Source organism: Chiloscyllium plagiosum, unplaced genomic scaffold (genome assembly GCF_037043375.1).
Source record: "Chiloscyllium plagiosum isolate Xiang-an unplaced genomic scaffold, Cpla_swu_hap1 HiC_scaffold_27, whole genome shotgun sequence".
In the NCBI taxonomy this organism is placed as follows: Eukaryota; Metazoa; Chordata; class Chondrichthyes; order Orectolobiformes; family Hemiscylliidae; genus Chiloscyllium; species Chiloscyllium plagiosum.
This window is the reverse complement of record NW_028270165.1, coordinates 52,915,151-52,986,539: the sequence shown is the minus strand read 5'-3', so window position 1 is coordinate 52,986,539 and position 71,389 is coordinate 52,915,151. Positions and strand designations below refer to the sequence as shown.

The following is a 71,389-nucleotide window of genomic DNA, read 5'->3' as shown; positions in this document are numbered from 1 at the left end:
GCTCATTGAGCCAGGGACTGCACATTGCCAATGAAATGATCCAAATAAACCTCAGACCGCAAGACCATCGGAGCAGAAGTTAGGCCATTGGGCCCGTCGAGTCGACTCTGCCATTCGTTAGAGACAAAATTAGTGCAGATGAGATTAGCTACAGGAAATAGGCCATTAGTCCCAACAAGTCCACACAAACCCTCCGAAGAGTAACCCATCCACACCCATTTCCCTCTAACTAATGTACCTAACTCTATGGGCAATTAAGCATGACCAATCACCATGACCTTCACATCTTTGGTTTATGTAAGAAGACAGGATCGCCCAGAGAAAACACATGCAGACACTGGGAGATTGTGCAAACTCCTCACAGACAGCTATCCAAGGCTGGAATCAAACCTGGGTCCCGTGCGCTGTGAACTGCAGTGGTAACCACTGAGCCACTACATATTGCAACCCGAAGTTGCAAGCAGGAGGTTGGGAGAATACAGCCTCAGAATGTGGAGTAGTCAGCTTTTTGGGTATTAACCCTTCTTCAGGACTGAAACGTTAACTTCTCCATGAGGAACGATTTATGGGAATGATGCTGGGGGTTGTAGGGTTTGAGCTCCAGGGAGAGGCTGAATAGGCTGGAGCTGTTTTCCCTGGAGCATCGGAGGCAGAGGAGTGACCTAATAGAGGTTACAAAATCATGAGGGGCATGGACAGGGTAATAGACAAGGTCTTTTCTCAGGGGTGGGGGAGTCCAGAAGTAGAGGGCATAGGTTTAGGGTGAGAGGCGAAATATATTAAAGAGACAACGTCTTCATGCAGGGGTTGGTACATATATGAAATGAGCTGCCAGAATATATGGGTCAGGTACTGTCAAATGGGACTAGATTAATTTAGGATATCAGGTCAGCATGGACAAGTTGGACTGAAGGGTCTGTTTCCATGCTGTACGTGTCTCTGACTACTGGTCCTCATGTAATTTTAAAATAGGGTCCAAGTAACTTTGAATAGTTCAATCTTATTGAGCTCACTTCCTGAAAAGTTTCAAATGAATCATCTGAGCGATACTGTTTAAACATGCTAAGTTGGACAAAGTATCCCATCAAGTTCAACACAAACCCAGAGTTGAAGAAGTCAGAAGTCAGAACACCAAGGGGACCAAACTGATCACAATATTCCAGGTGCAACCTTATCAACGTCCTGTATAACTACAACATAACTTGCCAACATCTATACTCAATTCCCTAACTGATGAAGGCCAGTGTGCTGAAACCTTTCTTCACTGCCTTGTGTACCAATGTAATCAGAGATATAGGACCTACTTTAAACTGATCCACAATCCAGCTTCTGGGAGCCCAGAAGCAGAGTAGTGCTGCGTGAGTGTGCTGGGCACATAACCCAGAGGTCGATGGGTAAAAACCATGTGATGCTATTGCCCAATATCTCCGTAAGCTGCTTTCATTTACAATGGTGCTCTGTTCTGTATGTTGCCTTTGCATCTGTTTCCCAAAGCTTCTTCAGTGGAGGAGTGGCAGCTGGAGCCCAGGAGTTCAACGACCCGCCGGAGCTTGAGGAAGGTCCAAGCTCCAAGAAGCCGGCGGTAAGGCTGGAGGCTGGATTTGCTCAAGGCTTGTATTTTTAACTCATTTAAATGGTACCTCCTGTATGGGGCTATGGTTTACATTAAAACCGGAGGATCATATCAGAGTGTTTATATTTAGCAGCAGTAGTTGGTAAAATACACTCCCTGGAGGAGCACCCTCTATGATGCTGCATTTCTTGCTTTATGCCCTTCCCCCATTTCTTATCTCCCAGCTTGGTTTTATGTTTTTTTGGTTAAATTTAATTTCATATTAATCAGACTGGGTATTGACTGTGTGCTATTAATTTGCTTCTTCGAATATTGAAAGTCAAAATTAATGGTGTAATTTCATTTCTGATGTCAGAGTTTGACATTGAATGTGCAGATGTGAATACCAGTAAGTTGTGAAAATACATCAAGAACTTATGGTTTTTAACAAAACGAGCAGTTCACTGATATTCATGGCATTGTCTTATTTGGGAGTGATGATTCAAATCTGACCAACAAACCGTTTCATGCAGTCACCCAATTTAGTTAAAATTTTCATTAATTTAATTAAAGAAAAGAACTCTGGCAGGCTAAGATTTATGCAATCTATTTATAAGATTATGTCCATTGCTTGCAATATGGTCTCATCCACATTGGGGAAACTGGACGCCAACTCGCGGAACGTTTCAGGGAACAGCTCTGGGACACTAAAACTAAACGACCGACGCCCTGTGGCTGAACGCTTTAACTCGCTCTCCCATTCCGCCAAGGACATGCAAGTCCTGGGCTGCCTCCACTGCCAAACTCTTGCTACCCGACGCTTGTAAGAAAAACACCTCACCTTCTGACTTGGGACCCTCCAACCACATGGTATCAATGTAGATTTCATCAGTTTCCTCATTTCCTCTCCCCCACCTTGTCCCAGATCCAACCTTCCAATTCGACACCAACCTCTTGACCTGTCATACCTGTCCACCTTGCTTCTCACCTATTTGCTCCACCCTCATCTCTGACGTATTGCCATCAATCCCTACCTCCATCTACCTATTGCATTCCCAGCTGCCATTCATCCAGCCCCACTTCCTTCCCATTTACCTCTCAGCCCCCTTGGGCCACCCTTTATTCCTGATGAAGAGCTTATGCTCTAAACCAAGACTGTTATGAAACAACATTCTCAACAAATAGGAAATAGCTCCCAAGTCAGATTTCATTCCCTCTTCTGTTTCCCAGTTCATTCAGAAATAAGAAATATCTTTTTCTTCCACTAGAAAGTGATCTTCCACTTTGCGCTGTCTGAAGTGTTATGCCACATTATTACTTCAGCCACCTTTTAAGAATCGTTTCAACCTGTTTTTCTAACAATTGTGGAGGTGACCAAAAGCAAACATTTCACTCCTCCTCAATGTCCCATTTCTCCTCCTATGAGCCACTTTGTCATGTTGTCTATGTTACAAGCAGCCGAGTGCACTTGGTTTCTGAATTGAAATTTGGCCATTGAAGTGATCAGAATTAATATATATCGATGGATAGCTGTGTCTGCACTAACTGTAATTATCCACCAATACGATGTCGTTTGTTCCACCAAAACTGGAAACAATGATTTGTGATTATATTGCAGTCGGATGTAGAAAATCATCCCAGCGATCTTCACGTTATTATAGTTTACTGTGGCCATACAGCATTGCGAGGCAGTTTGATGTGACTAAAACTTGGATGGAAAGAATGTAGATTGATGAGAAGTCAAAATGGCAGTGTCTCTGGCCACAATCGATCTGTCTGGCTTGATTTTATGAGTGGCGGCTGTTCAAGAGCAACTTCCACTCCATCACTTCAACCAGCAAGAGGAGATAAGTGTGAACAAAACATTCCAACTGTGACATATACGCATTGCTTCGATGTTATTGATCAAAATCCTGGAACTCGCTCCTGAACCTTTATTATAGACCACATCATATTTGTGAAGCAATTTAAGAGGCAGCTCACCACCACTCTTTCAAGGACGGTTTGGGAAGACTTGCTGGCAGAGCCAATGATATGCACATGATATTGGAAACAGTCTAATCGTATGGATAGATGATTGGCTAACCAATGATACAGGAGGGATAAGGGGCATGCGCAGGATGGCAACTTACAACTAGCAACGTTCCACAGGGATCAGTGCTGGGGCACAAAATTATTTACTACATGGAAATGAATTACTTGGATAAGTAAAGTGAATGTACTATTGCCAAGATTGCAGTAGAGACAGTTGATTAGAATGCAGGTGGTAAGGATGACATGAACTCTTCATCCAAGTTCAGTGAGTAATCGGGAAGGCAAAAGGGAGATTGGCCTTTAAATGGAATATAAAAGTAGGGAGGTTATAGTGAACCTCCGCCTGGAGGTTTTGATTGAAAGTGCAGTGAAGATTCAACCAGCTGACATTGGATCTGAATCACATGTAGATCAGACCAGGTTTGGACAGCAGGAAACCAGATAAGTTTTTACAACAAACCACAACGATTTCATCATTTGACTCTTAAATCCAGATTTATATTGAATTCAATTCCACCATCTGCCGTGCCAGGTTTTGAACCCAAGTCCCGTGAACATTACCTGGGTGAATGGTCTGGTGACAATAAAGTGGCCATCGCCTCCCCTGAACACATTGGCATATTGTGTTCAGAGGTAACAAAGGAGCAAGAGGTTTCAGCAGCTGCTAAGTTGTTGATATTACACAAGGGAACATCAACACTCTCAGTAATGGCACATACTGAAGCCAGGGCCCTTTCTCAGAGGTAAGGGCTCGGGATCCACAAGAAATAGGAACAGCAATACGCCATTCAGCCTCTTGAGCCTGCTCCTCCATTCAGTAGGATCGTGGCTGATCTGGCATTCCCCACATCCACTTTTCTGCCCTTTTCCTGTAACTGTTCATCCCCCGACTGATCACGAATCTATCGATCCTAGTTTTAAATGTGACAAGAAGGATGTCAACAGAGTTACTAGGGTTGGGGGAGGGGCGGGGGGTGCTCAGGTCGAACTTGGGGACTAAAACAATGGCTTCACACTTCACAATATTTAACTAAGGGAATGTTTATGGTTATCCAATGCTGGAAATTGGGCAGGCATTCAGATGAAATTATTGGTAAATTATGAATGACAGAGGAGTCGGGAGAGAAGTGGTGTTCAGGCACAGTTGGATATCATCAGTATAGATGCCAACACCAGCAGCTACGGTTAAATAAATAAGAACGGAAGACACTGAAAGCAGACCCTCCCAGAGGATACAGCGATATTAGAGAGGGTCAGTACTGTCATTAACTCTGATCAAGGCTGTCCGCAGGTCGACGAGGGAATGTTCATCCCTGTCACCGTTACAAAGGATGTCAAATATGACCTTGCTAAGAACTGTTTCAGGGGTAGAAACCAGACTCGAGGGCTTTCAACACAGAATTCTGGAAAAGCTGGGAATGGCTTATTCAACAATGTTACATCCAAACCAACACTTCCATTGGTGCGATAATTTTAGAAGTGTTTTGGTTTTTATTTAGATGATTCTCAGCAATACTGAGTAAGAAGCAACAAAATTAACACAAGAAATATTGCAATTGCTACAATATGCCTGCTCCCAATAGGAGGCCACCTGGTGTTCACTTAACTGTCTGCAAGGCGCAATATTGGAAAGGAATTATCCAGTTCATAGCTATAAGAGGGGAGACACAGACTGCTTGATACAAAGGGCGGGAGTCGGCCACTCGGCCCTACGAGCCTGCTGCAACATTCAATAAGATCATGGCTGATCTGAATACAACCTCAGCTCTACATTCCTCCACATCCCCGACAATCTGTCACCCACTTGGTAAGCAAGAACCTGTCTACCTCTGCCTTAAAGACTTTGAATTCACTGCCTTTTGAGGAAGACACACAACCATCAGAAAGAAAAAAAATCATCCTCATTTTTGTCTTCTACTTTTAAAATATGACCCTCTATTTTCAGATATTAAGATGGGGATACAAGCTGCATTCAAATAATACCTGTGGTACAGTTAACTATCTCAAAGTGCTTCACGTGAACATAATGAGAATTCCTTTAAAAATCACAAGAGTGGAGCACAGATTAGGACAGGTGGCCAAAAACTTGGTCAAAGGAGCAGGTTTAGGGCAATCTTTTAAACAGGTTCAATTTCCCAAACATCTGAGGACTAAGACATAAAGAGCAAACACAAAATAGCAAAGGATGGGAAACAACAGTGTGGACATAATGTCACAGGATGAGTAATCCAGGGAACATGAGTTCAAATCCCACCACAGCAAGAGGTGAGATGTGAATAATTCAAATCATAAATGGGGAACACATAATTAGTCTCAGTATGGTATCGATGGCACTGACGTCAATTGTCATAAAAGCCCATGTTCACCAATGTCCTTTCAGGAGGGAAACTGCCATGCTTACCTGGTCTGGCTTACATGTGACTCCAGACACACAGCAATGTGGTTGACTCTTAAATTGCCCTCTGAATTGGCATAAGCAAGACACCTTGCACTTAAGGATGGATAACAAACATCAACCTTGTTAAAGTGTCAGAACAGAAATTGCTGGAGAAACTCAGCCAGTCTGGCAACACCGGTGGAGAGAGAGAGAGAAAGAAACAGAGTCAATATCCTGGCCTGCGTCCAGAACAGTTGTGAAGAAGGGTCACAGCACTTGAAATGCTAACCCTGCTTCTCTCTCCACTTGTGCTTCCAGTCCTTTTGAGTTTCTCCAGCAATTGGTGCATTTTTGTGTTTCAGATTTCCAGCATTGCAGTTCTTTATTACACTGACTTAGGGAAGCTCAAATCCGATAAAAGAATAAAGCAGAAGGGCTGGAATTACTCAGCAAGTCTGGCGGCAGCTATGGAGATAAAAACAGTTAGTTCTTCGGGTTATTGAATGATCTTACATCGGGGACAAACTTTTGGCAAGCTGCAAGAGTAAAAGGCACTGATGTAACTTCAACATCTGGGAGAACTCTCTCAGCCATGGAGGTCAGACTGACTCAGCATTCTGGTCCTGCTCATTACCTGTTAACTTCTCCATTTGTTGTTCTTGTTATATTTCTACATGGTTAACACATTCCTATGTTTTAAAATGATTTTCCAAACTGACAGGAATTTTCCATGTAAGTAATCATACATTAGAGGGTTTGGAACGTGAATGTAACTTTTAAACAAAAAGTATTTATTCATGCATGGTGTGTGGGCATCGCTGGCAATGCTTGCATTTATACCATCCTTAACCACCCTGTGGTTGGTTGGAAAAGTGAATGAAGGTGTCTGAGATTGTCTTGATTAGCACAGCAATCTCAAAGATGGGTGTGCTCAGGTAGAAGTACCCTCCACTCCCACAGCAAGTCTGCATTCACTTCAATTACAGATGCCATCTCACACTCCCAGGAAAAGGACAGCATGGGATTACAATCAGAATAAAGCTTCCTCTACTCTTAAATTGAAAGTGAAGCTACCTCAACACTGTCCCCAACAAACACTGTCAAGACAGAGAGAGCATTGGGTTAGATACAGAGTAAAACTCCCTCTACACTTCCCCATTCATTCAGTCCCTGGACAATGACAGCAAAGGGTTAAATAAACAGTACAGCTTCTTCCATTATGACTGACACTTAGTACGTTCTACACCAATCCTCAAGGATAATTCAGAACTGAGCCTATTATCTGGTACTGAATTCACACACCCTAATGGGAATGACAGCAACAGAAAATCAGGTAAAACACACACAATGTACAACAAAACTAGACCGTTATTGGGATCTAAGATATTTAAATGAGAGGAGATATGATCCCTGCAATGATCTGAATGTGAGCTGAACAACTTTCTCACTTGAACAATATTCTCTGGGAATGCAATGTCCACCTCACTGCTGTCTATTCAATTCCTCTGCTCTCGTTCAGGGCTGAGTTGCGGCTGACCACATGGTGGCGTGGGCATCAAGAGGTTAGACAATTAAGGTCAACTTGGATTGAGGGCATCCTGTGTCATGCCAGTGAGGTCGAGGGCCGCTGATTTACTCAACTTATAATCGGGGACAAGGGGATGTCAGGCTGGGCTTGTATCAATTTGCATTTAGAAGAAACAGATGATCTGATGAAGCTGTATAACATCTGGAGAGGACTTAATGTAAATGTAATGTCCATTCATTTCTAGCCAGAGACTAGCCTCTCATTTAAGATAGGAGAGTTTTGTTTTTCTCTCAAGTGTTCCCAAGTCTATGAAATTCACTTCTTTAGAGAGCAGCATGTGGTGGTGGCACGGTGGTGGCACTGCTGCCTCACGGCATCAGTGATCTGAGTTTGAACCCACCCTCGGGCCGACTCTTTGTGAGGAGTTTGCACATTCTCCCCTTGTGTCTGCGTTGGTTTTCTCTGGTGGTCTGGCCTCCTACCACAGTCTAAAGGATGTGCAGGTCAGTGTAGATTGACCATGGGAGATGCAGGGTTACAGAGATAGAGTAACGAACTGGTTTTGGGTGGGACGGTCAGTCAATGTTGACTCGATGGGCTGAATGGCCCACTTGCACGCAATTGACCTATATCAATCAACAGTATACTCTTGCTTTATGGTTACTGGCATCAAATTACATTCGTGGTTTTGGTTATTTCATCTCTTACGTCATCATATTCAACCAACTGCAGCATCTCGAAACTTGCTTAATTACAATATCCAATATTAGCAGTGTACTTTTTCTTTTTGTCACGACCATTATCTTGAAATCTGACGTGTGACCTCTTCATTGCTGTCAAAGTTCCTTATTTGTCCCTCCATTGTCATGGTCTTACTTTGTTGAATGACTTCCTGGCTTTTGCATTTAAGACTCTATATTCTGCCCTCGTCAACACTTTCCCTTCCAATTCTGTACTAAGGATTTCATGAAAAACCTCAGAGTGTGGTGAGACTGTGGAACTCACTCCCATAGTGAATAGTTGGGGTGAAAGACATTACAACTAAGGGTAAGCAACCAAATACAAATGAATGTCACTCTCACCAGATTCACAACACAGTGAAATTAAAACATGCAATGTCCCTCAATTTCTCAACTGTTCCTAACCAGACTTGATGAAGAACAAATCTTGCACATCAACATTATAATTTAAACAAAAACCAACAATTATAAATACGGCAACTTTTCTAGGCCAAAGTTAAGTAGATAATCTAATTAATAGCAATGAATTAAACCCTTTGATCAAGTCCCCCATCATCTCAGAAATAGAAATTTCAGCGGCAAATTAAGAAAGAATTTTTTTAAAAAACTTACCAATTCAAACAAACAGTTTCCAACAATGTATTGCCAAGCCTTTGTGCAATACGTGGACTATGAGTTTTTCACAGACACGTAACTGTAAATCCAATTTAAAAGTCACTGCTGAATGTGACGAGACACCCCAAAGTATTCAGTCATTTCTTACAGGCTGGGACTCATTCCCAGAAAGAACCAACAATTCTTTAACTGGACAGTAGAATCTCGAGAGAACAGCTCCTGGGCTCAACAAGCAGCAACGCCCAATGGAAGCAAAGTTGGCGGCGGGGCAGGGCGGGGCAAGGGCATACAACAAAAAAGCCCACTGACTCTCCCACTGCACAAACACACTGTCAGAATGCACAGGGGCTCAGTCCTGGGAGTGTCCCACAGCAGTTTCATCAAGAGGGCCACACTTGATGAACAGATCTTGCACACCAGAATTATAATTGAAACAAGAACAAACAATTATGAATACCGCAAATTTACTAGGGCAAAGTTAAACAAGATAATCCAGTTAATAGCGATGATTTAAGCCTTATGATCAAGTCCTCCACCATCCCATAAACACAAAATTAAGGTGTAAATTAAGGAAGAGAATTTTTTAAATTATCAATTGAAGCAATCAATTCCCAACAATGGATTGCCAAGCCGTTGGGCAATTCTTCGATGATGAGTTGTTCACAGGCACATAACTGTAAATTTAATTTCAAAGTCACTGCTGAATGTGAATGGACACCCTGAAGTATTCAGCTATTTCTTACAAACTGGGGCTCGTTCCCAGACAGAGCCAATAATTCTTTAACTGGACAGAAAACACTAGAGAGAACAGCTCCTGGTCTCAACGAGCAGCAGTGCCCACTGGAAGCAAAGTTGCGGGGGTGGGGAGCACGACGGCATAAAACAAAAAAATCCGACCGACTCTCCCGCTATAAGCACTGTCAGAATGGGCAGGGGTTCAGTCCTGGCAGTGACCCACAGCAGTTTCACCAGCAGAATCAGATTGTTGGGAGCACTGGTGTGCCCACTGGTGCTTCTGCAAGGTGCAGAATGATGAGAACCTCCGCCTGCACTCGGGGCAGATGAACGGCCTCTCCCCGGTATGGTCCCCGCCTGTGCCTCAGCAGGTGGGAGGAATTGCTGAAGGCCTGCCCGCACTCTGGGCAGGGGAAGGGCCTCTCCCCGGTATGGACCCGAAGGTGGGATGGCTGGTTAAAGCCCTTCCCGCACTTGAGGCAGGAGAACAGGCTCTCCCCGGTGTGGACCCGCTGGTGCCTCAGCAGGGCAGAGGTATCGTTGAAGGCCTTCCCGCACTTGGAGCAGCTGAAGGGCTTCTCCAATATGTGGACCCGGCAGTGGGTCAGCAGAACGGAGGAATAGCTGAAGGCCTTCCCGCATTCGGGGCAGGAGAATGGCCTCTCGCTTGTGTGACCCGCTGGTACCTCTGCAGGACAGAGGAAATGCTGAAGGTCTTCCCGCACTCAGGGCAGCTGAAGGGTCTCTCCCTTATGTGGACCCGCTGATGGCTCATCTGGCGGGTGGAATTGCTGAAGCCCTTTCCGCACTCAGAGCAGGAGAACAGTCTCTCCCCGGTGTGACTGCGCCCATGAGTCTCCAGGTCAGATGGGAAACGGAAGCTTTTCCCACAGTCGCCACACTTCCACGGTTTCTCCACGGGACGGGATTCCTTAGGTTTCTCCATGACCGAAGCTTCACCTGCACACAAACGCGTGTACAGTACCTCTCTGCCGTGAATTCCTCTTCCCAGTCTGTATAACATTTACTGGTTCCACAATCAAAGTGCTGCAACAGTAGGGTCTCTCTTCCAGTCTCACTGATGCTGAAAACGTACTGAAACAGGAACTAAAACGCTTGGTTCCTTCTCACAGAATCATGGTCGAAAATTGTTATAGTCCCGATGGATTCAGTGACTGTCAGACATTGACGTGAAATTGAGGACAGCAAATGCTGGAGAGTCAGAGTCAAAGTGCAATGCTGGAAAATCACAACAGATCAGGCAGCATCTGAGGAGCAGTCGAGTCAATGTTTCAGGCAAAGCCCTTCAGATATTGATATTGAAACTTACGTCTTCAGATCTTCAAATAATCTGTAAAAAGTGATTACAAAAATCATCACTGTCAGTCCAGGTTAGAAATTCCAACAAGCAATTCTACTTTACGCAGAACATTCTTTTCTTTTTCCACAAAATTGAAAGCACCATCCCACCCCCTCTCACCCCTCTATTCTCACTCCGCTCAAACTAATTCTCCCCATGGTACTGATTCAGGATCTTACAGAGACCGAAAAGTGAAAACATCAAGACAGACACCTCTGAATTTTGGATACCTCCACCTGAAAGTTAGTATCTTTCACGATATGTAGCAGTGAGTAAGTCTGATTTTGGGAAGCAAAAAAAGTATCAATTCAGGATGAACCTTCAATGCAGCTTCTTGAGAAACATCCAGACACGGAATGGTTAACATCTGGGGAGGTGGAGGAAATGAGATATCAAGGCATTGGCACCGACACCAGACAGAAACTGAACATACAGGCATGGCAAACATTACGGGCAAGCCAGAGTCATTGAGATGCACAGCACAAAAACTGGTCCTTCAGTCCAACTCATCCGTGCCGACCAGATAGCCTAAATTAATCTCGTCTCATTTACCAGCATTTGGCCCATATCCCTCTGAACTCTTCCTATTCATATATCCATCCAGACGCCTTTTAAATGTTATAATTGGACCTACATCCACTACTTCCTCCGGCAGATCATGCCTTACACTTGCCTCTCTCACGCCAAACATACTACCCTCCTGTTCTGGACTTCTCCCATCCCTGGGAAATGACCTTGTCTATTTAACCTATCCATGCCTCGCATGACTCTATAAACGTCTGTAAGGTCACCCCTCAGCCTCTGGTATACCGGGGAAAACAGCTCAAGTAATGCACTGCGTGTACTTTTAGCTTCACACTCGCTGAACCTCCCTCCCGTGTAAAACATTGTTTCCCTCCCCAACACTGTCCATGGGAAAAGCCAAGAGTGCTGAGACTCTGGAGTTGGGGGAATGCCACGTAGAATTCCTACAATGTGGAAACACGCCATTCAGCCATACAAGTCCACACAGACCATCCAAAGTGGAACCCATGCATACAATTTCCCCTATCCCATTATACTACACTGACTGCACACTCTGGGCCCATTTAGTATGGTCACTTCTCCCGAAACCGCACATCGTTAGACTTTGGGAGGAAACCAGAGCAGCCGGAGGAAACCCACGCAGACACGGCAGGGAGAATGTGCAAACTCCACACAGATAGTCGCCCCAAGTCTGGAATCGAACACGGGTCCGTGGTGCGGTAAGGCAGCAGTGCTCACCACTGATCCATCGTGCGACTTACGTATGCAAAAGGAGGTGGGGCCTGGGAACTTTGTTAATTGTACCGCACAGTGGATTGTTGAGCCAGGTTAAATCTCACAGGATCCAGGGAGAGCTAACCAACTGGGTACAAAATTTAGAAGCGCATTGTTGTAGGTGCTGGAATCCTTCCTGAAAACAACAAATGCTGAAGATCACAGTGGGTCAGGCAGCGCTGTGCTACTCTATGACCGGATAGTGTGGATGTGGAGATGATGTTTCCACTAGGAGAAGGGTTGAGGATGCCAAGTCATTCAGGGCACTTAAGACAGAGATAGGTTCTTGATTAGTAAGGGGTCAAGGGTTATGAGGAGAGTGCAGCAGAATGGGATGGAGAAATACATCAGCCATGATCGACTGGTGGAGTAGACTCGATGGGCCAAATGGCCTCATCCTGCTCCTGTGTATTATGGTCTTAAAGCGGAGCAGTAGTCTTAAGAGGTTCTCACAAATTATTTCAGAATCCTGAAGAGGAGTTGTTGGATTGGAAACCTTAACTCTGCTTTTTCTCCAAATATGCTTCCAGTCCTGCTGAGTTTTTCCAGTGTTGTCAGTTTTTGTTTCAGTTTTCCAGCATCCACAGTTCTTTGTCTTATTTATCACAGTCATTTCTTGCCTTTCCCAAGTGTCTGGAACTTCATCTCCCTGATCTACAAACTGTTCAGTTACCCTAGAAATGACCACTACCTCCTTATCAGAGTAGATCCCTTTGTTGCAAAATGATTGTTCAATTCTGTGACCAAAATAATTGCATTCGTAATTACTTACAACAGGGACTCTCAATATCTCAGGCAAGAACACAGCCAGATTTTTTCAGACAGTACATTTATGTGATTTGATACAAATCCCTATTCCCTACTTTACCAGCGTGCTGCTGGGAATGGAGGGTTTGAGTTAAGAAGAAGCTGGGACATTTTTCCAACGAAGCCTAGCAAGTTGACAGATAACTTTATAGAGATTTTTAAAATCAGGAGGGGGACAACATAAGGTGTCATTTCCTGGAGGCTCAGAATATTTTATTGCTCCAGAAGGTGTAAAAGGGGGTCAGAGATTCAGCAGAAATCGAGTAGAGCTGAGAACAGACAACATTTTCCTCTGTGGGAACAGGGGGACCAGAGGACAGAGAAATCAGGACCTGAAATCGAGCTGACACCAGACTACCATGTTATCAGTGCTTTGACAATGGTACTTCTGTGCGGGGCAGGTTGAATTATGAATTGAATAGTAACTTCCTCAAGGAGACTGTGCAAAAAAGCCCGGGCTTGTCTCTGTGGCGCAACTGGTCAGCGCGTTCGGCTGTTAACCGGGAGGTTGTTGGTTCGAGACCACCCCGAGGCGGCGCGTTTGTTGTTCACGCTCCAACCGCTTTCTTGGCTGCAAAGATGCGCGTTTTTAATGGTGTCAGGAAAATGTTTCCCAAACGGAAATCTTTTCCACTGAGGAAGCACAAAGGGGTTTCTGAATTGATTGAATTTCGAACGTAAAGGAATGCGGATGCTGACAGTCCGAGACAGAAAGCGAAACTGCTGGAGCAACTCAGTAGTTTTGGATGTTCCTGGATGAGGAAAAAAAAGTTCTGAAATGTTGTCTCTGATTCTCTTTCTGCAGATGCTGCCTGACCTGCTGAGTTGCTCCTGCAATTTCTGGTTTTGTTTTTAACTGAACGTCCATTTCATCTTTCGGTATGAAACACCCAGACCCGCCATTTGCAGATATTTAACTCTTTCGAAACCTGTGAAGTGATTGGATTCAAACAAACTCTGCAATGATTCACTCTTTCTCAGCTCCACAGGCAGAGAGACCTGGGAAATGAAGCTGTCAGTGTGGTTCTGTTTTGGTGGGCCGAGAGATGAATGCGATAGACATGAAATCCATTGCGGGTTCCCCACGCAGGTGTGAACCCTGCCGACTCCAGTTGAGAACTGTCGTCAAAAAGAAAGGGAGATTGCTCCACGTTTTTTTAAAGATGCAAATCAGTGGAGGGGTTGAAATATTTCAATCACATTGGGACTGATCGGGAATCTGCAGCCCACTGCCTGTCAGGGTGGAACAAGCAGATACCCGCAGAGCTGCTTTTGAGGAGAAGAGCCAAGTGTTTGGAAATGAGACGAGAACAGTGAGGGGCGTGAAGTCGTGGTCGAAATGAGGCAGGAACCTGAGGACAAAGGTGTTTTATTTGCCAGTGAAAGATACTGCTTCACAAATTTGGTACAATGGAAGGGAAGCAGTGATGGTGATTATCTTTGGCTGTTCACCTTGTGAATGTTCCCATTGCTGCGCATGTCCGTGGTAACGTCAGAACTCTGCAGCATCGCGGCGTCAGGTCCGCACAGTGCCAGGGGCGCAATGGATGACGCATGTGACTCCACCTACATGTTTGAAATGCAGCTCACAGCTTCTTCACACACCCCAATTAATCTTTCTCATTGTCCTGAAGCCGGCATACGGTTTGAATTCCTGATCTGCAGGAACGAGACTCTTTTCACTGTCTCGCGTCAGTAAGTATCCCTGAGAACATCAGAGTCACGTCACAGCGCTGTCAGAGGAGGGGAAGCTGAAAGAGCCCCACACGCTGCTCACGGGCACATTTCACTTTCCCCAACTCACCGCCCCAACCACTGCGGCTTCCGGGAGTGGAAAGGGAAGAAACACCAAAACCCAGTCTCAGCTTTGTAAATCTTCAGGAAATAAGAAAACTGATTATCCCTTCCGGTCTTCCATCCTGGCCTGACAGCGTTGATTTTAAATGGCTGTCCAGTTAGTGCCGATTCGTTTTGGCTGAAAAAATCTTCCTTATCTCATCCCAGCATTTCTTGCCACAGAGAACTGTGCGGCAGAGTTCATGTATATATTTCCTTGTATGGTATTTTGTAAATAACATTCGTTCGCGGGTTGTTTGTATAGGGTATTTAAGGTTCACTAGCCGTTGTTTAATGCTGAGAGGGTTGAGTTGTCTGGAAATCATTTCACAGATGTCTTTAATGTAAAGTAATGTGGCTAGGGTTTCTGCAGACGTTGTGTCTGCTAGTGTCAGTTTGTTGATGTGAAATCGTCACACTGGGTTTATTGGGTAGGCAAAAGTGGGGACTGCAGATGCTGGAAACCAGAGTTTAGATCAGAGTGGTACTGGAAAGGCACAGCAGGTCAGACAGCTTCCGAGGAGCAGGAAAATCGACATTTCGGGCTTAAGCCCTTCATCAGGAATAGAGGCAGGACGCTTCCAGGGATGGCGAGATAAATTGGGGGGTGCTGGGCCGAAGGTAGCAAAGAGTACAATAGGTGAATGGGGGTGGGGATGGAGGTGACAGGTCAGAGAGGAGGGTGGAGCGAACAGTTGAGAAGGGAGATTGGCAGGTAGGACAGGTCATGAGGACAGCGCTGAGCTGGAAGGTTGGAACTGAGGTAAGGTGGGGGGAGGGGAAATGAGGAAACTGGTGAAGTCCACATTGATGTCCTGGGGTTGAATTTATCCGAGGCGAAAGGTGGGCGTGCTTCCTTCAGGCATCGGGTGGGGAGTGAGCGGCGATGGAGGAGGCCCAGGACCTGCATGTTCTCGGCAGAGTGGGAGGGGGGTTGAAATGTTGGGCCAGAGGGTGATGGGGTTGATTGCTGCGGGTGTCGTGGAGATGTTCCCTCAAGCGCTGTGACTTGACACTGCGAGGAGTCTCCAGTCTCCCCAATGTAGAGGAGACCGCATCGGGAGCAATGGATACAAGCAATGACATTGGTGGAAGCCTTCTCACGATCGTGGCCCAGGTTCGATTTCCGGGCAGGGAAGCAATTTACATTAGAGCTGTGAGTTGGTGCTGCTGTCTCCCTGGTGGTCTAGTGGTTAGGATTCGGCGCTTTCACCGCTGCAGCCCGCGTTCGATTCCCGGTCAGGGAAGTGTTTCTCTGTGAATTGTTTGCCTACCCATTCTCCTTAAATGCGCTGTACAGTTCCTTATTGGCCTTCGTCGTTACTGGCTACTGCAGTGTGTCGTGCCTCGTTGAAATAGTGTCCTGATTCAGCTTGTTTGTATGTGTAGGGATCATTGCTTCTGTAGCTAAGTACTTGATTCGTGTGTGTTGTTTTCCTGTCGACGCTGTTTTGAATTTACCATTGACTGCTCGCTCTACTCTGACATCTAGAAATGGCACTTTGTTGTTGTTCTCCTCTTTTGTGAATTTTATGCCAGTAAGGATATTGTTGATGGTGTTGTAGGTTTCCTCTAATTTACTTCATTTTTTGATGACAAAAGTGTCATCACTATGGCGGACACAAAGTTTGGTTTGGATCGTTGGAAGGGCTGTTGGTTTGAGACTGCATTATTGCTTCTGCTAGGAATCCTGATACTTGTGGTTTCATGGGTGTTTCGTTGATTTGTTTGAGGCTTGTTACTGAATATGAAGTGGGTGGTTAAGGCACAGTTCCACGAGCTGGATAGTGCTATCTTTGCTGATGAAGTTGGTGCTGTATTTGTGTCTTTGGTTCTTCGAGTAGTGTCTCCAGTTTTCTTTGGCCACGTTGATGTTAATGGATGTGAACAGGGCTGTTATGTCAAAGGACATCATTATTCCATCCTCTTCTAACTTAGTGTCTTTGGTGTTCAGGAATTCTTGGATGGAATAAATGGAGTGGCGTGAATCTTCGACTTGGTGTTCTAGTCTTCAGTGGAGGCCTTTGACTAGTCTGTATATTGGTGTTCCAAGTAGTGAGACTATGGCCTGAGGGGGGCTCCTGGTTTGAAGAGGAGGAGAACAACAACAAAGTGCCATTCTTAGATGTCACAATAGAGCGAACACTCAACAGTGAACTTCAAACTAGCGTCTACAGAAAAACAACACACGCAAACCAAGTGCTTAACCACAGAAGCAATCATCCCAACACCCACAAACGAAGCTGCATCAGGACATTATTTCAATGAGCCACTACACACTGCATTTCGAGGATTATAAAATCATGAGGGATACGGATGAGGTGAACAGCAGGTGTCCTTTCCCTCAGCTGGGGTTTTCAGGATCAGGGAGCAAATATTTTGAGGTGAGTAGAGAAAGATTTTATAAAGACAGGACAAGGATCGTTTTTTAAGAGAGTGGCCTGAGTGCAGAATGAATGTCCAGAAGAAGTCATAGAGTCATAGAGATGTACAGCACAGAAACAGACTGTTTGGTCCAACTTGTCCATGCCGATCAACTATCCCAAAACAATCTAGTCCCACCTGACAGCGCACGACCCCATATCCCTCCAAACCCTTCCTATTCATACACCTAACCAAATGCCTTTTAAATGTTGCAATCGTACTAGACTTCACCACTTCCTCTGGCAGTTCATTCAATAAACGTACAATCCTCTGCGTGAAAACGTTGCCCCTTAGATCTCTTTTGTATCTTTCCCCTCTAATGCTAAACCCATGCCCTCTCGTACTGGACTCCCCCACCCCAGGGAAAAAGACTTTGTCTATTTATCCTATCCATACCCCTCATGATTTTATACACGCAGAGTTACAACGTTTGGATAAGTACATGAATATGAAAGGTTCGAAGGTTTATGGGCAAACACTGGTAGGTGGGACGAGTTTAGTTTGAGAACATACTCAGCATGGACGAGTTGGATGAAGGGTCTGTTCAGTGCTGTCATACTCTGTGACTGACCTGTACTGGTCTTAAAACCATTTTCTTACCTCCCTCCATAACAATCCACTTCTTTGTTGTTCAAAACTCAGATGAATTTAGCCTTGAATATGTTCAATGACCCCACTTCTGAACTGAATTCCTCTTCGTAATATACCACTTGCCTCGCTCATTGCCTGCTGCATCTGCCCGACAACTGGCATTGACTGGAATGGAGGGACTCTGACACCCCTTTATACATCCACACATCATTCCTGATGAAGGGCTTGTGCCCGAAACGTTCACTGTCCTGCTCCTCAGATGCTGCCTGACCTGTTCTGCTTTTCCAGTGCCACATTTTTCGACTTTCACCTCTAGTCCTCACTTTCTCCACATTCCAATATATCACCATTTAAACAATGCACTGCTTTTTTTTAAACAGCCAAGGCTATAACAACACATTGCGGCACTGCACTTGCCATGTGTTTGCCAATTGAGATACAGACCTGGACCAACTTCGGGAAGAGGCAAAACACTGAGTTCTGAACAAAAACGGTAGCACACTCAAAACGTCGGCTCTGTTTACCTTTCCACGGATGCAGCTCGACCCGTTGGCTTTCTGCAGTATTCGCCGTGTTTGAACTGATAGAAGACAATGGTAATTCTGGGCGGGAAGGTTAAATTGTTAATTGAATAGTAGCTTCCTCAACGAGACTGTGCGGGCGCTGGGCGGACCCGTCTCTGTGGCGCAATTGGTCAGCACGTTCGGCTGTTAACCGGAAGGTTGGTGGTTCGAGACCACCCGGCGACGGGGCGTTTGCTGTTCACGCTCCTACTGCTTTCTTGGCTGCAAAGATGCGCGTTTTTAATGGTGTCAGGAAAATGTTTCCCAAACGGAAATCTTTTCCACTGAGGAAGCACAAAGGGGTTTCTGAATTGATTGAATTTCTAACGTAAAGGAATGCGGATGCTGACAGTCCGAGACAGAAAGCGAAACTGCTGGAGCAACTCAGTAGTTTTGGATGTTCCTGGATGAGGTAAAAAAAGTTCTGAAATGTCTCTGATTCTCTTTCTACAGATGCTGCCTGACCTGCTGAGTTGCTCCTGCAATTTCTGGTTTTGCTTTTAACTGAACGTCCATTTCATCTTTCGGGATGAAGCACCCAGAATCGCCATTTGCAGATATTTAACCCTTTCGAAAACTGTGAAGTGATTGGATTCAAACAAACTCTGCAATGATTTACTCTTTCTCAGCTCCACGGGCAGAGAGACCTGCGAAATGAAGCTGTCAGTGTGGTTCTGTATTGGTGGGCAGAGTGGTGAATGCGATGGACATGAAATCCATTGCGGGTTCCCCACGCAGGTGTGAACCCTGCCGACTACAGTTGAGAACTGTCGTCAGAAAGAAAGGGAGATTGTTTCACGGATTTTTAAAGATGCAAATCAGTGGAGGGGTTTAAATATTTCAATCACATTGGGACTGATCGGGAATCTGCAACCCACTGCCTGTCAGGGTGGAACAAGCAGATATCCCCAGAGCTGCTTTTGAGGATATGAGCCAAGTGTTTGGAAATGAGACTAGAACAGTGAGGGGCGTGAAGTCGTGGTCGAAATGAGGCAGGCACCTGAGGACAAAGGTGTTTTATTTGCCAGTGAAAGATACTGCTTCACAAAGTTGGGTCGATGGAAGGGAAGCAGTGATGGTGATTATCTTTGGCTGTTCACCTTGTGAATGTTCCCATTGCTGTGCATGTCCGTATAACGTCAGAACTCTGCAGCATGGCGGCGTCAGGTCCGCACAGTGCCAGGGGCGCAATGGATGACGCATGTGACTCCACCTACATGTTTGAAATGCAGCTCACAGCTTCTTCACACACCCCAATTAATCTTTCTCATTGTCCTGAAGCCGGCATATGGTTTGAATTCCTGATCTGCAGGAACGAGACTCTTTTCACTGTCTCGCGTCAGTAAGTGTCCCTGAGAACATCAGAGTCACGTCACAGCGCTGTCAGAGGAGGGGAAGCTGAAAGAGCCCCACACGCTGCTCACGGGCACATTTCACTTTCCCCAACTCACCGCCCCAACCACTGCGGCTCCTGGGAGTGGAAAGGGAAGAAACGCCAAAACCCAGTCTCAGCTTTGTAAATCTTCAGGAAATAAGAAAACTGATTATCCCTTCCGGTCTTCCATCCTGGCCTGACAGCGTTGATTTTAAATGGCTGTCCAGTTAGTGCCGATTCGTTTTGGCTGAAAAAATCTTCCTTATCTCATCCCAGCATTTCTTGCCACAGAGAACTGTGCGGCAGAGTTCATGTATTTCCTTGTATGGTATTTTGTAAATAACATTCGTTTGCGGGTTGTTTGTATAGGGTATTTAAGGTTCAATAGCCGTTGTTTAATGCTGAGAGGGTTGAGTTATCTGGAAATCATTTCACAGATGTCTTTAATGTAAAGTAATGTGGCTAGGGTTTCTGCAGACGTTGTGTCTGCTAGTGTCAGTTTGTTGATGTGAAATCGTCACACTGGGTTTATTGGGTAGGCAAAAGTGGGGACTGCAGATGCTGGAAACCAGAGTTTAGATCAGAGTGGTACTGGAAAGGCACAGCAGGTCAGACAGCTTCCGAGGAGCAGGAAAATCGACATTTCGGGCTTAAGCCCTTCATCAGGAATAGAGGCAGGACGCTTCCAGGGATGGCGAGATAAATTGGGGGGTGCTGGGCCGAAGGTAGCAAAGAGTACAATAGGTGAATGGGGGTGGGGATGGAGGTGACAGGTCAGAGAGGAGGGTGGAGCGAACAGTTGAGAAGGGAGATTGGCAGGTAGGACAGGTCATGAGGACAGCGCTGAGCTGGAAGATTGGAACTGAGGTAAGGTGGGGGGAGGGGAAATGAGGAAACTGGTGAAGTCCACATTGATGTCCTGGGGTTGAATTTATCCGAGGCGAAAGGTGGGCGTGCTTCCTTCAGGCATCGGGTGGGGAGTGAGCGGCGATGGAGGAGGCCCAGGACCTGCATGTTCTCGGCAGAGTGGGAGGGGGGTTGAAATGTTGGGCCAGAGGGTGATGGGGTTGATTGCTGCGGGTGTCGTGGAGATGTTCCCTCAAGCGCTGTGACTTGACACTGCGAGGAGTCTCCAGTCTCCCCAATGTAGAGGAGACCGCATCGGGAGCAATGGATACAAGCAATGACATTGGTGGAAGCCTTCTCACGATCGTGGCCCAGGTTCGATTTCCGGGCAGGGAAGCAATTTACATTAGAGCTGTGAGGTGGCACTGCTGTCTCCCTGGTGGTCTAGTGGTTAGGATTCGGCGCTTTCACCGCTGCGGCCCGGGTTCGCTTCCCGGTCAGGGAAGTGTTTCTCTGTGAATCGTTTGCCTACCCATTCTCCTTAAATGCGCTGTACAGTTCCTTATTGGCCTTCGTCGTTACTGGCTACTGCAGTGTGTCGTGCCTCGTTGAAATAGTGTCCTGATTCAGCTTGTTTTTATGTGTAGGGATCATTGCTTCTGTAGCTAAGTACTTGATTCGTGTGTGTTGTTTTCCTGTCGACGCTGTTTTGAATTTACCATTGACTGCTCGCTCTACTCTGACATCTAGGAATGGCACTTTGTTGTTGTTCTCCTCTTTTGTGAATTTTATGCCAGTAAGGATATTGTTGATGGTGTTGTAGGTTTCCTCTAATTTACTTCATTTTTTGATGACAAAAGTGTCATCACTGTGGCGGACACAAAGTTTGGTTTGGATCGTTGGAAGGGCTGTTGGTTTGAGACTGCATTATTGCTTCTGCTAGGAATCCTGATACTTGTGGTTTCATGGGTGTTTCGTTGATTTGTTTGAGGCTTGTTACTGAATATGAAGTGGGTGGTTAAGGCACAGTTCCACGAGCTGGATAGTGCTATCTTTGCTGATGAAGTTGGTGCTGTATTTGTGTCTTTGGTTCTTCGAGTAGTGTCTCCAGTTTTCTTTGGCCACGTTGATGTTAATGGATGTGAACAGGGCTGTTATGTCAAAGGACATCATTATTCCATCCTCTTCGAACTTAGTGTCTTTGGTGTTCAGGAATTCTTGGATGGAATAAATGGAGTGGCGTGAATCTTCGACTTGGTGTTCTAGTCTTCAGTGGAGGCCTTTGACTAGTCTGTATATTGGTGTTCCAAGTAGTGAGACTATGGCCTGAGGGGGGCTCCTGGTTTGAAGAGGAGGAGAACAACAACAAAGTGCCATTCTTAGATGTCACAGTAGAGCGAACACTCAACAGTGAACTTCAAACTAGCGTCTACAGAAAAACAACACACGCAAACCAAGTGCTTAACCACAGAAGCAATCATCCCAACACCCACAAACGAAGCTGCATCAGGACATTATTTCAATGAGCCACTACACACTGCATTTCGAGGATTATAAAATCATGAGGGATACGGATGAGGTGAACAGCAGGTGTCCTTTCCCTCAGCTGGGGTTTTCAGGATCAGGGAGCAAATATTTTGAGGTGAGTAGAGAAAGATTTTATAAAGACAGGACAAGGATCGTTTTTTAAGAGAGTGGCCTGAGTGCAGAATGAATGTCCAGAAGAAGTCATAGAGTCATAGAGATGTACAGCACAGAAACAGACTGTTTGGTCCAACTTGTCCATGCCGACCAACTATCCCAAAACAATCTAGTCCCACCTGACAGCGCACGACCCCATATCCCTCCAAACCCTTCCTATTCATACACCTAACCAAATGCCTTTTAAATGTTGCAATCGTACTAGACTTCACCACTTCCTCTGGCAGTTCATTCAATAAACGTACAATCCTCTGCGTGAAAACGTTGCCCCTTAGATCTCTTTTGTATCTTTCCCCTCTAATGCTAAACCCATGCCCTCTCGTACTGGACTCCCCCACCCCAGGGAAAAAGACTTTGTCTATTTATCCTATCCATACCCCTCATGATTTTATACACGCAGAGTTACAACGTTTGGATAAGTACATGAATATGAAAGGTTCGAAGGTTTATGGGCAAACACTGGTAGGTGGGACGAGTTTAGTTTGAGAACATACTCAGCATGGACGAGTTGGATGAAGGGTCTGTTCAGTGCTGTCATACTCTGTGACTGACCTGTACTGGTCTTAAAACCATTTTCTTACCTCCACCCCATAACAATCCACTTCTTTGTTGTTCAAAACTCAGATGAATTTACCCTTGAATATGTTCAATGACCCCACTTCTGAACTGAATTCCTCTTCGTAATATACCACTTGCCTCGCTCATTGCCTGCTGCATCTGCCCGACAACTGGCATTGACTGGAATGGAGGGACTCTGACACCCCTTTATACATCCACACATCATTCCTGATGAAGGGCTTGTGCCCGAAACGTTCACTGTCCTGCTCCTCAGATGCTGCCTGACCTGTTCTGCTTTTCCAGTGCCACATTTTTCGACTTTCACCTCTAGTCCTCACTTTCTCCACATTCCAATATATCACCATTTAAACAATGCACTGCTTTTTTTTAAACAGCCAAGGCTATAACAACACATTGCGGCACTGCACTTGCCATGTGTTTGCCAATTGAGATACAGACCTGGACCAACTTCGGGAAGAGGCAAAACACTGAGTTCTGAACAAAAACGGTAGCACACTCAAAACGTCGGCTCTGTTTACCTTTCCACGGATGCAGCTCGACCCGTTGGCTTTCTGCAGTATTCGCCGTGTTTGAACTGATAGAAGACAATGGTAATTCTGGGCGGGAAGGTTAAATTGTTAATTGAATAGTAGCTTCCTCAACGAGACTGTGCGGGCGCTGGGCGGACCTGTCTCTGTGGCGCAATTGGTCAGCACGTTCGGCTGTTAACCGGAAGGTTGGTGGTTCGAGACCACCCGGCGACGGGGCGTTTGCTGTTCACGCTCCTACTGCTTTCTTGGCTGCAAAGATGCGCGTTTTTAATGGTGTCAGGAAAATGTTTCCCAAACGGAAATCTTTTCCACTGAGGAAGCACAAAGGGGTTTCTGAATTGATTGAATTTCTAACGTAAAGGAATGCGGATGCTGACAGTCCGAGACAGAAAGCGAAACTGCTGGAGCAACTCAGTAGTTTTGGATGTTCCTGGATGAGGTAAAAAAAGTTCTGAAATGTCTCTGATTCTCTTTCTACAGATGCTGCCTGACCTGCTGAGTTGCTCCTGCAATTTCTGGTTTTGCTTTTAACTGAACGTCCATTTCATCTTTCGGGATGAAGCACCCAGAATCGCCATTTGCAGATATTTAACCCTTTCGAAAACTGTGAAGTGATTGGATTCAAACAAACTCTGCAATGATTTACTCTTTCTCAGCTCCACGGGCAGAGAGACCTGCGAAATGAAGCTGTCAGTGTGGTTCTGTATTGGTGGGCAGAGTGGTGAATGCGATGGACATGAAATCCATTGCGGGTTCCCCACGCAGGTGTGAACCCTGCCGACTACAGTTGAGAACTGTCGTCAGAAAGAAAGGGAGATTGTTTCACGGATTTTTAAAGATGCAAATCAGTGGAGGGGTTTAAATATTTCAATCACATTGGGACTGATCGGGAATCTGCAACCCACTGCCTGTCAGGGTGGAACAAGCAGATATCCCCAGAGCTGCTTTTGAGGATATGAGCCAAGTGTTTGGAAATGAGACTAGAACAGTGAGGGGCGTGAAGTCGTGGTCGAAATGAGGCAGGCACCTGAGGACAAAGGTGTTTTATTTGCCAGTGAAAGATACTGCTTCACAAAGTTGGGTCGATGGAAGGGAAGCAGTGATGGTGATTATCTTTGGCTGTTCACCTTGTGAATGTTCCCATTGCTGTGCATGTCCGTATAACGTCAGAACTCTGCAGCATGGCGGCGTCAGGTCCGCACAGTGCCAGGGGCGCAATGGATGACGCATGTGACTCCACCTACATGTTTGAAATGCAGCTCACAGCTTCTTCACACACCCCAATTAATCTTTCTCATTGTCCTGAAGCCGGCATATGGTTTGAATTCCTGATCTGCAGGAACGAGACTCTTTTCACTGTCTCGCGTCAGTAAGTGTCCCTGAGAACATCAGAGTCACGTCACAGCGCTGTCAGAGGAGGGGAAGCTGAAAGAGCCCCACACGCTGCTCACGGGCACATTTCACTTTCCCCAACTCACCGCCCCAACCACTGCGGCTCCTGGGAGTGGAAAGGGAAGAAACGCCAAAACCCAGTCTCAGCTTTGTAAATCTTCAGGAAATAAGAAAACTGATTATCCCTTCCGGTCTTCCATCCTGGCCTGACAGCGTTGATTTTAAATGGCTGTCCAGTTAGTGCCGATTCGTTTTGGCTGAAAAAATCTTCCTTATCTCATCCCAGCATTTCTTGCCACAGAGAACTGTGCGGCAGAGTTCATGTATTTCCTTGTATGGTATTTTGTAAATAACATTCGTTTGCGGGTTGTTTGTATAGGGTATTTAAGGTTCAATAGCCGTTGTTTAATGCTGAGAGGGTTGAGTTATCTGGAAATCATTTCACAGATGTCTTTAATGTAAAGTAATGTGGCTAGGGTTTCTGCAGACGTTGTGTCTGCTAGTGTCAGTTTGTTGATGTGAAATCGTCACACTGGGTTTATTGGGTAGGCAAAAGTGGGGACTGCAGATGCTGGAAACCAGAGTTTAGATCAGAGTGGTACTGGAAAGGCACAGCAGGTCAGACAGCTTCCGAGGAGCAGGAAAATCGACATTTCGGGCTTAAGCCCTTCATCAGGAATAGAGGCAGGACGCTTCCAGGGATGGCGAGATAAATTGGGGGGTGCTGGGCCGAAGGTAGCAAAGAGTACAATAGGTGAATGGGGGTGGGGATGGAGGTGACAGGTCAGAGAGGAGGGTGGAGCGAACAGTTGAGAAGGGAGATTGGCAGGTAGGACAGGTCATGAGGACAGCGCTGAGCTGGAAGATTGGAACTGAGGTAAGGTGGGGGGAGGGGAAATGAGGAAACTGGTGAAGTCCACATTGATGTCCTGGGGTTGAATTTATCCGAGGCGAAAGGTGGGCGTGCTTCCTTCAGGCATCGGGTGGGGAGTGAGCGGCGATGGAGGAGGCCCAGGACCTGCATGTTCTCGGCAGAGTGGGAGGGGGGTTGAAATGTTGGGCCAGAGGGTGATGGGGTTGATTGCTGCGGGTGTCGTGGAGATGTTCCCTCAAGCGCTGTGACTTGACACTGCGAGGAGTCTCCAGTCTCCCCAATGTAGAGGAGACCGCATCGGGAGCAATGGATACAAGCAATGACATTGGTGGAAGCCTTCTCACGATCGTGGCCCAGGTTCGATTTCCGGGCAGGGAAGCAATTTACATTAGAGCTGTGAGGTGGCACTGCTGTCTCCCTGGTGGTCTAGTGGTTAGGATTCGGCGCTTTCACCGCTGCGGCCCGGGTTCGCTTCCCGGTCAGTGAAGTGTTTCTCTGTGAATCGTTTGCCTACCCATTCTCCTTAAATGCGCTGTACAGTTCCTTATTGGCCTTCGTCGTTACTGGCTACTGCAGTGTGTCGTGCCTCGTTGAAATAGTGTCCTGATTCAGCTTGTTTTTATGTGTAGGGATCATTGCTTCTGTAGCTAAGTACTTGATTCGTGTGTGTTGTTTTCCTGTCGACGCTGTTTTGAATTTACCATTGACTGCTCGCTCTACTCTGACATCTAGGAATGGCACTTTGTTGTTGTTCTCCTCTTTTGTGAATTTTATGCCAGTAAGGATATTGTTGATGGTGTTGTAGGTTTCCTCTAATTTACTTCATTTTTTGATGACAAAAGTGTCATCACTGTGGCGGACACAAAGTTTGGTTTGGATCGTTGGAAGGGCTGTTGGTTTGAGACTGCATTATTGCTTCTGCTAGGAATCCTGATACTTGTGGTTTCATGGGTGTTTCGTTGATTTGTTTGAGGCTTGTTACTGAATATGAAGTGGGTGGTTAAGGCACAGTTCCACGAGCTGGATAGTGCTATCTTTGCTGATGAAGTTGGTGCTGTATTTGTGTCTTTGGTTCTTCGAGTAGTGTCTCCAGTTTTCTTTGGCCACGTTGATGTTAATGGATGTGAACAGGGCTGTTATGTCAAAGGACATCATTATTCCATCCTCTTCGAACTTAGTGTCTTTGGTGTTCAGGAATTCTTGGATGGAATAAATGGAGTGGCGTGAATCTTCGACTTGGTGTTCTAGTCTTCAGTGGAGGCCTTTGACTAGTCTGTATATTGGTGTTCCAAGTAGTGAGACTATGGCCTGAGGGGGGCTCCTGGTTTGAAGAGGAGGAGAACAACAACAAAGTGCCATTCTTAGATGTCACAGTAGAGCGAACACTCAACAGTGAACTTCAAACTAGCGTCTACAGAAAAACAACACACGCAAACCAAGTGCTTAACCACAGAAGCAATCATCCCAACACCCACAAACGAAGCTGCATCAGGACATTATTTCAATGAGCCACTACACACTGCATTTCGAGGATTATAAAATCATGAGGGATACGGATGAGGTGAACAGCAGGTGTCCTTTCCCTCAGCTGGGGTTTTCAGGATCAGGGAGCAAATATTTTGAGGTGAGTAGAGAAAGATTTTATAAAGACAGGACAAGGATCGTTTTTTAAGAGAGTGGCCTGAGTGCAGAATGAATGTCCAGAAGAAGTCATAGAGTCATAGAGATGTACAGCACAGAAACAGACTGTTTGGTCCAACTTGTCCATGCCGACCAACTATCCCAAAACAATCTAGTCCCACCTGACAGCGCACGACCCCATATCCCTCCAAACCCTTCCTATTCATACACCTAACCAAATGCCTTTTAAATGTTGCAATCGTACTAGACTTCACCACTTCCTCTGGCAGTTCATTCAATAAACGTACAATCCTCTGCGTGAAAACGTTGCCCCTTAGATCTCTTTTGTATCTTTCCCCTCTAATGCTAAACCCATGCCCTCTCGTACTGGACTCCCCCACCCCAGGGAAAAAGACTTTGTCTATTTATCCTATCCATACCCCTCATGATTTTATACACGCAGAGTTACAACGTTTGGATAAGTACATGAATATGAAAGGTTCGAAGGTTTATGGGCAAACACTGGTAGGTGGGACGAGTTTAGTTTGAGAACATACTCAGCATGGACGAGTTGGATGAAGGGTCTGTTCAGTGCTGTCATACTCTGTGACTGACCTGTACTGGTCTTAAAACCATTTTCTTACCTCCCCCCATAACAATCCACTTCTTTGTTGTTCAAAACTCAGATGAATTTAGCCTTGAATATGTTCAATGACCCCACTTCTGAACTGAATTCCTCTTCGTAATATACCACTTGCCTCGCTCATTGCCTGCTGCATCTGCCCGACAACTGGCATTGACTGGAATGGAGGGACTCTGACACCCCTTTATACATCCACACATCATTCCTGATGAAGGGCTTGTGCCCGAAACGTTCACTGTCCTGCTCCTCAGATGCTGCCTGACCTGTTCTGCTTTTCCAGTGCCACATTTTTCGACTTTCACCTCTAGTCCTCACTTTCTCCACATTCCAATATATCACCATTTAAACAATGCACTGCTTTTTTTTAAACAGCCAAGGCTATAACAACACATTGCGGCACTGCACTTGCCATGTGTTTGCCAATTGAGATACAGACCTGGACCAACTTCGGGAAGAGGCAAAACACTGAGTTCTGAACAAAAACGGTAGCACACTCAAAACGTCGGCTCTGTTTACCTTTCCACGGATGCAGCTCGACCCGTTGGCTTTCTGCAGTATTCGCCGTGTTTGAACTGATAGAAGACAATGGTAATTCTGGGCGGGAAGGTTAAATTGTTAATTGAATAGTAGCTTCCTCAACGAGACTGTGCGGGCGCTGGGCGGACCTGTCTCTGTGGCGCAATTGGTCAGCGCGTTCGGCTGTTAACCGGAAGGTTGGTGGTTCGAGACCACCCGGAGACGGGGCGTTTGCTGTTCACGCTCCTACTGCTTTCTTGGCTGCAAAGATGCGCGTTTTTAATGGTGTCAGGAAAATGTTTCCCAAACGGAAATCTTTTCCACTGAGGAAGCACAAAGGGGTTTCTGAATTGATTGAATTTCTAACGTAAAGGAATGCGGATGCTGACAGTCCGAGACAGAAAGCGAAACTGCTGGAGCAACTCAATAGTTTTGGATGTTCCTGGATGAGGTAAAAAAAGTTCTGAAATGTCTCTGATTCTCTTTCTACAGATGCTGCCTGACCTGCTGAGTTGCTCCTGCAATTTCTGGTTTTGCTTTTAACTGAACGTCCATTTCATCTTTCGGGATGAAGCACCCAGAATCGCCATTTGCAGATATTTAACCCTTTCGAAAACTGTGAAGTGATTGGATTCAAACAAACTCTGCAATGATTTACTCTTTCTCAGCTCCACGGGCAGAGAGACCTGCGAAATGAAGCTGTCAGTGTGGTTCTGTATTGGTGGGCAGAGTGGTGAATGCGATGGACATGAAATCCATTGCGGGTTCCCCACGCAGGTGTGAACCCTGCCGACTACAGTTGAGAACTGTCGTCAGAAAGAAAGGGAGATTGTTTCACGGATTTTTAAAGATGCAAATCAGTGGAGGGGTTTAAATATTTCAATCACATTGGGACTGATCGGGAATCTGCAACCCACTGCCTGTCAGGGTGGAACAAGCAGATATCCCCAGAGCTGCTTTTGAGGATATGAGCCAAGTGTTTGGAAATGAGACTAGAACAGTGAGGGGCGTGAAGTCGTGGTCGAAATGAGGCAGGCACCTGAGGACAAAGGTGTTTTATTTGCCAGTGAAAGATACTGCTTCACAAAGTTGGGTCGATGGAAGGGAAGCAGTGATGGTGATTATCTTTGGCTGTTCACCTTGTGAATGTTCCCATTGCTGTGCATGTCCGTATAACGTCAGAACTCTGCAGCATGGCGGCGTCAGGTCCGCACAGTGCCAGGGGCGCAATGGATGACGCATGTGACTCCACCTACATGTTTGAAATGCAGCTCACAGCTTCTTCACACACCCCAATTAATCTTTCTCATTGTCCTGAAGCCGGCATACGGTTTGAATTCCTGATCTGCAGGAACGAGACTCTTTTCACTGTCTCGCGTCAGTAAGTGTCCCTGAGAACATCAGAGTCACGTCACAGCGCTGTCAGAGGAGGGGAAGCTGAAAGAGCCCCACACGCTGCTCACGGGCACATTTCACTTTCCCCAACTCACCGCCCCAACCACTGCGGCTCCTGGGAGTGGAAAGGGAAGAAACGCCAAAACCCAGTCTCAGCTTTGTAAATCTTCAGGAAATAAGAAAACTGATTATCCCTTCCGGTCTTCCATCCTGGCCTGACAGCGTTGATTTTAAATGGCTGTCCAGTTAGTGCCGATTCGTTTTGGCTGAAAAAATCTTCCTTATCTCATCCCAGCATTTCTTGCCACAGAGAACTGTGCGGCAGAGTTCATGTATTTCCTTGTATGGTATTTTGTAAATAACATTCGTTTGCGGGTTGTTTGTATAGGGTATTTAAGGTTCACGAGCCGTTGTTTAATGCTGAGAGGGTTGAGTTATCTGGAAATCATTTCACAGATGTCTTTAATGTAAAGTAATGTGGCTAGGGTTTCTGCAGACGTTGTGTCTGCTAGTGTCAGTTTGTTGATGTGAAATCGTCACACTGGGTTTATTGGGTAGGCAAAAGTGGGGACTGCAGATGCTGGAAACCAGAGTTTAGATCAGAGTGGTACTGGAAAGGCACAGCAGGTCAGACAGCTTCCGAGGAGCAGGAAAATCGACATTTCGGGCTTAAGCCCTTCATCAGGAATAGAGGCAGGACGCTTCCAGGGATGGCGAGATAAATTGGGGGGTGCTGGGCCGAAGGTAGCAAAGAGTACAATAGGTGAATGGGGGTGGGGATGGAGGTGACAGGTCAGAGAGGAGGGTGGAGCGAACAGTTGAGAAGGGAGATTGGCAGGTAGGACAGGTCATGAGGACAGCGCTGAGCTGGAAGATTGGAACTGAGGTAAGGTGGGGGGAGGGGAAATGAGGAAACTGGTGAAGTCCACATTGATGTCCTGGGGTTGAATTTATCCGAGGCGAAAGGTGGGCGTGCTTCCTTCAGGCATCGGGTGGGGAGTGAGCGGCGATGGAGGAGGCCCAGGACCTGCATGTTCTCGGCAGAGTGGGAGGGGGGTTGAAATGTTGGGCCAGAGGGTGATGGGGTTGATTGCTGCGGGTGTCGTGGAGATGTTCCCTCAAGCGCTGTGACTTGACACTGCGAGGAGTCTCCAGTCTCCCCAATGTAGAGGAGACCGCATCGGGAGCAATGGATACAAGCAATGACATTGGTGGAAGCCTTCTCACGATCGTGGCCCAGGTTCGATTTCCGGGCAGGGAAGCAATTTACATTAGAGCTGTGAGGTGGCACTGCTGTCTCCCTGGTGGTCTAGTGGTTAGGATTCGGCGCATTCACCGCTGCGGCCCGGGTTCGATTCCCGGTCAGGGAAGTGTTTCTCTGTGAATCGTTTGCCTACCCATTCTCCTTAAATGCGCTGTACAGTTCCTTATTGGCCTTCGTCGTTACTGGCTACTGCAGTGTGTCGTGCCTCGTTGAAATAGTGTCCTGATTCAGCTTGTTTTTATGTGTAGGGATCATTGCTTCTGTCGCTAAGTACTTGATTCGTGTGTGTTGTTTTCCTGTCGACGCTGTTTTGAATTTACCATTGACTGCTCGCTCTACTCTGACATCTAGGAATGGCACTTTGTTGTTGTTCTCCTCTTTTGTGAATTTTATGCCAGTAAGGATATTGTTGATGGTGTTGTAGGTTTCCTCTAATTTACTTCATTTTTTGATGACAAAAGTGTCATCACTGTGGCGGACACAAAGTTTGGTTTGGATCGTTGGAAGGGCTGTTGGTTTGAGACTGCATTATTGCTTCTGCTAGGAATCCTGATACTTGTGGTTTCATGGGTGTTTCGTTGATTTGTTTGAGGCTTGTTACTGAATATGAAGTGGGTGGTTAAGGCACAGTTCCACGAGCTGGATAGTGCTATCTTTGCTGATGAAGTTGGTGCTGTATTTGTGTCTTTGGTTCTTCGAGTAGTGTCTCCAGTTTTCTTTGGCCACGTTGATGTTAATGGATGTGAACAGGGCTGTTATGTCAAAGGACATCATTATTCCATCCTCTTCGAACTTAGTGTCTTTGGTGTTCAGGAATTCTTGGATGGAATAAATGGAGTGGCGTGAATCTTCGACTTGGTGTTCTAGTCTTCAGTGGAGGCCTTTGACTAGTCTGTATATTGGTGTTCCAAGTAGTGAGACTATGGCCTGAGGGGGGCTCCTGGTTTGAAGAGGAGGAGAACAACAACAAAGTGCCATTCTTAGATGTCACAGTAGAGCGAACACTCAACAGTGAACTTCAAACTAGCGTCTACAGAAAAACAACACACGCAAACCAAGTGCTTAACCACAGAAGCAATCATCCCAACACCCACAAACGAAGCTGCATCAGGACATTATTTCAATGAGCCACTACACACTGCATATAGAGGATTATAAAATCATGAGGGATACGGATGAGGTGAACAGCAGGTGTCCTTTCCCTCAGCTGGGGTTTTCAGGATCAGGGAGCAAATATTTTGAGGTGAGTAGAGAAAGATTTTATAAAGACAGGACAAGGATCGTTTTTTAAGAGAGTGGCCTGAGTGCAGAATGAATGTCCAGAAGAAGTCATAGAGTCATAGAGATGTACAGCACAGAAACAGACTGTTTGGTCCAACTTGTCCATGCCGACCAACTATCCCAAAACAATCTAGTCCCACCTGACAGCGCACGACCCCATATCCCTCCAAACCCTTCCTATTCATACACCTAACCAAATGCCTTTTAAATGTTGCAATCGTACTAGACTTCACCACTTCCTCTGGCAGTTCATTCAATAAACGTACAATCCTCTGCGTGAAAACGTTGCCCCTTAGATCTCTTTTGTATCTTTCCCCTCTAATGCTAAACCCATGCCCTCTCGTACTGGACTCCCCCACCCCAGGGAAAAAAGACTTTGTCTATTTATCCTATCCATACCCCTCATGATTTTATACACGCAGAGTTACAACGTTTGGATAAGTACATGAATATGAAAGGTTCGAAGGTTTATGGGCAAACACTGGTAGGTGGGACGAGTTTAGTTTGAGAACATACTCAGCATGGACGAGTTGGATGAAGGGTCTGTTCAGTGCTGTCATACTCTGTGACTGACCTGTACTGGTCTTAAAACCATTTTCTTACCTCCCCCCATAACAATCCACTTCTTTGTTGTTCAAAACTCAGATGAATTTAGCCTTGAATATGTTCAATGACCCCACTTCTGAACTGAATTCCTCTTCGTAATATACCACTTGCCTCGCTCATTGCCTGCTGCATCTGCCCGACAACTGGCATTGACTGGAATGGAGGGACTCTGACACCCCTTTATACATCCACACATCATTCCTGATGAAGGGCTTGTGCCCGAAACGTTCACTGTCCTGCTCCTCAGATGCTGCCTGACCTGTTCTGCTTTTCCAGTGCCACATTTTTCGACTTTCACCTCTAGTCCTCACTTTCTCCACATTCCAATATATCACCATTTAAACAATGCACTGCTTTTTTTTAAACAGCCAAGGCTATAACAACACATTGCGGCACTGCACTTGCCATGTGTTTGCCAATTGAGATACAGACCTGGACCAACTTCGGGAAGAGGCAAAACACTGAGTTCTGAACAAAAACGGTAGCACACTCAAAACGTCGGCTCTGTTTACCTTTCCACGGATGCAGCTCGACCCGTTGGCTTTCTGCAGTATTCGCCGTGTTTGAACTGATAGAAGACAATGGTAATTCTGGGCGGGAAGGTTAAATTGTTAATTGAATAGTAGCTTCCTCAACGAGACTGTGCGGGCGCTGGGCGGACCTGTCTCTGTGGCGCAATTGGTCAGCGCGTTCGGCTGTTAACCGGAAGGTTGGTGGTTCGAGACCACCCGGAGACGGGGCGTTTGCTGTTCACGCTCCTACTGCTTTCTTGGCTGCAAAGATGCGCGTTTTTAATGGTGTCAGGAAAATGTTTCCCAAACGGAAATCTTTTCCACTGAGGAAGCACAAAGGGGTTTCTGAACTGATTGAATTTCTAACGTAAAGGAATGCGGATGCTGACAGTCCGAGACAGAAAGCGAAACTGCTGGAGCAACTCAGTAGTTTTGGATGTTCCTGGATGAGGTAAAAAAAGTTCTGAAATGTCTCTGATTCTCTTTCTACAGATGCTGCCTGACCTGCTGAGTTGCTCCTGCAATTTCTGGTTTTGCTTTTAACTGAACGTCCATTTCATCTTTCGGGATGAAGCACCCAGAATCGCCATTTGCAGATATTTAACCCTTTCGAAAACTGTGAAGTGATTGGATTCAAACAAACTCTGCAATGATTTACTCTTTCTCAGCTCCACGGGCAGAGAGACCTGCGAAATGAAGCTGTCAGTGTGGTTCTGTATTGGTGGGCAGAGTGGTGAATGCGATGGACATGAAATCCATTGCGGGTTCCCCACGCAGGTGTGAACCCTGCCGACTACAGTTGAGAACTGTCGTCAGAAAGAAAGGGAGATTGTTTCACGGATTTTTAAAGATGCAAATCAGTGGAGGGGTTTAAATATTTCAATCACATTGGGACTGATCGGGAATCTGCAACCCACTGCCTGTCAGGGTGGAACAAGCAGATATCCCCAGAGCTGCTTTTGAGGATATGAGCCAAGTGTTTGGAAATGAGACTAGAACAGTGAGGGGCGTGAAGTCGTGGTCGAAATGAGGCAGGCACCTGAGGACAAAGGTGTTTTATTTGCCAGTGAAAGATACTGCTTCACAAAGTTGGGTCGATGGAAGGGAAGCAGTGATGGTGATTATCTTTGGCTGTTCACCTTGTGAATGTTCCCATTGCTGTGCATGTCCGTATAACGTCAGAACTCTGCAGCATGGCGGCGTCAGGTCCGCACAGTGCCAGGGGCGCAATGGATGACGCATGTGACTCCACCTACATGTTTGAAATGCAGCTCACAGCTTCTTCACACACCCCAATTAATCTTTCTCATTGTCCTGAAGCCGGCATACGGTTTGAATTCCTGATCTGCAGGAACGAGACTCTTTTCACTGTCTCGCGTCAGTAAGTGTCCCTGAGAACATCAGAGTCACGTCACAGCGCTGTCAGAGGAGGGGAAGCTGAAAGAGCCCCACACGCTGCTCACGGGCGCATTTCACTTTCCCCAACTCACCGCCCCAACCACTGCGGCTCCTGGGAGTGGAAAGGGAAGAAACGCCAAAACCCAGTCTCAGCTTTGTAAATCTTCAGGAAATAAGAAAACTGATTATCCCTTCCGGTCTTCCATCCTGGCCTGACAGCGTTGATTTTAAATGGCTGTCCAGTTAGTGCCGATTCGTTTTGGCTGAAAAAATCTTCCTTATCTCATCCCAGCATTTCTTGCCACAGAGAACTGTGCGGCAGAGTTCATGTATTTCCTTGTATGGTATTTTGTAAATAACATTCGTTTGCGGGTTGTTTGTATAGGGTATTTAAGGTTCACTAGCCGTTGTTTAATGCTGAGAGGGTTGAGTTATCTGGAAATCATTTCACAGATGTCTTTAATGTAAAGTAATGTGGCTAGGGTTTCTGCAGACGTTGTGTCTGCTAGTGTCAGTTTGTTGATGTGAAATCGTCACACTGGGTTTATTGGGTAGGCAAAAGTGGGGACTGCAGATGCTGGAAACCAGAGTTTAGATCAGAGTGGTACTGGAAAGGCACAGCAGGTCAGACATCTTCCGAGGAGCAGGAAAATCGACATTTCGGGCTTAAGCCCTTCATCAGGAATAGAGGCAGGACGCTTCCAGGGATGGCGAGATAAATTGGGGGGTGCTGGGCCGAAGGTAGCAAAGAGTACAATAGGTGAATGGGGGTGGGGATGGAGGTGACAGGTCAGAGAGGAGGGTGGAGCGAACAGTTGAGAAGGGAGATTGGCATGTAGGACAGGTCATGAGGACAGCGCTGAGCTGGAAGGTTGGAACTGAGGTAAGGTGGGGGGAGGGGAAATGAGGAAACTGGTGAAGTCCACATTGATGTCCTGGGGTTGAATTTATCCGAGGCGAAAGGTGGGCGTGCTTCCTTCAGGCATCGGGTGGGGAGTGAGCGGCGATGGAGGAGGCCCAGGACCTGCATGTTCTCGGCAGAGTGGGAGGGGGGTTGAAATGTTGGGCCAGAGGGTGATGGGGTTGATTGCTGCGGGTGTCGTGGAGATGTTCCCTCAAGCGCTGTGACTTGACACTGCGAGGAGTCTCCAGTCTCCCCAATGTAGAGGAGACCGCATCGGGAGCAATGGATACAAGCAATGACATTGGTGGAAGCCTTCTCACGATCGTGGCCCAGGTTCGATTTCCGGGCAGGGAAGCAATTTACATTAGAGCTGTGAGGTGGCACTGCAGTCTCCCTGGTGGTCTAGTGGTTAGGATTCGGCGCTTTCACCGCTGCGGCCCGGGTTCGATTCCCGGTCGGGGAAGTGTTTCTCTGTGAATCGTTTGCCTACCCATTCTCCTTAAATGCGCTGTACAGTTCCTTATTGGCCTTCGTCGTTACTGGCTACTGCAGTGTGTCGTGCCTCGTTGAAATAGTGTCCTGATTCAGCTTGTTTTTATGTGTAGGGATCATTGCTTCTGTAGCTAAGTACTTGATTCGTGTGTGTTGTTTTCCTGTCGACGCTGTTTTGAATTTACCATTGACTGCTCGCTCTACTGTGATATCTAGGAATGGCACTTTGTTGTTGTTCTCCTCTTTTGTGAATTTTATGCCAGTAAGGATATTGTTGATGGTGTTGTAGGTTTCCTCTAATTTACTTCATTTTTTGATGACAAAAGTGTCATCACTGTGGCGGACACAAAGTTTGGTTTGGATCGTTGGAAGGGCTGTTGGTTTGAGACTGCATTATTGCTTCTGCTAGGAATCCTGATACTTGTGGTTTCATGGGTGTTTCGTTGATTTGTTTGAGGCTTGTTACTGAATATGAAGTGGGTGGTTAAGGCACAGTTCCACGAGCTGGATAGTGCTATCTTTGCTGATGAAGTTGGTGCTGTATTTGTGTCTTTGGTTCTTCGAGTAGTATCTCCAGTTTTCTTTGGCCACGTTGATGTTAATGGATGTGAACAGGGCTGTTATGTCAAAGGACATCATTATTCCATCCTCTTCTAACTTAGTGTCTTTGGTGTTCAGGAATTCTTGGATGGAATAAATGGAGTGGCGTGAATCTTCGACTTGGTGTTCTAGTCTTCAGTGGAGGCCTTTGACTAGTCTGTATATTGGTGTTCCAAGTAGTGAGACTATGGCCTGAGGGGGGCTCCTGGTTTGAAGAGGAGGAGAACAACAACAAAGTGCCATTCTTAGATGTCACAGTAGAGCGAACACTCAACAGTGAACTTCAAACTAGCGTCTACAGAAAAACAACACACGCAAACCAAGTGCTTAACCACAGAAGCAATCATCCCAACACCCACAAACGAAGCTGCATCAGGACATTATTTCAATGAGCCACTACACACTGCATATAGAGGATTATAAAATCATGAGGGATACGGATGAGGTGAACAGCAGGTGTCCTTTCCCTCAGCTGGGGTTTTCAGGATCAGGGAGCAAATATTTTGAGGTGAGTAGAGAAAGATTTTATAAAGACAGGACAAGGATCGTTTTTTAAGAGAGTGGCCTGAGTGCAGAATGAATGTCCAGAAGAAGTCATAGAGTCATAGAGATGTACAGCACAGAAACAGACTGTTTGGTCCAACTTGTCCATGCCGACCAACTATCCCAAAACAATCTAGTCCCACCTGACAGCGCACGACCCCATATCCCTCCAAACCCTTCCTATTCATACACCTAACCAAATGCCTTTTAAATGTTGCAATCGTACTAGACTTCACCACTTCCTCTGGCAGTTCATTCAATAAACGTACAATCCTCTGCGTGAAAACGTTGCCCCTTAGATCTCTTTTGTATCTTTCCCCTCTAATGCTAAACCCATGCCCTCTCGTACTGGACTCCCCCACCCCAGGGAAAAAGACTTTGTCTATTTATCCTATCCATACCCCTCATGATTTTATACACGCAGAGTTACAACGTTTGGATAAGTACATGAATATGAAAGGTTCGAAGGTTTATGGGCAAACACTGGTAGGTGGGACGAGTTTAGTTTGAGAACATACTCAGCATGGACGAGTTGGATGAAGGGTCTGTTCAGTGCTGTCATACTCTGTGACTGACCTGTACTGGTCTTAAAACCATTTTCTTACCTCCCCCCATAACAATCCACTTCTTTGTTGTTCAAAACTCAGATGAATTTACCCTTGAATATGTTCAATGACCCCACTTCTGAACTGAATTCCTCTTCGTAATATACCACTTGCCTCGCTCATTGCCTGCTGCATCTGCCCGACAACTGGCATTGACTGGAATGGAGGGACTCTGACACCCCTTTATACATCCACACATCATTCCTGATGAAGGGCTTGTGCCCGAAACGTTCACTGTCCTGCTCCTCAGATGCTGCCTGACCTGTTCTGCTTTTCCAGTGCCACATTTTTCGACTTTCACCTCTAGTCCTCACTTTCTCCACATTCCAATATATCACCATTTAAACAATGCACTGCTTTTTTTTTAAACAGCCAAGGCTATAACAACACATTGCGGCACTGCACTTGCCATGTGTTTGCCAATTGAGATACAGACCTGGACCAACTTCGGGAAGAGGCAAAACACTGAGTTCTGAACAAAAACGGTAGCACACTCAAAACGTCGGCTCTGTTTACCTTTCCACGGATGCAGCTCGACCCGTTGGCTTTCTGCAGTATTCGCCGTGTTTGAACTGATAGAAGACAATGGTAATTCTGGGCGGGAAGGTTAAATTGTTAATTGAATAGTAGCTTCCTCAACGAGACTGTGCGGGCGCTGGGCGGACCTGTCTCTGTGGCGCAATTGGTCAGCGCGTTCGGCTGTTAACCGGAAGGTTGGTGGTTCGAGACCACCCGGAGACGGGGCGTTTGCTGTTCACGCTCCTACTGCTTTCTTGGCTGCAAAGATGCGCGTTTTTAATGGTGTCAGGAAAATGTTTCCCAAACGGAAATCTTTTCCACTGAGGAAGCACAAAGGGGTTTCTGAATTGATTGAATTTCTAACGTAAAGGAATGCGGATGCTGACAGTCCGAGACAGAAAGCGAAACTGCTGGAGCAACTCAGTAGTTTTGGATGTTCCTGGATGAGGTAAAAAAAGTTCTGAAATGTCTCTGATTCTCTTTCTACAGATGCTGCCTGACCTGCTGAGTTGCTCCTGCAATTTCTGGTTTTGCTTTTAACTGAACGTCCATTTCATCTTTCGGGATGAAGCACCCAGAATCGCCATTTGCAGATATTTAACCCTTTCGAAAACTGTGAAGTGATTGGATTCAAACAAACTCTGCAATGATTTACTCTTTCTCAGCTCCACGGGCAGAGAGACCTGCGAAATGAAGCTGTCAGTGTGGTTCTGTATTGGTGGGCAGAGTGGTGAATGCGATGGACATGAAATCCATTGCGGGTTCCCCACGCAGGTGTGAACCCTGCCGACTACAGTTGAGAACTGTCGTCAGAAAGAAAGGGAGATTGTTTCACGGATTTTTAAAGATGCAAATCAGTGGAGGGGTTTAAATATTTCAATCACATTGGGACTGATCGGGAATCTGCAACCCACTGCCTGTCAGGGTGGAACACGCAGATATCCCCAGAGCTGCTTTTGAGGATATGAGCCAAGTGTTTGGAAATGAGACTAGAACAGTGAGGGGCGTGAAGTCGTGGTCGAAATGAGGCAGGCACCTGAGGACAAAGGTGTTTTATTTGCCAGTGAAAGATACTGCTTCACAAAGTTGGGTCGATGGAAGGGAAGCAGTGATGGTGATTATCTTTGGCTGTTCACCTTGTGAATGTTCCCATTGCTGTGCATGTCCGTATAACGTCAGAACTCTGCAGCATGGCGGCGTCAGGTCCGCACAGTGCCAGGGGCGCAATGGATGACGCATGTGACTCCACCTACATGTTTGAAATGCAGCTCACAGCTTCTTCACACACCCCAATTAATCTTTCTCATTGTCCTGAAGCCGGCATACGGTTTGAATTCCTGATCTGCAGGAACGAGACTCTTTTCACTGTCTCGCGTCAGTAAGTGTCCCTGAGAACATCAGAGTCACGTCACAGCGCTGTCGGGAGGAGGGGAAGCTGAAAGAGCCCCACACGCTGCTCACGGGCACATTTCACTTTCCCCAACTCACCGCCCCAACCACTGCGGCTCCTGGGAGTGGAAAGGGAAGAAACGCCAAAACCCAGTCTCAGCTTTGTAAATCTTCAGGAAATAAGAAAACTGATTATCCCTTCCGGTCTTCCATCCTGGCCTGACAGCGTTGATTTTAAATGGCTGTCCAGTTAGTGCCGATTCGTTTTGGCTGAAAAAATCTTCCTTATCTCATCCCAGCATTTCTTGCCACAGAGAACTGTGCGGCAGAGTTCATGTATTTCCTTGTATGGTATTTTGTAAATAACATTCGTTTGCGGGTTGTTTGTATAGGGTATTTAAGGTTCACTAGCCGTTGTTTAATGCTGAGAGGGTTGAGTTATCTGGAAATCATTTCACAGATGTCTTTAATGTAAAGTAATGTGGCTAGGGTTTCTGCAGACGTTGAGTCTGCTAGTGTCAGTTTGTTGATGTGAAATCGTCACACTGGGTTTATTGGGTAGGCAAAAGTGGGGACTGCAGATGCTGGAAACCAGAGTTTAGATCAGAGTGGTACTGGAAAGGCACAGCAGGTCAGACAGCTTCCGAGGAGCAGGAAAATCGACATTTCGGGCTTAAGCCCTTCATCAGGAATAGAGGCGTGACGCTTCCAGGGATGGCGAGATAAATTGGGGGGTGCTGGGCCGAAGGTAGCAAAGAGTACAATAGGTGAATGGGGGTGGGGATGGAGGTGACAGGTCAGAGAGGAGGGTGGAGCGAACAGTTGAGAAGGGAGATTGGCAGGTAGGACAGGTCATGAGGACAGCGCTGAGCTGGAAGATTGGAACTGAGGTAAGGTGGGGGGAGGGGAAATGAGGAAACTGGTGAAGTCCACATTGATGTCCTGGGGTTGAATTTATCCGAGGCGAAAGGTGGGCGTGCTTCCTTCAGGCATCGGGTGGGGAGTGAGCGGCGATGGAGGAGGCCCAGGACCTGCATGTTCTCGGCAGAGTGGGAGGGGGGTTGAAATGTTGGGCCAGAGGGTGATGGGGTTGATTGCTGCGGGTGTCGTGGAGATGTTCCCTCAAGCGCTGTGACTTGACACTGCGAGGAGTCTCCAGTCTCCCCAATGTAGAGGAGACCGCATCGGGAGCAATGGATACAAGCAATGACATTGGTGGAAGCCTTCTCACGATCGTGGCCCAGGTTCGATTTCCGGGCAGGGAAGCAATTTACATTAGAGCTGTGAGGTGGCACTGCTGTCTCCCTGGTGGTCTAGTGGTTAGGATTCGGCGCTTTCACCGCTGCGGCCCGGGTTCGATTCCCGGTCGGGGAAGTGTTTCTCTGTGAATCGTTTGCCAACCCATTCTCCTTAAATGCGCTGCACAGTTCCTTATTGGCCTTCGTCGTTACTGGCTACTGCAGTGTGTCGTGCCTCGTTGAAATAGTGTCCTGATTCAGCTTGTTTGTTTGTGTAGGGATCATTGCTTCTGTAGCGAAGTACTTGATTCGTGTGTGTTGTTTTCCTGTCGACGCTGTTTTGAATTTACCATTGACTGCTCGCTCTACTGTGACATCTAGGATTGGCACTTTGTTGTTGTTCTTCTCTTTTGTGAATTTTATGCCAGTAAGGATATTGTTGATGGTGTTGTAGGTTTCCTCTAATTTACTTCATTTTTTGATGACAAAAGTGTCATCACTGTGGCGGACACAAAGTTTGGTTTGGATCGTTGGAAGGGCTGTTGGTTTGAGACTGCATTATTGCTTCTGCTAGGAATCCTGATACTTGTGGTTTCATGGGTGTTTCGTTGATTTGTTTGAGGCTTGTTACTGAATATGAAGTGGGTGGTTAAGGCACAGTTCCACGAGCTGGATAGTGCTATCTTTGCTGATGAAGTTGGTGCTGTATTTGTGTCTTTGGTTCTTCGAGTAGTGTCTCCAGTTTTCTTTGGCCACGTTGATGTTAATGGATGTGAACAGGGCTGTTATGTCAAAGGACATCATTATTCCATCCTCTTCTAACTTAGTGTCTTTGGTGTTCAGGAATTCTTGGATGGAATAAATGGAGTGGCGTGAATCTTCGACTTGGTGTTCTAGTCTTCAGTGGAGGCCTTTGACTAGTCTGTATATTGGTGTTCCAAGTAGTGAGACTATGGCCTGAGGGGGGCTCCTGGTTTGAAGAGGAGGAGAACAACAACAAAGTGCCATTCTTAGATGTCACAGTAGAGCGAACACTCAACAGTGAACTTCAAACTAGCGTCTACAGAAAAACAACACACGCAAACCAAGTGCTTAACCACAGAAGCAATCATCCCAACACCCACAAACGAAGCTGCATCAGGACATTATTTCAATGAGCCACTACACACTGCATATAGAGGATTATAAAATCATGAGGGATACGGATGAGGTGAACAGCAGGTGTCCTTTCCCTCAGCTGGGGTTTTCAGGATCAGGGAGCAAATATTTTGAGGTGAGTAGAGAAAGATTTTATAAAGACAGGACAAGGATCGTTTTTTAAGAGAGTGGCCTGAGTGCAGAATGAATGTCCAGAAGAAGTCATAGAGTCATAGAGATGTACAGCACAGAAACAGACTGTTTGGTCCAACTTGTCCATGCCGACCAACTATCCCAAAACAATCTAGTCCCACCTGACAGCGCACGACCCCATATCCCTCCAAACCCTTCCTATTCATACACCTAACCAAATGCCTTTTAAATGTTGCAATCGTACTAGACTTCACCACTTCCTCTGGCAGTTCATTCAATAAACGTACAATCCTCTGCGTGAAAACGTTGCCCCTTAGATCTCTTTTGTATCTTTCCCCTCTAATGCTAAACCCATGCCCTCTCGTACTGGACTCCCCCACCCCAGGGAAAAAGACTTTGTCTATTTATCCTATCCATACCCCTCATGATTTTATACACGCAGAGTTACAACGTTTGGATAAGTACATGAATATGAAAGGTTCGAAGGTTTATGGGCAAACACTGGTAGGTGGGACGAGTTTAGTTTGAGAACATACTCAGCATGGACGAGTTGGATGAAGGGTCTGTTCAGTGCTGTCATACTCTGTGACTGACCTGTACTGGTCTTAAAACCATTTTCTTACCTCCACCCCATAACAATCCACTTCTTTGTTGTTCAAAACTCAGATGAATTTACCCTTGAATATGTTCAATGACCCCACTTCTGAACTGAATTCCTCTTCGTAATATACCACTTGCCTCGCTCATTGCCTGCTGCATCTGCCCGACAACTGGCATTGACTGGAATGGAGGGACTCTGACACCCCTTTATACATCCACACATCATTCCTGATGAAGGGCTTGTGCCCGAAACGTTCACTGTCCTGCTCCTCAGATGCTGCCTGACCTGTTCTGCTTTTCCAGTGCCACATTTTTCGACTTTCACCTCTAGTCCTCACTTTCTCCACATTCCAATATATCACCATTTAAACAATGCACTGCTTTTTTTTTAAACAGCCAAGGCTATAACTACACATTGCGGCACTGCACTTGTCATGTGTTTGCCAATTGAGATACAGACCTGGACCAACTTCGGGAAGAGGCAAAACACTGAGTTCTGAACAAAAACGGTAGCACACTCAAAACGTCGGCTCTGTTTACCTTTCCACGGATGCAGCTCGACCCGTTGGCTTTCTGCAGTATTCGCCGTGTTTGAACTGATAGAAGACAATGGTAATTCTGGGCGGGAAGGTTAAATTGTTAATTGAATAGTAGCTTCCTCAACGAGACTGTGCGGGCGCTGGGCGGACCTGTCTCTGTGGCGCAATTGGTCAGCGCGTTCGGCTGTTAACCGGAAGGTTGGTGGTTCGAGACCACCCGGAGACGGGGCGTTTGCTGTTCACGCTCCTACTGCTTTCTTGGCTGCAAAGATGCGCGTTTTTAATGGTGTCAGGAAAATGTTTCCCAAACGGAAATCTTTTCCACTGAGGAAGCACAAAGGGGTTTCTGAATTGATTGAATTTCTAACGTAAAGGAATGCGGATGCTGACAGTCCGAGACAGAAAGCGAAACTGCTGGAGCAACTCAGTAGTTTTGGATGTTCCTGGATGAGGTAAAAAAAGTTCTGAAATGTCTCTGATTCTCTTTCTACAGATGCTGCCTGACCTGCTGAGTTGCTCCTGCAATTTCTGGTTTTGCTTTTAACTGAACGTCCATTTCATCTTTCGGGATGAAGCACCCAGAATCGCCATTTGCAGATATTTAACCCTTTCGAAAACTGTGAAGTGATTGGATTCAAACAAACTCTGCAATGATTTACTCTTTCTCAGCTCCACGGGCAGAGAGACCTGCGAAATGAAGCTGTCAGTGTGGTTCTGTATTGGTGGGCAGAGTGGTGAATGCGATGGACATGAAATCCATTGCGGGTTCCCCACGCAGGTGTGAACCCTGCCGACTACAGTTGAGAACTGTCGTCAGAAAGAAAGGGAGATTGTTTCACGGATTTTTAAAGATGCAAATCAGTGGAGGGGTTTAAATATTTCAATCACATTGGGACTGATCGGGAATCTGCAACCCACTGCCTGTCAGGGTGGAACAAGCAGATATCCCCAGAGCTGCTTTTGAGGATATGAGCCAAGTGTTTGGAAATGAGACTAGAACAGTGAGGGGCGTGAAGTCGTGGTCGAAATGAGGCAGGCACCTGAGGACAAAGGTGTTTTATTTGCCAGTGAAAGATACTGCTTCACAAAGTTGGGTCGATGGAAGGGAAGCAGTGATGGTGATTATCTTTGGCTGTTCACCTTGTGAATGTTCCCATTGCTGTGCATGTCCGTATAACGTCAGAACTCTGCAGCATGGCGGCGTCAGGTCCGCACAGTGCCAGGGGCGCAATGGATGACGCATGTGACTCCACCTACATGTTTAAAATGCAGCTCACAGCTTCTTCACACACCCCAATTAATCTTTCTCATTGTCCTGAAGTCGGCATACGGTTTGAATTCCTGATCTGCAGGAACGAGACTCTTTTCACTGTCTCGCGTCAGTAAGTGTCCCTGAGAACATCAGAGTCACGTCACAGCGCTGTCAGAGGAGGGGAAGCTGAAAGAGCCCCACACGCTGCTCACGGGCACATTTCACTTTCCCCAACTCACCGCCCCAACCACTGCGGCTCCTGGGAGTGGAAAGGGAAGAAACGCCAAAACCCAGTCTCAGCTTTGTAAATCTTCAGGAAATAAGAAAACTGATTATCCCTTCCGGTCTTCCATCCTGGCCTGACAGCGTTGATTTTAAATGGCTTTCCAGTTAGTGCCGATTCGTTTTGGCTGAAAAAATCTTCCTTATCTCATCCCAGCATTTCTTGCCACAGAGAACTGTGCGGCAGAGTTCATGTATTTCCTTGTATGGTATTTTGTAAATAACATTCGTTTGCGGGTTGTTTGTATAGGGTATTTAAGGTTCACTAGCCGTTGTTTAATGCTGAGAGGGTTGAGTTATCTGGAAATCATTTCACAGATGTCTTTAATGTAAAGTAATGTGGCTAGGGTTTCTGCAGACGTTGTGTCTGCTAGTGTCAGTTTGTTGATGTGAAATCGTCACACTGGGTTTATTGGGTAGGCAAAAGTGGGGACTGCAGATGCTGGAAACCAGAGTTTAGATCAGAGTGGTACTGGAAAGGCACAGCAGGTCAGACAGCTTCCGAGGAGCAGGAAAATCGACATTTCGGGCTTAAGCCCTTCATCAGGAATAGAGGCAGGACGCTTCCAGGGATGGCGAGATAAATTGGGGGGTGCTGGGCCGAAGGTAGCAAAGAGTACAATAGGTGAATGGGGGTGGGGATGGAGGTGACAGGTCAGAGAGGAGGGTGGAGCGAACAGTTGAGAAGGGAGATTGGCAGGTAGGACAGGTCATGAGGACAGCGCTGAGCTGGAAGGTTGGAACTGAGGTAAGGTGGGGGGAGGGGAAATGAGGAAACTGGTGAAGTCCACATTGATGTCCTGGGGTTGAATTTATCCGAGGCGAAAGGTGGGCGTGCTTCCTTCAGGCATCGGGTGGGGAGTGAGCGGCGATGGAGGAGGCCCAGGACCTGCATGTTCTCGGCAGAGTGGGAGGGGGGTTGAAATGTTGGGCCAGAGGGTGATGGGGTTGATTGCTGCGGGTGTCGTGGAGATGTTCCCTCAAGCGCTGTGACTTGACACTGCGAGGAGTCTCCAGTCTCCCCAATGTAGAGGAGACCGCATCGGGAGCAATGGATACAAGCAATGACATTGGTGGAAGCCTTCTCACGATCGTGGCCCAGGTTCGATTTCCGGGCAGGGAAGCAATTTACATTAGAGCTGTGAGGTGGCACTGCTGTCTCCCTGGTGGTCTAGTGGTTAGGATTCGGCGCTTTCACCGCTGCGGCCCGGGTTCGATTCCCGGTCGGGGAAGTGTTTCTCTGTGAATCGTTTGCCTACCCATTCTCCTTAAATGCGCTGTACAGTTCCTTATTGGCCTTCGTCGTTACTGGCTACTGCAGTGTGTCGTGCCTCGTTGAAATAGTGTCCTGATTCAGCTTGTTTGTTTGTGTAGGGATCATTGCTTCTGTAGCGAAGTACTTGATTCGTGTGTGTTGTTTTCCTGTCGACGCTGTTTTGAATTTACCATTGACTGCTCGCTCTACTGTGACATCTAGAAATGGCACTTTGTTGTTGTTCTCCTCTTTTGTGAATTTTATGCCAGTAAGGATATTGTTGATGGTGTTGTAGGTTTCCTCTAATTTACTTCATTTTTTGATGACAAAAGTGTCATCACTGTGGCGGACACAAAGTTTGGTTTGGATCGTTGGAAGGGCTGTTGGTTTGAGACTGCATTATTGCTTCTGCTAGGAATCCTGATACTTGTGGTTTCATGGGTGTTTCGTTGATTTGTTTGAGGCTTGTTACTGAATATGAAGTGGGTGGTTAAGGCACAGTTCCACGAGCTGGATAGTGCTATCTTTGCTGATGAAGTTGGTGCTGTATTTGTGTCTTTGGTTCTTCGAGTAGTGTCTCCAGTTTTCTTTGGCCACGTTGATGTTAATGGATGTGAACAGGGCTGTTATGTCAAAGGACATCATTATTCCATCCTCTTCGAACTTAGTGTCTTTGGTGTTCAGGAATTCTTGGATGGAATAAATGGAGTGGCGTGAATCTTCGACTTGGTGTTCTAGTCTTCAGTGGAGGCCTTTGACTAGTCTGTATATTGGTGTTCCAAGTAGTGAGACTATGGCCTGAGGGGGGCTCCTGGTATGAAGAGGAGGAGAACAACAACAAAGTGCCATTCTTAGATGTCACAATAGAGCGAACACTCAACAGTGAACTTCAAACTCGCGTCTACAGAAAAACAACACACGCAAACCAAGTGCTTAACCACAGAAGCAATCATCCCAACACCCACAAACGAAGCTGCATCAGGACATTATTTCAATGAGCCACTACACACTGCATATAGAGGATTATAAAATCATGAGGGATACGGATGAGGTGAACAGTAGGTGTCCTTTCCCTCAGCTGGGGTTTTCAGGATCAGGGAGCAAATATTTTGAGGTGAGTAGAGAAAGATTTTATAAAGACAGGACAAGGATAGTTTTTTAAGAGAGTGGCCTGAGTGCAGAATGAATGTCCAGAAGAAGTCATAGAGTCATAGAGATGTACAGCACAGAAACAGACTGTTTGGTCCAACTTGTCCATGCCGACCAACTATCCCAAAACAATCTAGTCCCACCTGACAGCGCACGGCCCCATATCCCTCCAAACCCTTCCTATTCATACACCTAACCAAATGCCTTTTAAATGTTGCAATCGTACTAGACTTCACCACTTCCTCTGGCAGTTCATTCAATAAACGTACAATCCTCTGCGTGAAAACGTTGCCCCTTAGATCTCTTTTGTATCTTTCCCCTCTAATGCTAAACCCATGCCCTCTCGTACTGGACTCCCCCACCCCAGGGAAAAAGACTTTGTCTATTTATCCTATCCATACCCCTCATGATTTTATACACGCAGAGTTACAACGTTTGGATAAGTACATGAATATGAAAGGTTCGAAGGTTTATGGGCAAACACTGGTAGGTGGGACGAGTTTAGTTTGAGAACATACTCAGCATGGACGAGTTGGATGAAGGGTCTGTTCAGTGCTGTCATACTCTGTGACTGACCTGTACTGGTCTTAAAACCATTTTCTTACCTCCCCCCATAACAATCCACTTCTTTGTTGTTCAAAACTCAGATGAATTTACCCTTGAATATGTTCAATGACCCCACTTCTGAACTGAATTCCTCTTCGTAATATACCACTTGCCTCACTCATTGCCTGCTGCATCTGCCCGACAAATGGCATTGACTGGAATGGATGGACTCTGACACCCCTTTATACATCCACACATCATTCCTGATGAAGGGCTTGTGCCCGAAACGTTCACTGTCCTGCTCCTCAGATGCTGCCTGACCTGTTCTGCTTTTCCAGTGCCACATTTTTCGACTTTCACCTCTAGTCCTCACTTTCTCCACATTCCAATATATCACCATTTAAACAATGCACTGCTTTTTTTTTAAACAGCCAAGGCTATAACTACACATTGCGGCACTGCACTTGCCATGTGTTTGCCAATTGAGATACAGACCTGGACCAACTTCGGGAAGAGGCAAAACACTGAGTTCTGAACAAAAACGGTAGCACACTCAAAACGTCGGCTCTGTTTACCTTTCCACGGATGCAGCTCGACCCGTTGGCTTTCTGCAGTATTCGCCGTGTTTGAACTGATAGAAGACAATGGTAATTCTGGGCGGGAAGGTTAAATTATTAATTGAATAGTAGCTTCCTCAACGAGACTGTGCGGGTGCTGGGCGGACCTGTCTCTGTGGCGCAATTGATCAGCGCGTTCGGCTGTTAACCGGAAGGTTGGTGGTTCGAGACCACCCGGAGACGGGGCGTTTGCTGTTCACGCTCCTACTGCTTTCTTGGCTGCAAAGATGCGCGTTTTTAATGGTGTCAGGAAAATGTTTCCCAAACGGAAATCTTTTCCACTGAGGAAGCACAAAGGGGTTTCTGAATTGATTGAATTTCTAACGTAAAGGAATGCGGATGCTGACAGTCCGAGACAGAAAGCGAAACTGCTGGAGCAACTCAGTAGTTTTGGATGTTCCTGGATGAGGTAAAAAAAGTTCTGAAATGTCTCTGATTCTCTTTCTACAGATGCTGCCTGACCTGCTGAGTTGCTCCTGCAATTTCTGGTTTTGCTTTTAACTGAACGTCCATTTCATCTTTCGGGATGAAGCACCCAGAATCGCCATTTGCAGATATTTAACCCTTTCGAAAACTGAGAAGTGATTGGATTCAAACAAACTCTGCAATGATTTACTCTTTCTCAGCTCCACGGGCAGAGAGACCTGCGAAATGAAGCTGTCAGTGTGGTTCTGTATTGGTGGGCAGAGTGGTGAATGCGATGGACATGAAATCCATTGCGGGTTCCCCACGCAGGTGTGAACCCTGCCGACTACAGTTGAGAACTGTCGTCAGAAAGAAAGGGAGATTGTTTCACGGATTTTTAAAGATGCAAATCAGTGGAGGGGTTTAAATATTTCAATCACATTGGGACTGATCGGGAATCTGCAACCCACTGCCTGTCAGGGAGGAACAAGCAGATATCCCCAGAGCTGCTTTTGAGGATATGAGCCAAGTGTTTGGAAATGAGACTAGAACAGTGAGGGGCGTGAAGTCGTGGTCGAAATGAGGCAGGCACCTGAGGACAAAGGTGTTTTATTTGCCAGTGAAAGATACTGCTTCACAAAGTTGGGTCGATGGAAGGGAAGCAGTGATGGTGATTACCTTTGGCTGTTCACCTTGTGAATGTTCCCATTGCTGTGCATGTCCGTATAACGTCAGAACTCTGCAGCATGGCGGCGTCAGGTCCGCACAGTGCCAGGGGCGCAATGGATGACGCATGTGACTCCACCTACATGTTTGAAATGCAGCTCACAGCTTCTTCACACACCCCAATTAATCTTTCTCATTGTCCTGAAGCCGGCATACGGTTTGAATTCCTGATCTGCAGGAACGAGACTCTTTTCACTGTCTCGCGTCAGTAAGTGTCCCTGAGAACATCAGAGTCACGTCACAGCGCTGTCAGAGGAGGGGAAGCTGAAAGAGCCCCACACGCTGCTCACGGGCACATTTCACTTTCCCCAATTCACCGCCCCAACCACTGCGGCTCCTGGGAGTGGAAAGGGAAGAAACGCCAAAACCCAGTCTCAGCTTTGTAAATCTTCAGGAAATAAGAAAACTGATTATCCCTTCCGGTCTTCCATCCTGGCCTGACAGCGTTGATTTTAAATGGCTTTCCAGTTAGTGCCGATTCGTTTTGGCTGAAAAAATCTTCCTTATCTCATCCCAGCATTTCTTGCCACAGAGAACTGTGCGGCAGAGTTCATGTATTTCCTTGTATGGTATTTTGTAAATAACATTCGTTTGCGGGTTGTTTGTATAGGGTATTTAAGGTTCACTAGCCGTTGTTTAATGCTGAGAGGGTTGAGTTATCTGGAAATCATTTCACAGATGTCTTTAATGTAAAGTAATGTGGCTAGGGTTTCTGCAGACGTTGTGTCTGCTAGTGTCAGTTTGTTGATGTGAAATCGTCACACTGGGTTTATTGGGTAGGCAAAAGTGGGGACTGCAGATGCTGGAAACCAGAGTTTAGATCAGAGTGGTACTGGAAAGGCACAGCAGGTCAGACAGCTTCCGAGGAGCAGGAAAATCGACATTTCGGGCTTAAGCCCTTCATCAGGAATAGAGGCAGGACGCTTCCAGGGATGGCGAGATAAATTGGGGGGTGCTGGGCCGAAGGTAGCAAAGAGTACAATAGGTGAATGGGGGTGGGGATGGAGGTGACAGGTCAGAGAGGAGGGTGGAGCGAACAGTTGAGAAGGGAGATTGGCAGGTAGGACAGGTCATGAGGACAGCGCTGAGCTGGAAGGTTGGAACTGAGGTAAGGTGGGGGGAGGGGAAATGAGGAAACTGGTGAAGTCCACATTGATGTCCTGGGGTTGAATTTATCCGAGGCGAAAGGTGGGCGTGCTTCCTTCAGGCATCGGGTGGGGAGTGAGCGGCGATGGAGGAGGCCCAGGACCTGCATGTTCTCGGCAGAGTGGGAGGGGGGTTGAAATGTTGGGCCAGAGGGTGATGGGGTTGATTGCTGCGGGTGTCGTGGAGATGTTCCCTCAAGCGCTGTGACTTGACACTGCGAGGAGTCTCCAGTCTCCCCAATGTAGAGGAGACCGCATCGGGAGCAATGGATACAAGCAATGACATTGGTGGAAGCCTTCTCACGATCGTGGCCCAGGTTCGATTTCCGGGCAGGGAAGCAATTTACATTAGAGCTGTGAGGTGGCACTGCTGTCTCCCTGGTGGTCTAGTGGTTAGGATTCGGCGCTTTCACCGCTGCGGCCCGGGTTCGATTCCCGGTCTGGGAAATGTTTCTCTGTGAATCGTTTGCCTACCCAATCTACTTACATGCGCTATACAGTTACTTATTGGCCTTCGTCGTTACTGGCTACTGCAGTGTGTCGTGCCTCGTTGAAATAGTGTCCTGATTCAGCTTGTTTGTATGTGTAGGGATCATTGCTTCTGTAGCTAAGTACTTGATTCGTGTGTGTTGTTTTCCTGTCGACGCTGTTTTGAATTTACCATTGACTGCTCGCTCTACTGTGACATCTAGAAATGGCACTTTGTTGTTGTTCTCCTCTTTTGTGAATTTTATGCCAGTAAGGATATTGTTGATGGTGTTGTAGGTTTCCTCTAATTTACTTCATTTTTTGATGACAAAAGTGTCATCACTGTGGCGGACACAAAGTTTGGTTTGGATCGTTGGAAGGGCTGTTGGTTTGAGACTGCATTATTGCTTCTGCTAGGAATCCTGATACTTGTGGTTTCATGGGTGTTTCGTTGATTTGTTTGAGGCTTGTTACTGAATATGAAGTGGGTGGTTAAGGCACAGTTCCACGAGCTGGATAGTGCTATCTTTGCTGATGAAGTTGGTGCTGTATTTGTGTCTTTGGTTCTTCGAGTAGTGTCTCCAGTTTTCTTTGGCCACGTTGATGTTAATGGATGTGAACAGGGCTGTTATGTCAAAGGACATCATTATTCCATCCTCTTCGCACTTAGTGTCTTTGGTGTTCAGGAATTCTTGGATGGAATAAATGGAGTGGCGTGAATCTTCGACTTGGTGTTCTAGTCTTCAGTGGAGGCCTTTGACTAGTCTGTATATTGGTGTTCCAAGTAGTGAGACTATGGCCTGAGGGGGGCTCCTGGTATGAAGAGGAGGAGAACAACAACAAAGTGCCATTCTTAGATGTCACAATAGAGCGAACACTCAACAGTGAACTTCAAACTCGCGTCTACAGAAAAACAACACACGCAAACCAAGTGCTTAACCACAGAAGCAATCATCCCAACACCCACAAACGAAGCTGCATCAGGACATTATTTCAATGAGCCACTACACACTGCATATAGAGGATTATAAAATCATGAGGGATACGGATGAGGTGAACAGCAGGTGTCCTTTCCCTCAGCTGGGGTTTTCAGGATCAGGGAGCAAATATTTTGAGGTGAGTAGAGAAAGATTTTATAAAGACAGGACAAGGATCGTTTTTTAAGAGAGTGGCCTGAGTGCAGAATGAATGTCCAGAAGAAGTCATAGAGTCATAGAGATGTACAGCACAGAAACAGACTGTTTGGTCCAACTTGTCCATGCCGACCAACTATCCCAAAACAATCTAGTCCCACCTGACAGCGCACGGCCCCATATCCCTCCAAACCCTTCCTATTCATACACCTAACCAAATGCCTTTTAAATGTTGCAATCGTACTAGACTTCACCACTTCCTCTGTCAGTTCATTCAATAAACGTACAATCCTCTGCGTGAAAACGTTGCCCCTTAGATCTCTTTTGTATCTTTCCCCTCTAATGCTAAACCCATGCCCTCTCGTACTGGACTCCCCCACCCCAGGGAAAAAGACTTTGTCTATTTATCCTATCCATACCCCTCATGATTTTATACACGCAGAGTTACAACGTTTGGATAAGTACATGAATATGAAAGGTTCGAAGGTTTATGGGCAAACACTGGTAGGTGGGACGAGTTTAGTTTGAGAACATACTCAGCATGGACGAGTTGGATGAAGGGTCTGTTCAGTGCTGTCATACTCTGTGACTGACCTGTACTGGTCTTAAAACCATTTTCTTACCTCCCCCCATAACAATCCACTTCTTTGTTGTTCAAAACTCAGATGAATTTAGCCTTGAATATGTTCAATGACCCCACTTCTGAACTGAATTCCTCTTCGTAATATAACACTTGCCTCACTCATTGCCTGCTGCATCTGCCCGACAAATGGCATTGACTGGAATGGATGGACTCTGACACCCCTTTATACATCCACACATCATTCCTGATGAAGGGCTTGTGCCCGAAACGTTCACTGTCCTGCTCCTCAGATGCTGCCTGACTTGTTCTGCTTTTCCAGTGCCACATTTTTCGACTTTCACCTCTAGTCCTCACTTTCTCCACATTCCAATATATCACCATTTAAACAATGCACTGCTTTTTTTTTAAACAGCCAAGGCTATAACTACACATTGCGGCACTGCACTTGCCATGTGTTTGCCAATTGAGATACAGACCTGGACCAACTTCGGGAAGAGGCAAAACACTGAGTTCTGAACAAAAACGGTAGCACACTCAAAACGTCGGCTCTGTTTACCTTTCCACGGATGCAGCTCGACCCGTTGGCTTTCTGCAGTATTCGCCGTGTTTGAACTGATAGAAGACAATGGTAATTCTGGGCGGGAAGGTTAAATTATTAATTGAATAGTAGCTTCCTCAACGAGACTGTGCGGGCGCTGGCTGGACCTGTCTCTGTGGCGCAATTGGTCAGCGCGTTCGGCTGTTAACCGGAAGTGTTAGTGGTTCGAGACCACCCGGAGACGGGGCGTTTGCTGTTCACGCTCCTACTGCTTTTTTGGCTGCAAAGATGCGCGTTTTTAATGGTTTCAGGAAAATGTTTCCCAAACGGAAATCTTTTCCACTGAGGAAGCACAAAGGGGTTTCTGAATTGATTGAATTTCTAACGTAAAGGAATGCGGATGCTGACAGTCCGAGACAGAAAGCGAAACTGCTGGAGCAACTCAGTAGTTTTGGATGTTCCTGGATGAGGTAAAAAAAGTTCTGAAATGTCTCTGATTCTCTTTCTACAGATGCTGCCTGACCTGCTGAGTTGCTCCTGCAATTTCTGGTTTTGCTTTTAACTGAACGTCCATTTCATCTTTCGGGATGAAGCACCCAGAATCGCCATTTGCAGATATTTAACCCTTTCGAAAACTGAGAAGTGATTGGATTCAAACAAACTCTGCAATGATTTACTCTTTCTCAGCTCCACGGGCAGAGAGACCTGCGAAATGAAGCTGTCAGTGTGGTTCTGTATTGGTGGGCAGAGTGGTGAATGCGATGGACATGAAATCCATTGCGGGTTCCCCACGCAGGTGTGAACCCTGCCGACTACAGTTGAGAACTGTCGTCAGAAAGAAAGGGAGATTGTTTCACGGATTTTTAAAGATGCAAATCAGTGGAGGGGTTTAAATATTTCAATCACATTGGGACTGATCGGGAATCTGCAACCCACTGCCTGTCAGGGAGGAACAAGCAGATATCCCCAGAGCTGCTTTTGAGGATATGAGCCAAGTGTTTGGAAATGAGACTAGAACAGTGAGGGGCGTGAAGTCGTGGTCGAAATGAGGCAGGCACCTGAGGACAAAGGTGTTTTATTTGCCAGTGAAAGATACTGCTTCACAAAGTTGGGTCGATGGAAGGGAAGCAGTGATGGTGATTACCTTTGGCTGTTCACCTTGTGAATGTTCCCATTGCTGTGCATGTCCGTATAACGTCAGAACTCTGCAGCATGGCGGCGTCAGGTCCGCACAGTGCCAGGGGCGCAATGGATGACGCATGTGACTCCACCTACATGTTTGAAATGCAGCTCACAGCTTCTTCACACACCCCAATTAATCTTTCTCATTGTCCTGAAGCCGGCATACGGTTTGAATTCCTGATCTGCAGGAACGAGACTCTTTTCACTGTCTCGCGTCAGTAAGTGTCCCTGAGAACATCAGAGTCACGTCACAGCGCTGTCAGAGGAGGGGAAGCTGAAAGAGCCCCACACGCTGCTCACGGGCACATTTCACTTTCCCCAACTCACCGCCCCAACCACTGCGGCTCCTGGGAGTGGAAAGGGAAGAAACGCCAAAACCCAGTCTCAGCTTTGTAAATCTTCAGGAAATAAGAAAACTGATTATCCCTTCCGGTCTTCCATCCTGGCCTGACAGCGTTGATTTTAAATGGCTGTCCAGTTAGTGCCGATTCGTTTTGGCTGAAAAAATCTTCCTTATCTCATCCCAGCATTTCTTGCCACAGAGAACTGTGCGGCAGAGTTCATGTATTTCCTTGTATGGTATTTTGTAAAGAACATTCGTTTGCGGGTTGTTTGTATAGGGTATTTAAGGTTCACTAGCCGTTGTTTAATGCTGAGAGGGTTGAGTTATCTGGAAATCATTTCACAGATGTCTTTAATGTAAAGTAATGTGGCTAGGGTTTCTGCAGACGTTGTGTCTGCTAGTGTCAGTTTGTTGATGTGAAATCGTCACACTGGGTTTATTGGGTAGGCAAAAGTGGGGACTGCAGATGCTGGAAACCAGAGTTTAGATCAGAGTGGTACTGGAAAGGCACAGCAGGTCAGACAGCTTCCGAGGAGCAGGAAAATCGACATTTCGGGCTTAAGCCCTTCATCAGGAATAGAGGCAGGACGCTTCCAGGGATGGCGAGATAAATTGGGGGGTGCTGGGCCGAAGGTAGCAAAGAGTACAATAGGTGAATGGGGGTGGGGATGGAGGTGACAGGTCAGAGAGGAGGGTGGAGCGAACAGTTGAGAAGGGAGATTGGCAGGTAGGACAGGTCATGAGGACAGCGCTGAGCTGGAAGGTTGGAACTGAGGTAAGGTGGGGGGAGGGGAAATGAGGAAACTGGTGAAGTCCACATTGATGTCCTGGGGTTGAATTTATCCGAGGCGAAAGGTGGGCGTGCTTCCTTCAGGCATCGGGTGGGGAGTGAGCGGCGATGGAGGAGGCCCAGGACCTGCATGTTCTCGGCAGAGTGGGAGGGGGGTTGAAATGTTGGGCCAGAGGGTGATGGGGTTGATTGCTGCGGGTGTCGTGGAGATGTTCCCTCAAGCGCTGTGACTTGACACTGCGAGGAGTCTCCAGTCTCCCCAATGTAGAGGAGACCGCATCGGGAGCAATGGATACAAGCAATGACATTGGTGGAAGCCTTCTCACGATCGTGGCCCAGGTTCGATTTCCGGGCAGGGAAGCAATTTACATTAGAGCTGTGAGGTGGCACTGCTGTCTCCCTGGTGGTCTAGTGGTTAGGATTCGGCGCTTTCACCGCTGCGGCCCGGGTTCGATTCCCGGTCAGGGAAATGTTTCTCTGTGAATCGTTTGCCTACCCATTCTCCTTAAAAGCGCTGTACAGTTCCTTATTGGCCTTCGTCGTTACTGGCTACTGCAGTGTGTCGTGCCTCGTTGAAATAGTGTCCTGATTCAGCTTGTTTGTATGTGTAGGGATCATTGCTTCTGTAGCTAAGTACTTGGTTCGTGTGTGTTGTTTTCCTGTAGACGCTGTTTTGAATTTACCATTGACTGTTCGCTCTACTGTGACATCTAGAAATGGCACTTTGTTGTTGTTCTCTTCTTTTGTGAATTTTATGCCAGTAAGGATATTGTTGATGGTGTTGTAGGTTTCCTCTAATTTACTTCATTTTTTGATGACAAAAGTGTCATCACTGTGGCGGACACAAAGTTTGGTTTGGATCGTTGGAAGGGCTGTTGGTTTGAGACTGCATTATTGCTTCTGCTAGGAATCCTGATACTGGTGGTTTCATGGGTGTTTCGTTGATTTGTTTGAGGCTTGTTACTGAATATGAAGTGGGTGGTTAAGGCACAGTTCCACGAGCTGGATAGTGCTATCTTTGCTGATGAAGTTGGTGCTGTGTTTGTGTCTTTGGTTCTTCGAGTAGTGTCTCCAGTTTTCTTTGGCCACGTTGATGGGAATGGATGTTAACAGGGCTGTTATGTCAAAGGACAGCATTATTCCATCCTCTTCTAACTTAGTGTCTTTGGTGTTCAGGAATTCTTGGATGGAGAAAATGGAGTGGCGTGAATCTTCGACTTGGTGTTCTAGTCTTCAGTGGAGGCCTTTGACTAGTCTGTATATTGGTGTTCCAAGTAGTGAGACTATGGCCTGAGGGGGGCTCCTGGTTTGAAGAGGAGGAGAACAACAACAAAGTGCCATTCTTAGATGTCACAGTAGAGCGAACAGTCAATAGGGAACTTCACACTAGCGTCTACAGAAAAACAACACACGCAAACCAAGTGCTTAACCACAGAAGCAATCATCCCAACACCCACAAACGAAGCTGCATCAGGACATTATTTCAATGAGCCACTACGCACTGCATGTAGAGGATTATAAAATCATGAGGGATACGGATGAGGTGAACAGCAGGTGTCCTTTCCCTCAGCTGGGGTTTTCAGGATCAGGGAGCAAATATTTTGAGGTGAGTAGAGAAAGATTTTATAAAGACAGGACAAGGATCGTTTTTTAAGAGAGTGGCCTGAGTGCAGAATGAATGTCCAGAAGAAGTCATAGAGTCATAGAGATGTACAGCACAGAAACAGACTGTTTGGTCCAACTTGTCCATGCCGACCAACTATCCCAAAACAATCTAGTCCCACCTGACAGCGCACGACCCCATATCCCTCCAAACCCTTCCTATTCATACACCTAACCAAATGCCTTTTAAATGTTGCAATCGTACTAGACTTCACCACTTCCTCTGGCAGTTCATTCAATAAACGTACAATCCTCTGCGTGAAAACGTTGCCCCTTAGATCTCTTTTGTATCTTTCCCCTCTAATGCTAAACCCATGCCCTCTCGTACTGGACTCCCCCACCCCAGGGAAAAAGACTTTGTCTATTTATCCTATCCATACCCCTCATGATTTTATACACGCAGAGTTACAACGTTTGGATAAGTACATGAATATGAAAGGTTCGAAGGTTTATGGGCAAACACTGGTAGGTGGGACGAGTTTAGTTTGAGAACATACTCAGCATGGACGAGTTGGATGAAGGGTCTGTTCAGTGCTGTCATACTCTGTGACTGACCTGTACTGGTCTTAAAACCATTTTCTTACCTCCCCCCATAACAATCCACTTCTTTGTTGTTCAAAACTCAGATGAATTTACCCTTGAATATGTTCAATGACCCCACTTCTGAACTGAATTCCTCTTCGTAATATACCACTTGCCTCGCTCATTGCCTGCTGCATCTGCCCGACAACTGGCATTGACTGGAATGGAGGGACTCTGACACCCCTTTATACATCCACACATCATTCCTGATGAAGGGCTTGTGCCCGAAACGTTCACTGTCCTGCTCCTCAGATGCTGCCTGACCTGTTCTGCTTTTCCAGTGCCACATTTTTCGACTTTCACCTCTAGTCCTCACTTTCTCCACATTCCAATATATCACCATTTAAACAATGCACTGCTTTTTTTTTAAACAGCCAAGGCTATAACTACACATTGCGGCACTGCACTTGCCATGTGTTTGCCAATTGAGATACAGACCTGGACCAACTTCGGGAAGAGGCAAAACACTGAGTTCTGAACAAAAACGGTAGCACACTCAAAACGTCGGCTCTGTTTACCTTTCCACGGATGCAGCTCGACCCGTTGGCTTTCTGCAGTATTCGCCGTGTTTGAACTGATAGAAGACAATGGTAATTCTGGGCGGGAAGGTTAAATTATTAATTGAATAGTAGCTTCCTCAACGAGGAAAATGTTTCCCAAACGGAAATCTTTTCCACTGAGGAAGCACAAAGGGGTTTCTGAATTGATTGAATGTCTAAAGTAAATGACTGCGGATGCTAACAGTCCGAGACAGAAAGCGAAACTGCTGGAGCAACTCAGTGGGTTTGGCTGCACCTGGATGAGGAAAAAAAAAGTTCTGAAATGTTGTCTCTGATTCTCTTTCTACAGATGCTGCCTGACCTGCTAAGGTGCTCCTGCAATTTCTGTATTTCTTTTTAAGTGAACGTCCATTTCATCTTTCAGACTCGCCATGTGCAGATATTTAACCCTTTCGAAACCTGTGAAATGATTGGATTCAAACAAACTCTGCAATGATTCACTCTTTCTCAGCTCCACAGGCAGAGAGATCTGGGAAATGAAGCTGTCAGTGTGGTTCTGTATTGGTGGGCCGAGAGGTGAATGCGATAGACATGAAATCCATTGCGGTTTCCCCACGCAGGTGTGAACCCTGCCGACTACAGTTGAGAACTGTCGTCAAAAGGAAAGGGAGATTGTTCCACGGCTTTTTTAAAGATGCAAACCAGTGGAGGGGTTGAAATATTTCAATCACATTGGGACTGATCGGGAATCTGCCACCCACTGCCTGTCAGGGTGGAACAAGAGATACCCGCAGAGCTGCTTTTGAGGCGATGAGCCAAGTGTTTGGAAATGAGACTCGAACAGTGAGGGGCGTGAAGTCGTGGTCAAAATGAAGCAGGCACCTGAGGACAACGGTGTTTTATTTGCCAGTGAAAGATACTGTTTCACAAAGTTGAGTCGATAGAAGGGAAGCAGTGACGGTGATTATCTTTGGCTGTTTACCTCTACCTCAAAAATTCGGCAGAATTTTAAAGTCACGAGGAAAAGAAGTAAAAGTGACATTAGGAAGAACGTTTTCGTACAGGGAGTGGTTAGGGTCAGTAAGTCCCTGTATGTCATTGACAAAGAGTAAGATTCAATGGGCACAAAAGGGAATTCGGTGGTCACGTTCAGATGTGCAGATTTACGCTGAGAAGGCGAGAGAATGAAACGAATCGAGACACACGTTTACTTAAGTGTAGAACCAGCAGAGCGAAGGTGGGCCGCATGGCCTCCGTCTGCGCTGTGACACATGTTGTGATTCAGTGTGAAATCACAGTTCGACCAACAGAATGTGGGAATTTAGAAAGAAGTTTATATTTACACAGCCTCCATACGTCCGCGAAACAGCATATTACACGACAGCAGTGGAGGTCTTTGACATCAGGCTCGAACGTGCCTGCCGCGTGCAAGACGAAAACCTGAAGTGTTCTGTGGAAGGTGTGCCGCGTGTGGCAGCAGAGTGGCGCAGCGGGAGCGTGCTGGGCCCATAACCCAGAGGTCGATGGATCGAAACCATCCTCTGCTATTGTTCTACGTCACCTCGAGTAAGATCACCTTAAGATTGGTGCTCTTTTCTGCAAGTTGCATTCACTTACCAAATGTCGCATATCGATGCACTCGTCAAATCAAGTGTCCTGATTTTAGAGGTCTCAGTGGTATTCTGGTATTCGTCTGTTTCCTCTGAACTGAATCGCAAACCCAGTTCTCTGCGATGCCAATCAGCTGTTAAAGTTGAAACACATGCCTTGCGGTTTTGTCCATTCCTTGCAGCAATTCGCCACCCTGGTTCAGACGAGAATGACAAGCATGTCAGAAACCGCATCACGACTCAGACATAGCCCCCTACTATTAGGACGGATACCACCGATTGTGAATAACCTCAGAGAGAGAGAGAAGTGACAGACAGTCGCCGTGGACGCGATGGGCTGAACGGCTTCTGTCTGCGCGAGAATGATGCTACGTGTTTATGCCGTCCCACTGCCTGTCTCTGGGACAGAGAGGCTGAGGGAGCAAAACTGCTTCATTTTTAACCGTCCCTTCCATGTTGGACTGCCTGCAGTCCCTCAGCTCAGGGCCGTGGGGATGACTCTCAGTGAGTGAAGGTTTCACTTGGAATTCTCTTCATCTGGGACACTTGGGGCTCAGATGTTAACTGCTGCGCGGTTGCAGCAAAGAAAGCGATGCCCACTTTGCAATAGACTTTCCGTAAGATTACTGCGTGAAGACGATTTCTGAACACCAAGAAGGCTGCACAACAATGTGAATTTACCTGAGCGAAGAGTCCTCGGTGTCCATTTCTTTCTGTCCTGCCAGCACAGCATCATTCTATCTCTCCGATAACAGACCCTTGGAGAAAGTTCACAATCAAAGTTGTTCATGTTCCCCGCATTAATGTAACTGACACCTCTCACCCCAAGGGTTTCAGAGAGAGAGAGAGAGAGAGCAGAAGAGCGAATGGACTCTACCCGCCCCCCACCCTACACCCCGTCCCACCCCCCAGAACAACGTGCAAGTAGAAATAAAATGGTTTAATTATCCACCAGTGGAGATAGTCCAGTTCCTGGAGATGAGACAAAGTGGCCATTCTGCCCCGGGGACAGAATGACAAGCAGATGTTCTGGAAACGCTTTGCTGCTTGCAATTCTTGGAGCAATGTGGAATGTACTTCACACTGAGCAAGGTTCAGCTGGCTCAGAGTCTCCGATGTACATTGCTGTGTTTGCCGCCAGCTCAGAGAGAGAACAATAGAAAGGACGTAGGAGTGAATAACGATCCGCGTGAGAGGGCGAATAACTGTTAATGGAGACTGTTGGCGGCTAACAATACGTAGTGTGTCATAGCAGACGAGGTGATAACAAGGAGTCGTTTGTGTGGTAGGGGTCAAGGACATGGGGGAGTTCAGGCCCTAAAGTGATGGAACTCGATATTGAAGACCGGAGGGCTGTACGGTCACCAAGTGGAACATGAGGTGTTGTTCTTTCATCTGGAGCTAGAGCACAGCTGCAAGCCTGAGACAGAGATGTTGGCCAGGGAACAGGGTGATGTGTTAAAGTGGCAGGCAACCGCAAGGTCAGGGCCTTTTTTCCGCGGGCAAAACCGGGATGTTCTGCGAAGCAGTCACCCAGTTTATGCTTCATGCTACATTGGGGAAACGACACTGTGAGCAGCGAATGCAGTGGACTAGGTTGTGACAAAAGTGCTGCTTCACCTGGCAGGTATGTTTGAGCCCTTGGATATTCAGGAGGGAGCAGGTAAATGGGCAGGTGTTACACATTCGGCGGTTGCAGGGGAAAGTGCCTTGGCACCACGGGAGGTGGGTGTGGGGTGTTGCGAGTGAAGGAAGAGTGGAACCGAGGTGGAACCCCTGGCACAACGGGTGCGTGTTGGGACCATAACCCAGCTGAGAAAGCATTCTCTCCTATTCACTCAATGTCGTCTTTAGCAGCTTTCCGGTATAACAGCGCTCTGTTCTGCACCTCGCCTTCTAATATGCTTCCGAAAAAAGCTTGGACATAAATATTTCCCAGTGATATACTGGCCCAATGTTGAATTATCTGCCAGTGGAGAGAGCCCGGTTCCTGGGGACGGGACAAACAGCAGCAGGGAGACTGAATGAGAAGCAGTTGTTCAGGAAACTCTTTGCCGCTTGCAATTCTCAGAGCAATCTCAAATGTATTTCATACTGAGCAAGTCTCAGGTCGCGCAAGCGGTGTGGGGCGCTAGCAGCGTGCCGGCTCTCTGGCTCGTTGGTCTAGGCGTATGTTTCTCGCTTAGGGTCCTTTACTATGCCGAATTGCGAGAGGTCCCGGGTTCAAATCGCGGGCGAGTCCGCGTTTTTTAACTTGACTTGTGCAAAACTGCCTGATTAATTTTCTCAAAAAACGCCTTCGTGAAACGAGGTTGGGCTGTCTGGATTACGAATGAGGCGGAAAACAGGGAAGTGAAATGGTTCGAGATAGTGTTCAACAGGTTGACGTGAGTGGTGCAGTGTTTGAGGAATGTCAGCAATCAAGGTAGATTGGAAAATTGGGACAGCTCTCCTCGGAGAACCGAACTTTTCCAAGTCATGAGGGACCCAGAAACAGGAAATAATGTTGTGAAAATGCTCCCACACCTGAAAGGATCCTCAACGATTCGGCAAGTGGAAAATGAGGTGTTGTTCTTTCATCTGGAGCTCGAACACTGCTCCAAGCCTGAAACAGAGATGTTGGCCAGGGAACAGGGTGATGTATTAAAGTGTCAGGCAACCGCATGGTCAGGGCCTTTTTAGTGAAACTGACACCTCTTACCCAAGTGATTCAGAGAGAGGGAGACAGCAGAAGAGCAGGTGATTGGAGACAGCGCTGAACAGGTTGTCGTGAATTGTGCCGTGTATGAGGAATGTCAATAATGAAGGCAGATTGGAAAGTTGGGACAGCTCTCCTTGGAGACAGAAGTTTGAAATCTGGCCCAGTTGACGTTTTACAAGACATGAGGGGTTTAGACAGAGAAAATAATATAGTGAAAATGGCACCACGCCTGAAAGGATCGCTAACAATTAGGCAGTGTCTCGAGGAGAGGAAGTAAAAATAACATTATGAAGAACGTTTTCGTGCAGAGAGTGGTTAGGGTCAGATTTACGCAGTTGCGCTGGCACCATTGTGGAGCTCTGAGTTGTCTTGTCCTGTTCTGTCGGTGTGTTCTGATCTCAAGTGTGAAACCTCTTCCCTCAGATGGTGAAGTTGAAACACATGACTTGCTTTTCTTTGTCCATTTCCTGTGGTAAAGAAACAGACGCCCGTGTAACAAAAGACTTTCTGCAGGATTGCTGTGTCAAGACAAATTCTGAACACCAAACAGGCTGCACAAGCAGGCACTCATATCAATTTACCTGAGGGAAGAGTCTCCGGTGTCCATTTCTGTCTGTCCCGATAGCACATCACCTTGCCATTTCTCCGACAACAGACCTTTGGAACAAGTTCAAAGTTGCCATTTGATGCATTCGTGTCAATGACGTCTCCTACCCCAAGTGATAGTGAGAGAGAGCAGAAGAGCGAATGGGCTCTTCCTTCCACCAGCACAGCTTGCAAATAGAAACAAAATGGTTCAATTATCCGCTACTGGAGAGAGCCCGGTCCCTGGGGACGGGACAAACAGCAGGGTCCTGGGAGCAGGAGACAGACTGAGAAGCAGATGTTCTTGAAACTCGTTGCGGCTTGAAGTTCTGGGAGCAATGTACAATGTATTTCGTACTGAGCAAGTCTCAGCTGCTTCTGGAGCTGACTGCGTCCATGGCATGTGGCTCGTTGGGCTCAGGGTATCAACAGATTGACGTGAATGGTGCCGTGCCTGAGGAGTGTCAGTTCTGAAGGTAGATTGGAAAGTTGGGACAGATCTCCTTGGACCTGTAGTTGCTGTGGAGGAGGATCATAAGACACAGAATATAGAATAAAAGATTATAGTGTCATGTAACATAAATGATATATTGAAGAAACCTAGATTGCTGTTGAGTCTTTCATGTTTTAAAACGGGTTGTAGATTTCGGTTCATTAATCTGTAAATCCCAGAACTTTTTAAAAATCACATTCTCCAGGTAACTTAAGGTTCTATAAAAGGAGGTGACACCTCAGGTCAGACAATGCATGAAAGCTGTGAGGGTAGGGTCTATCTGTATCCTAATCTTGAGTGAGACTGGTTCTATTTCCAAATATATAATTCTGCAAACGCAGATTCACCCCAAAGACTTCTATATGTGAGTGCATGCATGAGAGAGAGCGTGTGTGTGCGTGTGCATGCTGGGTACAGTGTGTGTGTGTGTGTGATGGAGTATAAGTATGTGAGATGGTGTATGCGTAAGGTTGAGTGTGGGGATGTATTACTGTGTGTCTGAGAGAGAGCATGTCTATCAGAGAGGGTCTGCACGAGCGTGTGAGTATGTTAGAGAGTGCGCTTGTGTGTGTGAGAGTGTATTGTGTAGCTGGGTCTCCTGTAGTGTGATGTGAACCCAGGGTCTCGGCTGAGGCCATTATCATGTGTTCTAAACTTGGCTATCAGCCTCTGCTCGGCCACTAGATCAAAGAGGGCTGACGCACGAGAAAGGACGGGCGGGGGCACTGGTGGTGGTGAAGAAGGGAGAGAAATGGAGAGGAGACAGAGGTTGGGGAGTAGAGAATGACTGGGGTTCAGAGGGTTGGGGAGAGAATCGGGTTGCAGTGTGAAGAAGGGAGAAAGGGCGGGGCAGTGGGTGGGGAGAAAATGGACAAGGGGCAGAATAGGAAGCGAAAGACAGCACAAATCCCACCTTCCCCAGGACTGGTGTCAGTGTCCCACGAACTGGAACCCACTCGTCCCACAGCAGATTTGGGGCAAACATTTCTCAATATACGCATGGCTAAGGCATATCATCCCTGCAGGTCATTCACACCAACCTTCCCAACAGCATCCCACCCAGACACACTCGATTACGCTACAGCCCTGCAGTTCCCCATGGCTATTTTCTGATGAAGGGTTTTGCCCAAAACGTCGATTCTCCTGCTCCTCAGATGCTGCCTGACCTGCTGTGCTTTTCCAGCACACACTCTCGACCCTAATTTCCAGCATCTGCAGTCCTCACTTTCGCCCTGTAAGGGGTGAATGTTATATTCCGAGTCTTTTAAATCTTTTTAAAATCTTTTCCCCTCACCCTAAACCTATACCCTGTAGTTTTGCAATACCTCTACCCTGGGGAAACGACAGAAACGTTGAGCAGACAGTCAAAATGCAAAAGTAATACCATGTCTAGGCACAGGGGAAAAAGATTTCGACTAAATTTGCTTTGGTATTTTTCTCTCGTATTCGCATTTGGACACTTAAAATTTGTCATGATGTGGAGGTGCCCGTGTTGGACTGGGGTGTACGAAGTTAAAAATCACACAACACCAGGTTACAGTCCAATCGGCTTGTTTGGAAGCACTAACTTTCGGAGCGCCGCTCCTTCATCAGGCGGTTGCGGAGTATACGATCATAAATTCTGTGTCTTACGATCTTATACTCCACAACCACCTGATGGAGGAGCAGCGCTCTGAAAGCTAGTGCTTCCAAACAAGCAGATTGGACTGTAACCTGGTGTTTTGTGATTTTTAACTTTAAAATTTGTAACAAATTCCTGCACACTGAGCATGCTCCGCGGTGTCAGCAAGCACTGCGCATGACCGCCAGTGTCAGCAAAGCACTGCGCATATTCCTTGGTGCCCGCAGAAACTGCGCGTCAGCTCCTTTCCATGGACCAATGGAGAACCTTGGAGGACCGGAAGGAGACTGGTCCTCCTGCCAATCAGAGCCGGCCATTGTCGAAATGTGGAGGTTGGACCGTGAGCTCTGAAGCTGCTGCTGCTCCTTTCTCTGTGAACTTCACCCCAGACTGTGACTTCCTTCCTCTGTCTAACTTTCGTGAGTACAACAGTCTGTTTCTCACCACTTTTTCCATTTTTTGTTTCATTCTGGGGTTCAATTGTTAACTTGAAAGGAAAGAGTGAATCGGGGGGCGGCGGGGGAATAAATTCTGGAAAAGTTGATCCAGGTCTGTGTCTCAGTTTGCAAACACATGGCAAATGCAGTGACACAATCTATAGCCTTTGATGTTTAAAAAAAACGCAGAGAGGAGGCGCATTGTTTAAATGGTGATATGTTGAGATGTGATGAAAGTGAGATGATGGAGATCAGAGTTGAATATTGTGGCGCTGAAAAAGCACAGCAGGTTAGGTAGCAACTGAGGAGGAGGAGAGTCAATGTTTTGGGCATGAGCCCTTCATCAGGAATGATGTGTGGATGGACAAAGGGGCCTCAGCGTCCTTCTACACCAGTCACTGCCAGTTGTCAGACAGGAGCAGCAAGCAATCAGCAAGGCAAGTGGTATATTAGCAAGAGAAGCTTCGAAATCCTCATTTCCCCTTTCTCCACCTCATCCTAGTTTCTAACCTCCAGCAACACTGTCCCCTTGACTTGTCTGGACTTGTCCGACCTGCCTAGCTCCTTTTCCACCTATCCATTCCACCCTCTCCTCCCTGACCTATCACCTTCATCTCCTCCCCCACTGACCTATTGTACTCTATGCTACTCTATCTCCACCCCCACCCTCCTCTAGCTTATCTCTCCACGCTTCAGGCTCTCTGCCTTTATTCCTGATGAAGGGCTTTTGCCCGAAATGTCGATTTCGAAGCTCCTCGGATGCTGCCTGAATTGCTGTTCTCTTCCAGCACCACTGATCCTGAATCTGGTTTCCAGCATCTGCAGTCATTGTTTTTATCCTATTAGCAAGAGAAGTTGAGTTCAGAAGTGGGGATGTCTTCCTGCAGTTAGGTCAATCATTGAATGTATTCAAGGCTGAGTTCATTTGACTTTGAAGAACAAAGAAGTTGGGGAAGGTAAGAAAATGGTTTTAAAGACCAGTATAGAACAGTTACAGTCATACAGCACAGAAACAGACCCTTCAGTCCAGCTAGTCCATGCTGACTGTGTTCTGAAACTAAACTAGTCCCACCTGCCAGTGTTTGGCCCAGACTCTCTGAACCTTTCCTATTACAATTGCAACATTTAAGAGGCATTTGGATGGGTATATGAATAGGAAGGGTTTGGAGGGATATGGGCCGGGTGCTGGCAGGTGGGACTAGATTGGTTTGGGATATCTGGTCAGCATGGACGGGTTGGACCGAAGGGTCTGTTTCCATGCTGTACATCTCTATGTACTTATCCAAATGTCTTTTAAACACTGTAACTGTACCTGCATCCATCACCTCCTCTGGACATTAATACCACATGAGAACTATTTTCTGTCTTAAAATAAAAAGGTGCCCCTCATGTCTTTTTAAAATATTTCTCCTCTCATCTTCAAAGTTTGCTCCCTAACCTTGAAACACCTATCCCAGGGAAAGAATACCTGATTTTCACCTCATCGATACCCCTGAAGATTTTATAATCCTCTCTAAGGTCATCTCTCAACCTCCGATGCTGCAGTGAAAAAAATCCCACCCTGTCCACCTAGATGCCGGTATATTTATATCCAGTTATGAACTGTTCAATGTTGGTGCCGACTGAAAGACCAAATGACCTATTCCTGCTCCAAATTCTCTCACCCTGTGTCCAGGACAGCAAGAGACCATATGACAAAGGTGCAGAAATTAGGCCATTCAGCCCATCAGATCTACTCCACCATTCAATGACAACTGATACGTTTCTCAACCCCATTTTGAAGTTTTGATTTTGGAAAGGCAGATCAGGGAAGGATCTGCGAAGTTAATGGGGAGTGTTGTTGACCAAAGATACCTTGGAGAGCCGGTTCATAGTTTCTTGAAAGTGGAGTCACAGGTAGACAGGATTGCGAAGGAGGTGTTTGGTATGCTTGCCTTTATAGGTCAGTGTCTTTCAATACAGATTTTGGGAGGTCATGTTGCCCCTGTACTGGACATTGATTCAGCCACTTTTGGAATACTGCATTCAGTTCTGGTTACCCTGCTACAGGAAAAGTGCTGTGAACCTTTGACAGGGTTTGGCAAAGATTTACAAGGTTGGAGGTTTGAGCTATAGGGAGAGGCTGAATAAGCCGGGGCTGTTTTCCCTGGAGCATTGAAGGCTGAGGGGTGACTTTATAAAGGTTCATATGGAACATGGATAGGGTGAATAGCCAAAAACATTTCCACATAGTAGGGAAGTCCAAAACTAGAGGGCATAGATTTGAGGTGAGAGGGGAAAGATTTAAATGGAACCATATGGACAACTTTCTCACACAGAGAGTGATGCAAGCATGGAATGAGCTGCCAGAGGACGTGGTGGAGGCTGGGAAAATTACAGTATTTTAAATGGCATCTGGTAACAGGGTGAATTGAGAGGGATATAGGCTAAGTGCTGACAAATGTGACTATGCTAATTTGGGATATCTGGTCAGCACAGACAATTTGGACTGAAGGAAAGCAGAAGTATTATTGTGAAGACTGGACTTTCAGAGCAGCTTCCAAAGATATTTTGTCCTTACGCTGGGAGTAGAGCTAAAATGAAATCTTTCATTTGCGAGATGGCAACTGATTAAGTGAGGATATCCAGGATTTTGATGGAATATGGGAATTTGTTGCAATGTGGGGTTGAAGTGTTTTAAGTAAAGTGTCCTGAGTGGGAAGCCTAGTGAAGGGTTGCAGTGGGTTTTTGTTTTAAACTGCTCATTTCTTTGAGCCCTCAACAATGTACTTCCAATGCTGTGCATCAGAAGGAGCGGTGAATCAGTAACTGGTATCATCAGAAGCCTTACGGTTTTCAGTACTGCAGGTATTGCATTGTTGCATCAGCATTGTAAAGGTTACTGGCAGCAGTGGGAGGTGTGGGCTGTATTCACTGGAAGCGATGAAGCAGTTAGATAACACACATATGAGAGGGCAGGGTGGGACTTGTCTTCCAATTTGCAGAAGTTGGGAGGTTCTGGGAGTTCTGGTTCTGGGCAAACACAACTGCAGTAAATCATAGAAGCCCTACAGTGTGGAAGGAGGCCATTCAACCCATCAAGTCCACACTGACCCATCGAACAGCTTGCCACCCAGACTCACCCTATCTCGTCGTTTCTGCTGGTGGGTTAGACTAGGTAACAAGATTAGGGGTAGGTTTAAGGCAGAGGAGGAGGGACTACGTTTCCTGGAGAGTGGTGAATCTATGGAAGTCTTTGCCCAAGAAAACAATAGAAGCAGGCATATTCAAGACACAGTTCGATGGGATTTTGGATGGTAGGTGAATTTAGGGTAGTCAGGATAATGCTGGTAAGTGGAGCTGAGATGATGGATAGATCAGCCATGATCTGAAAGAATGGCGGAGTAGGCTCGATGGGCCAAATGGCCTCTTTCTGCACTGCAGGGATTTTATGATTGCTTCATATGGTGTATATCTGATATTCGCTGTTGTACAAGCTGCATGGCTATGATTTTTCACCTTCTAATATAGTAATGGAATTACATCCTGTATTTCTTGTATTCATTTTTATTTTAACAGGTCAGCAGGAAGTCTTTCAGCAACTTTACTGGCTTTCTTTCCTGAAGCAGCCTTGACATTTCATTTTCATATCCTTCATTCAGCTCCATTTCCAGCACCTTTGTAGGAAGGTTGTTCCAGGTCATTGTCACCTAAATGAAGTTTTCCTCTTTATATACTTAATGCTATCTGGCTGAATGAGGGTTTTCAGGTTTCTGTGTCATGAATAATATATGATCAGCAGGTATCTGGCAATCTAAGGAATTGTCACCGATGTTATGTTCATTTGACTGTACTGACCGTGACTTATTTCATGGTTTTATTTGCAGGAAGACATGGGGAAAGGAATCTGAAACCAAAAGATACATCAGCTTCTGACAGAGTTATTTGATTCATTGGGACTTGAATATCAGCAGCCATTCCAGTCGAGAAGAAATGTTTGCTTTTGTCTGCTTGGACACTGGTGTGGCAGGAAGAATACTGATACACCCGAATGAGGGAGGTTCAGTGTGGTGACCGTGAAAAGTACAGGACTTCACACCATTTACTCAGCTTGGAGGATCAAAGAGGCCGTTCACTTGCTCTCTGTGCGGGAAGGGCTTCATCCGCTCCTCCCACCTGCAGAGACATTCGTGAGTTAACCTCCCATCGCAGGGGGATTGAAGGAGCTTCGGCCGAGTGCCATTATCGACTGCATTAATACCCAGTTCTGGGGACTCCCGGGTTTGAATCTCACCATAGCAGATGGCGGATTTGGAGTTCAGTCAGAAATCTGGAGTTCAGAATCTCATTATGAAACCATTTTCGGGGAACAAACACCCCAATCTGATTCACTCATGCTTTAGGGGAGGAACCTGCCGATGTGGGAAAGGATTCACTCAGTCGTCCCAGCTGCATCCTTTCCCTGGTCTGGCCAATATGTGACTCCAGACCCACAGCAGTGTGGTTGACTCTTGACAGACCATCTGCAAATGCGCGGGGAGAATCTTACTTGCATACAGGCTATGGTTTGCAATTGCTGAGTGAAGCAATACTTCCTCAGGCTGCACCAAGGATCGAATTACAAAGGGACAACTCAGGTGACCACTAGAGAAGAAAGTGGGATGCAGGGGATTGTGTGTGTGTGTGTGTGTGTGTTTTAAAAAAAAACGCTACTTTTTGTGCACCTTTTTGCTGTGACGATCTGAAGCTGCAACAAAGTTGGGTCCCAACAAAAGTTACCTGAACTTACCGTCAGACTCAGACATTGAAGGCTATGAGATCCAACAGGTTTTTCTTTTAAAGCTGCTAATTTCTTTCAATCTCCGGCGCGAGGTTTCCAATGTCTTATATCAGAAGGAGCAGTCAATGTGTAGCTCGTATTATTAGAATTGTACATTTTTCAGGACTGATGGTTCATTGTTTCCTCAGCATTGTAATGTTTACTGGCAGCAGTGGGAGGGGTGGGCTGTTTTCAATGGAAACATAGTTAAAAATCCAGTTATAGTCCAACAGGTTTATTTGGAAGTACTAGCTTTCGGAGTGTTGCTCCTTCG

At 46.4% G+C, this 71,389-nt stretch overlaps 9 non-coding genes across 9 annotated transcripts; all 9 read left to right on the top strand.

Annotated features, from left to right (window-relative positions):
* The first annotated feature begins 28,688 nt into the window (after positions 1–28,688).
* Positions 28,689–28,762, top strand: trnan-guu (transfer RNA asparagine (anticodon GUU)). Its single transcript has one exon. It is a non-coding gene; the product is annotated as a tRNA-Asn (tRNA).
* A 4,984-nt stretch (positions 28,763–33,746) lies between these two features.
* On the top strand, positions 33,747–33,820 carry trnan-guu (transfer RNA asparagine (anticodon GUU)). Its single transcript has one exon. It is a non-coding gene; the product is annotated as a tRNA-Asn (tRNA).
* A 2,468-nt stretch (positions 33,821–36,288) lies between these two features.
* trnae-uuc (transfer RNA glutamic acid (anticodon UUC)) lies at positions 36,289–36,360 on the top strand. The gene has a single exon. It is a non-coding gene; the product is annotated as a tRNA-Glu (tRNA).
* Positions 36,361–38,804: 2,444 nt separating this feature from the next.
* Positions 38,805–38,878, top strand: trnan-guu (transfer RNA asparagine (anticodon GUU)). The gene has a single exon. It is a non-coding gene; the product is annotated as a tRNA-Asn (tRNA).
* Positions 38,879–41,347: 2,469 nt separating this feature from the next.
* On the top strand, positions 41,348–41,419 carry trnae-uuc (transfer RNA glutamic acid (anticodon UUC)). The gene has a single exon. It is a non-coding gene; the product is annotated as a tRNA-Glu (tRNA).
* A 2,445-nt stretch (positions 41,420–43,864) lies between these two features.
* Positions 43,865–43,938, top strand: trnan-guu (transfer RNA asparagine (anticodon GUU)). The gene has a single exon. It is a non-coding gene; the product is annotated as a tRNA-Asn (tRNA).
* Positions 43,939–46,406: 2,468 nt separating this feature from the next.
* Positions 46,407–46,478, top strand: trnae-uuc (transfer RNA glutamic acid (anticodon UUC)). The gene has a single exon. It is a non-coding gene; the product is annotated as a tRNA-Glu (tRNA).
* Positions 46,479–51,464: 4,986 nt separating this feature from the next.
* On the top strand, positions 51,465–51,536 carry trnae-uuc (transfer RNA glutamic acid (anticodon UUC)). The gene has a single exon. It is a non-coding gene; the product is annotated as a tRNA-Glu (tRNA).
* A 4,987-nt stretch (positions 51,537–56,523) lies between these two features.
* trnae-uuc (transfer RNA glutamic acid (anticodon UUC)) lies at positions 56,524–56,595 on the top strand. Its single transcript has one exon. It is a non-coding gene; the product is annotated as a tRNA-Glu (tRNA).
* The last annotated feature ends 14,794 nt before the right edge of the window (positions 56,596–71,389 follow it).